This window comes from Hylobates moloch, unplaced genomic scaffold (genome assembly GCF_009828535.3).
Source record: "Hylobates moloch isolate HMO894 unplaced genomic scaffold, HMol_V3 SCAFFOLD_16, whole genome shotgun sequence".
Classification (NCBI taxonomy): domain Eukaryota; kingdom Metazoa; phylum Chordata; class Mammalia; order Primates; family Hylobatidae; genus Hylobates; species Hylobates moloch.
In genome coordinates, this window is record NW_026652291.1 from 57,781,064 (window position 1) to 57,844,415 (window position 63,352).

General features: G+C 36.8%; 2 long non-coding RNA genes across 4 annotated transcripts; both read left to right on the forward strand.

Annotated features, from left to right (window-relative positions):
- Window positions 1–5,650: 5,650 nt before the first annotated feature.
- Window positions 5,651–39,785, forward strand: LOC116485108 (uncharacterized). 3 transcript variants are annotated; one of them, XR_004252754.2, is made up of 6 exons: window positions 5,651–5,823; window positions 8,813–8,886; window positions 13,315–13,393; window positions 16,861–16,990; window positions 27,175–27,291; window positions 39,680–39,785. It is a non-coding gene; the product is annotated as an uncharacterized LOC116485108 (long non-coding RNA). The 3 variants fall into 3 exon arrangements; XR_009210372.1 differs by lacking the exon at window positions 39,680–39,785 and adding an exon at window positions 27,573–28,064; XR_009210373.1 differs by lacking the exon at window positions 39,680–39,785 and adding an exon at window positions 27,622–28,064.
- A 1,449-nt stretch (window positions 39,786–41,234) lies between these two features.
- LOC116485107 (uncharacterized) lies at window positions 41,235–51,985 on the forward strand. The gene is made up of 4 exons (XR_004252753.2): window positions 41,235–41,330; window positions 42,765–42,803; window positions 45,447–45,469; window positions 50,914–51,985. It is a non-coding gene; the product is annotated as an uncharacterized LOC116485107 (long non-coding RNA).
- The last annotated feature ends 11,367 nt before the right edge of the window (window positions 51,986–63,352 follow it).

Genomic DNA, 63,352 nt, shown 5'->3' on the forward strand with positions numbered 1-63,352 from the left:
AGTCAAAACCCAATCCAGTGATTTTAAGGAATATACTAAAGCCATGCAGGAGATGAAAAACAAAATGACAACTTTAAGACAGAACCACACTAAGATCATAGAACTGAAAAACTCACGTGAAGAGTTTCAGAATGCAAGTATTAACAGCAGAACAGACCAAGTTGAGGAAAGAAATTCAGAGCTTCAAGATCTGTTCTCTGAAATAACTCAGACAAAAATGTAAAAATAAAGAAGAATGAACAGAACCTATAAAAAATATGGGATTATGTAAAGAGGAAATCTGAAAGACAGGAAGAGAAAGAAAGCAACTTGGTAAACAAACTTTAAAATGTCATCCCTAAAAATTTTCCCAACCTCTCTAGAGAGGCCAGACTTCAAGTTCAGGAACACCTGTGAAATACTAAAGGATGAGACAACTCCCAAGATACATAGTTATCAAATTCTTGGAGGTCGAATGAAAGGAAAAATGTTAAAGGCAGCTAGAGAGAAGGGGCAGGGAACCTTATTAGACCATCAGTGGATCTTTGAGCATAAATCCCAAAAACCAGAAGAGTATGAGGACCCCTATTCGACATTCTTAAAGAAAATGATACCCAACCAAGAATTTTATATCCAGCCAAACTAAGTTTCTTTCACAAGGGAAGTGGAAATAAGATCCTTTTTCAGAAAAGCAAATACTAAGGAGCTTTGTTACCACCCAATCTTACAAGTGTTCTGAAGACAGTACTAAACATGGAAACAAAAGACCATTGCCAGCCATTAGAAAAACACACTTAAGTACAAAACCTTTGAAATTATAAAGCAACCACACAAGTTTGAATAATAACAAGCGAACAACATGATGACAGGAACAGATCCACACATATCCTAAGCTAGAATGTAAATGAAATAAGTGCTCCAACTAAAAGGCACAGAGTGGCACGGTGAATAGGTGCAAGACCAAATAGTATGTTGTCTTCAATAGACCTATCTCACATGTAATGACACCCATATATGTGCTTAAAGTAAAAGGATGGAGAAAAATTTACCAAGCAAGTGGAAAACAGGAGAAAGCAGAGGATGCTATTCTAGTTTCAGACAAAACAGACTTTAAACCAATAACAATCAGAAAAGACAAGAAAGGGCATTACATAACGGAAAACATCTCAATTCAAAAACAAGAGCTAACCTAAATATCTATTCACCCAACACAGAAGCACCCAGATTCATAGGCAGTTTTTGTAGAGACCTACAGAGTGACTTAGATAAGCACACAGTAATACTCAGAGACTTCAACACTCCACTGACAGACAGTTGAGGCAGAAGACTAACAAAGATATTCAGGCCTTGAACCCAACACTTGACCAAACAGTCAAAATAGATATCACCAGAACACTTGACCTAAAGACAACAGAATATATAGTTCCTCATCTGCACATGATAAATAATCTAAAATCAACAACACAATAGGACATAAAACAATCCTCAGTAAGTTTTTTTCTTTTTTTATAAAAGAGCTCTCTATGAACAAACAATAGCCAACATCATGTTGAATGAGCAAAAGCTGGAATCAATTCCCTTCAAACCAGGAGCAAAACAAGGATGCTCTCTCTCACCACTCCTATTAAACTTAGTACTGAAAATTTTCATCAGAGCAATCATGCAAGAGAAAGAAAAAACAGGCATCTAAATAGAAAGAGGAAGTCAAAGTATGTCTCTTTGGCGACAATATATTTATCTACCAAGAAAACCCCATAATATCTGCCTGAAAGCTCCTTGATTTGACAAATAACTTCAGCAGTATCATCATACAAATTCAATGTACAAAACTTGGTAGCATTCCCATATACCAACAATATCCAAGCTGAGAGACACATCAAGATTGCAATCTCATTCATGATTGCCACAATAATAAAATACCTAGCGATACAGCTAACCAGGGAGATGAAAAATCGTTATAACAAGAAGTAAGAAACACTGCTCAAGGAAATCAGAAGTGAAAAAAATAGAAAAATTTTCCATGTTCATGAATAAGAAGAATTGGTCTTGTTAAAGTGGCCATAATATTCAAAGCAATCTACAGATTCAATGCTATTTCTAGAAATCTAGCAATGACATTCTTTACAGAATTAGAAAAAGAAACTATTCTAAAATTCATACAAAAAAGAGGCAATTTCAACCCCAAACAAAAAAGAACAAAGTTGGAGTCCTCACATTATCTGATTTCAAACAACGTTATAAAGCTATAGTAACCAAAATTCCATGACAGTGGTACAAAGACGGACACATAGAGCAATGAAACAGAATAGAGCACCCAGAAACAATGCTGCAGCACTATGGCCATCTGATCTCTGACAAAGTTGACAAAAACAAGCAATGGGGAAAAGACTTTCTATTTGATAAATAGTGCCAGATAACTTAATAGCCATATGCAGTTGATTGAGGCCGGATTATTCCTTCCACCATATACAAAAACTCAACTCAGGATGAATTAAAGGTAACATTCAGATTCTCTAAGTAACTTAAAAAAAGTCCCATAAAAAAAACCTACTCCATTAAAAAGTGGTCAGAGTACATAAACAGTTACTAATGAATTACAAGTTGAATATTAATTTATAGTTTACTGATCAATTTAATAAAAAAGCAACTGTTTTTATGTATCCTATAATTATATCTTCACCTCTTTTCTTTCATTCTCATATTTCCTAAGTTCTGCCTGGCTTTTAGATAAAAATAATTATAACCACATTCACATAGAATGTTTCGATAGTTTGTGTTCTACTTCTTTTAAATGTAATTGCTTTCTAACTCTTGAATCAAACTGCCAGATTTAAATCCAGGCTGTAACTCTTATTACCTCAGTAAGCCTGGGCTTCAATGTTCAATATGAGCAATAATAAGAAGCACCAAGAATTGTTGTGACAATTAAATAAGATAATACTTATAAAACACAGTACCTAACACAGAGTAAGATCTCAATAAAGATTTCCCAGCAGTGGCGGCTGTATTGAGTACTAGTGATAATGACCACGGTAACATCTCTTAAGCTACTTAATGACTCTTGAATGGTGGCATTTTTCAGGAAGAAGTGACCAGAATTTTCAGAGCATATAACCTTTTCTGCCAATAAAAGAACCAGATCTGTCTGAACAGTGACGGGATCTCACAAGTGATCTTGGAGAGATTGAGGCTGCTTCCCAAGTATGTAGTCTAGCTTTACAATTCTCAAACTCCTACATGTTATTCATTGTACTAGATGTTCGGAAAAACAGTAAAGAAGGAAATCTTTCCTTTTAGGAAATTTCTAGTCAAGTTTGAGAGAAAATGAAGAGTCCATTTTAATACATTGTAAGTACTAAATGTGAAGTCCTTTTAGGGCAAAGAAACAGCCAACCCAGTTTGAGAGACAAATGGGCAAGATGTAAGACGAAATGATGTTTAAACTTTCACCAAAAACAACCTAGTATATGCTCTTTGTTCTTCCAGAGCAATTGGACAATGAATGATTTTACCATCAGAGTTTTAGTCTCCTGGTACATCTGACTTTTAATTATATCAATGATGAAAACCATCATACTCAATTCCCCATTTAGATAATGCTGACATTACTCTCATTAAATAAAAAATAACAGCACCTGTAATGCATAGAAGAATCATTGCGACCTTGCAAAAGATATTGCCGGAAGACATATGGAAGCAAATATTTTGGCAAAATTCAAAAAAAGAAACTAGACATAAAACTCAAAATTAATCATAAAAGTCAAATGAGTTCCACTTGGCTGAATTACATATGTAAGGGCCATTTGGATCCATCCTCTCTTTAGGTCAGGGAGGAAAATCTCACTATTTTATATTGCACTCGTCAACTAGGTAGTTTATGGAGGTTTTGTCCCTTTGTCTTACTCTAAAGCATATGGCATAGACCACCATCAAAGGAAGGACGATGTACCATTGGTTTACTCCAGTGTGGCAAGCCTTGTGGTCCTATGTCAAAGAATGCTCTATATTTCTTCATTCTTGTATTCTTTTTAAAAAAATTCTTCCAATAATAAAAACAAAGATTCGGTCATAAACAACATGTAGCCACGATTATTTTTTTTATTTTTTGTTTTTTATTATTATATTTTACGTTCCGGGGTACATGTGCACAACGTGCATGTTTGTTACATAGGTATACATGTGCCATGTTGGTTTGTTGCACCCATCAACTCGTCATTTACATTAGGTATTTCTCCTAATGCTATCCCACCCGACCCCCCACCCCTCGACAGGCCCCAGTGTGTGATGTTCTCCTCCCTGTGTCCATGTGTTCTCATTGTTCAACTCCCACCTATGAGTGAGAAAATGTGGTGGTTGTTTTTTTCTTCTTGTGTAACTTTGCTGGCAGTGTGGCCCCCATGGCACCCCTAATCTGCCCCCCGCCACTAGCAGTGTAGCCCCCGGATAGCACATCCAACACACTACCAGTTCTAGGCAATGTAACCCCAATACTCCCCCCCAAAGCACTCCCCCCACACTGCAGGCAGTGTACCACCCCATAGTGCCCACAGTCTGACGCAGCCACGAGTGTTGCTGCACTAGATAGAGTCCCAAACCCGCCTCCCCCCACCCCACCACGGGCAGTTCAGCTCCTGATGGCGCACCCCCCAGTCACAGGCAGTGCAGCACCCAACAACGCCCCTAAACCACCCCCCACTGCCAGCATTTAGCCCCAGGTAACTCCACCCAAGCCACCCCCTGCTGCGGGCAGTGAAGCAGAAGATAGCACCCGTAACCCTTCCCCAGCCACCAGCAGTACACGTTAGTGTACACAACCTGCCTCCCCCCACCACTCCTGCCACTGTGGGCAGTATAGCCCCAGATATACCTGCCCCACCACCAGCAATGTAACCTCGGAGGGTGCCCCCAATCAGACCACCACCACAGGCAGCGTAGCCTCTAGCAGTGAGCCCCAACAGGACACCCAACCCTTGCCCCCAGAAGCGTACAGGGCAGCCCGGGAACACTCACCTACCCCATCACATTTCTATTACTGTGGCCGAGCTGCAGTCTCCAGCATCACCACCGACCACAGCGAGGCGAGCCGAGCTGCGGTGGCACAGGCTCCAGCCTCCAGCATGTGGCGGTGCCTCTTCCTTCTCCTAGTCCTCCAGCCCGGCAGGAGAAGCTCCCGATGCCGGCCGCCCTCCTACTGCTCTGTCGCCACCACCAAACGCAGCGAGGTAGTGTCCCAGGCTCCAGGGCTCCAGGCTCCATCCATCCTCCGGCCTCCAGCAGGCAAAAGGCAGCAACCTCCCCCAGTTCTCTAAGGCAGGCACAGAGAAGATCCTTTACTCCACACAGAAGAGCCTGAAATGAGGTGAAGCGAACCCAGCATGCTTTATATATACCGTGGTTATGCAAATGAGGTTCCTGGACTACACGTTCTGATTGGACGAGAGAAAAACCTCTAGGCGTACTCTGATTGGACTTTATTTTCATGCCGTGATTGGTTGTGTTAAGACTTGCTCTCATCCAATCAGAATGTGATAATAAAGTCCAATCAGAGTAAGCCTGGTGGTTTTTTTTTCTCATCCAATCAAAACATGCAGTCCAGGAACTTCCGTGGGCCTAACCGCAGTATATAAATGATGCTGAAGCTCACTGATGCTTTTTCAGGTTCTGCCATCTTCCTGTCTAGCTGGGCGTAGAGGACTAGAAGTCTGGAGTCGCAGGCCATATGCTGGAGGCTAGAGCCGCGGGAGCGCAGCTCGCCTCGCTGCGGTTGTTGGAGGCTAGAGGCACGGGAGCGCAGCTCACCTCACTGTGGTTGTTGGCAGCGACGGAGACAGCGCGGCTGGAGAGGTAGGAGAAGGAAAACAGTTTTGGGATAGATGGAGGGGAGGAAAGAGGGTAGTTAGTGCCAAAGGGAAAAAAGGATAGCTTAGCAAGAGAACGTGTGGTGAAAAGATGGCGGGGAAAAAAGTTTTTGGGTAGTTGGAGGCGGAAAAACAGGGTGGAGCGGCAAGGAAGGAAAGTTTTGCAGAAAGACGGTGGGTAAAAAGTTTCAGGGTGGATGGAGGGGCAAGAGGGTTGCAAGTGGGAGGAGGAAAGAGGGTGGTGATGGGGGAAAACGGGGGCAAGCAGTAGGGAGAGGAGGTTTTGTGAAAAGACGGGAGAAAATACGGGGGGGGGGAGTTTTTGGGTGGAGGAGCAAAAGAGGGCAGCAAATGGGAGGAGGAAAAACGGTAGCTAGCAGGAGGAAGACAAGGTTTTGTGAAAAGACAGTGGCAGAAAAGAAAGACGGTGGAGAAAGAAAAGACGGTGGGTAAAAAGTGTTTCGATAGATGGAGGGGGGTAAAGAGGGTGACGAGGAGGAGGAAAGAGGGTGGCGAGAGGGAGCAGGGATAGAGGGTTGGGAAAACGACGGAAAAATAGTTTGGGGTAGATGGGAGGGCAAAAAGGAGGGTGGCAAGCAGGATGGGGAAAGAAGAGCACGAGTGGTCAAGGAGGGAGACTTTGAAAAGATGGGGAAAGTTTTGGGGTGTAGATGGGGGAAAGAGGGAGGTCAGCAGGAGTGGGGAGAAGGCTTTGTGAAAAGACGGGGGAAATGTTTGGGTGGATGGAGAAGAGAAAGAGAATGGCAAGGAGAAACGGGGAAAGACGATGAAGAAAGCAGTTTCTGGGTAGATGAGGGGAAAAGAGGGTGGTGAGCAGCAGGGACGGGGAGAAGGTTTTGGGAAAAGACGGGGGAAAATGTTTTTGCTTAGATGAGAGAGCAAAAGAGGGTGATGAGAGCGGGGCGGGGGAAGGGTAGCCAGGGATAAGGTGAAAAGACGGTGGGAAGAAACAGTGGGGAAAGGGTTTGGGTAGATGGATGGGGAAAAGAGTGTTGAGCAGGAGAGTAGAGAAGGCTTTGTGAAACGATCGTGAGGAAAAAATGAAGACGTTTGGGGGAAGATGGTGGAAGAAAAAGGGTGGCAAGAGGGAGGGGGCCGGCCAGAGGAGGTCGGGAAAAGAAAGTAGGGAAATAATCGTGGGGGACAAAGGTTTTGGGTAGATTTTTTAAATAAGATCATTTGTATTTTTGCTTTTGAGTAGTTTGAGTTATTTATATATTTTGTGTATGAACTCCTTGCCTGATGCATAGTTTGCAAGTATTTGCTTCCATTCTCTGGGTTGTTTCTTCATTTTTAAAAATATTTTACATTTTTTAGAGTTTTGCTCTGTCGCCCAGGTTGGAGTGCAGTGGCGCGATCTCGGCTCACTGCAAGTTCTGCCTCCTGGGTTCATGCAATTTTCCTGCCTCGGCCTCCTGAGTAGCTGGGACTACAGGCGCCGGCCACCACGCCTGGCCAATTTTTTAGTAGTTTTAGTAGAGACGGGGTTTCACCGTGTTAGCCAGGGTGGTCTCGATCTCCTGGTCTTGTGATCGGCGCGCCTCAGCCTTCCAAAGTGCTGGGTGTACAGGCGTGAACCACCGCGCCCGGCCTGTGTCTTCATTCTACCGATTGGTTTCTCTGCTTTGCAGAAGGTTTTAAGTTTAGTGTAATTACATCTTTGCTTTTGTTCCTTGTGCTTTTGATGTCTGTTTGAAAATTCCTTGTCCTCTCCAGTTTCATGAAGCGTTTATCCTATGTTCTCTAGTAGTTTCATAGTTTCAGGTCCTACATTTAAATCTTTATTTTGAGTAGATGTTTGTATATGGTAAGATAACGGCCTAGATGGATTGTTGTACATGTGGGTGTTGGGTTTTTCTAGCACAGTTTATTGAAGAGATTGTCCTTCCCAAAAGTGTGTTCCTGGTGCCTTTGTTAAAAATGGGTTGGCCGGGCACGGTGGCTCACGCTTGTAATCCCAGCCCTTTGGGAGGCAGAGGCGGGTGGATCGCGAGGTCAGGAGATCGAGACCACGGTGAAACCCCGTCTCTACTAAAAATACAAAAAATTAGCAGTGCGTGGTGGCTAGCTGTAGTCCCAGCTACTCGGAGAGGCTGAGGCAGGAGAATGGCGTGAACCCGGGAGGCGGAGCTTGCAGTGAGCAGAGATCGCGCCACTGCACTCCAGCCTGGGGGACAGAGCGAGACTCCGTCTCAAAAAAAAAAAAAAGGGTTGACAATAAATGGCGTGAATTTATTTCTGATTTCTCTATTGTGTTTCACTGGTCTGTCATTCGTTCATCTGTCTCTCCCCCGCCCCTTTTATTGATAGTATAATGCTGTTTTGATAGTACCATGCGTGCTATAGATTTGTAGTATATTTTGAAATCAGGTAGTGTGATGCTTCCACCTTTTCTTTTTATTCCAGATTCTTTTGTCTGTCAGGTATTTTGCATTTCCATATGAATTTTAGGATGCTTTTTTTCTATTTGTATTAAGAATGCCTTTTGTAATTTCCTAATGCTATCCTTCCTGTAACTTAAGACGGGGATTGCATTGATTCTGTAGATCCCATTGGCTGATAAAGATATTTTAACAATATTCTTCTAGTGCATGGACATGGGATATCTTTCCATTTACTTATGCCTGTTTTAATATCTTAAAAAGGGGTTAATATTCAAAATACATAGGCAACTCAAACATCTCAATAGCAAGAAAACAAATGATTGTGCTTTTTAAAAATGGGCAAAAGACCTGAGTAGACATTTCTCAAAGTTACATGCGTGGCCAACAGGTATATGAGAACATGCTGAATATCAGAAATCATCAGGGAAATGCAAGTTAGAGCCAGAAGGAGGTGTATCACCTTGTACTCGGCATATGTATTTCTTTCTGAAGGTTTTTGTTGGCATGATTGTTCTTTTTTGCTTGTTTTGTTTGCTTGTTCGATGATATGTTTTTCTTTTTTCCCTATAGGCACATTTATTGAAGTGGCAGCAAACTAAAAAGTGCACAGATCGTGAATGCCTAGCTCTACGTATTTTTCCAAGGTGAACCACCACACAGATTAACTCCTAACAGAATTATCAGCACCCCAAAGCCTTTTTGTATCTTCTCCCAGTCACAATCCACATTTTCGCTACCCATTGGTTAGTTACTATGCTTACCATCTGGGTGAAGGCATAATTTGTACACGAAATCTAAACAATGTACTATTTACTTACGTAAAAAACCTAAACATGTACCTGCTGAACCTGAAATGAATAATATCTTCCCAGAATATTGCCTATAGGAACAAGTCTGAATTCCTTAATACAGAGTAAAATGGTAATAAAATTCTTGCCCTGATTTTCTTTCTTAGGCCTATGTCATGTCAACACTACCCATCACCATTCTTCCCCAAACTCTTTCATTTTTTTGAGCCTAAAACCCTTAATACATTGAATTTTTGTTCAATATTTGTTACATGTCCAAAACTATCCTAAGCTGCTGGACTCATGCTCTTTCACAATTTCTTTTCTGTTCCTTTCAGACCAGTGATACTGATTTGTAATCTGTCTTTTCCTGAAAATTTCCTATTTCCAAATGTCAAAAAAAGAACTTACAATTTTTGTCTCTCCCTTTCCGTAACACTTACGAATGTCATTGACATAGCCATAATAATTATGAGATGTACATTTACACACATTTCTTGTTTTCCTACTTTGGATGTCCTTAAGATCAGAGATTATATTTTACTCATTTGTATTCCTATCAGAAAAAAAACTAGCTTAAATGTAATATATATTCAGTAATTGTTTGAATGCAAAATGTATTAAAATAGTGTAAGTATCCAAGTTGGTGATTCAGTTTAATCTCTTCTGATACCCCCACCCCAAAAAGGCATATGTAAAAGTGCATAAAACTGTGTGTATGCATATGTAGATCAATAGATAGAAGCATCTGTGAACAAAAAATTTAGGAAATGATTATCTTAGAAACACTTTAGCATCAAATCTTATTCATTTGTTATAGCTTTTGGGGAAAAGTTGGATTTTTGTTACATGGGTAAGTTCTCTCTCTAGTAGTAATTCCTGAGATTTTGGTGCACACTGTACCCAATCTGTATTCTTTATTCTTCGCCCCTCTCCCCACATTCCCCTTGTCTCCAAAGTCCCTTATATCATTCTTATGCCTTTGCAACCTCATAACATAGCTCCCACTTATAAGTGAGATCATACAAAATTTGGTTTTCCATTCCTGAGTTACTTCACTCAGAATAACTGTTTCCAGCTCCATCCAGGTTGCTGAAAATGCCATTATTTCATTCATTTTTATGTCTGAGTAGTAGTCCATGCTGTGTATATGCCACCTTTACTTACTCATTGGCCAATGGACATTTAGGCTGGCTTCATATTTTTGCAATTGTGAATTTTGCTACTATACACATGTATGTGCAAGTGTATTTTTCATACAATGACTTCTTTTCCTCTGAGTAGAGACCCAGTAGTGCGAGTGCTGGATGAAATGCTAGTTCTACTTCTAGTTATTTAAGGAATCTCCATACTGTTTTCCATATGGGTGGTACTAGTTTACATTCCCACCAGCAGTATAAAAGTGTTCCCTTTTCACCATATTCACCCCAACATTTATTATTTTTTGTTTTTAATTCTGGTCATTCTTGGATCTCATTGTATTTTTAATTTGCATTTCCCTGGTAATTAGTGATGTTGAGCATATTTTCATGTTGGTTGGCCATTTGTATAACTTTTTTTGAGGATTGCCTATTGATGTCTTTTGCCCACTTTGTAAATTTAATTTAATACTAATCCTATTATATATATATACAAGAATAGATATATATTATTACATACATAATAGTAGGATATAAAAGAATGTTATGTTCTTATATATATGTAATAGTAGAATATATATATATATGTATATATATATTCTTTTTAGAGACAGAATCTCACTTTGTTGCCCAGGCTGGAGTGCAGTGGCACAGTCAGTTCACTGGAGCCTTGAATTCCTGGGCTCAAGCAATCCTCCCACATAAGCCGCCTGAGTAATTGCAACTACAGACACTACCATGCCCAGCTAATTTGGTAGAGACAGGGTCTTGCTGTATTGCCAAGGCTAGCCTTGAACTCTTGGCCTTGAGCAATCCTCTCACTTCAGCCTCCTAAAATGGTAAAATTACTGGTGTTAGCCACCTCACCCAGCATATAAAAATATGATAATATCAAATACATAGAGAGATATCCACAGTTATAAAAACTACCATAAGAATACAATTATGTATATAAACAAAACTTCTTGGTGAAAAATAAAATTTGATCTTAAATATAACTATTATACTTGTAGTAAACTATTATGTGATCCAGATTTTCTTTGGAGCAAGATACAAACTGCTATAAAGAAACCATCACAGGATAATTTTTTCCTTGAGAAATAAATTTTTTGTTAATTTTACCAAAAATGAATTGTATGATGTCCTTTGAGAAATATTTAGAATTTAAGAATGTTAGTTGGCATTTGTGTGAGTGAGGCATAATGTGTGAATACTCATGTTAGGAGATTTTGAATATTTTATCTATTATAATGTATGCCCAAGTGATCAATATTAAGAAGAGTGCTTACAATGTATTAATACATAGGATATGAATAGAGTTTCTTGCTCTCAAAGACCCAATAGCATATATTATGTATAAACAATTTCAAACTAGCTGTATGCTTAAGCTGTCTTTTCTAGAAAATGTAACCAACTTAGACACGTAAGTGGCAAGAATATATAGTTTGACATTTCCTCCGTGCTACATGAAAGGAAAAGTAAAGGTGTACTTTGAAGGACATTGGCCTGTGGCATAAACAATGGAAAAGAAAACAGTAAAATTAGCACTTTACTTATGTTTATGTCCATTTATTATGTGAAAATAGAGACAAACTACATCAAAATTATCCAACAATGTACACTTAATCTAATATCTAGCAAGAGGAAAACTGAACACAAAATAATAAAATGATCCATTCAGATCATTAGAAACTAGTAAAAGGTTTTCACGCTGAAGGAGAAATATATAAAATTTAAGAAATAAGCACTGTAGATTGGTTATAAAGCTTATTTGACATTGAAACACTAATGTTTACCTTGTTATTCATCATACGCAAACAATATACAGACCCACAAGGAGAGAGGGTAGTGGAAAAAAATAGAAAGTTACTCATTTTCACCAGGCACAGCAAGGAAAGCTCCAGAAGAAATACAGCCTTGAACTAGAAATTGCATCAAAATATCAGTCTCCTGGTTTTTCTCCTCCTGCTTCTCATTTTCTTTCACTAGTTGTTTCTACTTTTCCCAGACGACACAATATTGAATTATGAATTGCCTATGGTGCAGTGTCAATGTTCGATTTTCTCTTAACTCAGTCTCTGAGTGATCGAATCCATGTCCATGTTTTATATACCATCCCTAAAGTTAAGGCAACATTTTAATCTCTAGCCAAATTTCTCTCCTAGATCCTATATTTATATATAGAACTATATTTAACTTGTGTTATTTCCTTAAAGGAATTTCAAATCAAATCTGTCCAGAACAGAAGTGATTTTAGTCGTCTCACCCCTTAACTTCACCTCTCCCATATCCTTGAGACCATTACTTCAATCCATTGCTTCAATCATTCCATTGCTTCAATCAGTTGCTCCTCTGTGACTCCAGAGTTACTCAGATTTTTTTTTAAGATTTTTTATTTTTTTGGAGCAATCAGGTTCATAGCAAAGTTGCGAGGAAGATACAGCAGTATCCCATTTCCTCCCTGCCCCCACACAGGGATGTCCTTCCCATTATTAACATCCCCTACAACAGTGATAAATTTATCATGATTGATGAACCTACACCCAAAGTCCATAGTTTGTTAGGTTTCGTTCTTGGTGTTGAACATTCTGTTGGTTTGGACAACTATATGATGGTATATATCCATCATTATAGCATCATACAGACTATTTTCACTGCTCTAAAAACCCTCTGTGCTCTACTTACTAATTTTTCGCTCCTCCCTAACCCCTGGCAACCACACATCTTTTGAGTGTCTTGACAGTTTTTTTTTGTCTTTTCCTAAATGTCATATAGTTGAAACCGTACAGTGTGTAGCATTTTCATACTGGCTGCTTGCTTCACTTAGTAATGTTAATTTAAGTTTTCTTCATGTCTTTTCATGGCTTGATAGCTATTTTTTTGCATTGGATAATCAATTTTGGAAGTAGCACAATTTATTCAACCATTTAGCTGTTGAAAGTCATTTGGTTCTTTTCAAGCTTTGGCAATTGTGAGTAAAGCTGGTATAAATATACATGTACATGTTTCTTGTAAACATGGGTTTTTAATGTCTTTTGCTAAGTATATACCAGTGGGTGTGATTGATAGTATGGTAACAACTTAGTTTTGTAAGAAAATGACAAACTATTTTCCAAAGTGTCTGTACTATTTCTATTCTCACCAGCTATGAATGAGAGTTTCTATTCTATGTACTTGCCAGCATGTGGTGATTACAGCCTTCTGGATTTTGGCCATTCTAATAGGTGAGTAGTTATATGTCATTGTTATTTTAATTTGCATTGACTTGATTATGTATGATGTCAAATATATTTTTATATGATTGCCATATTTCTGTTTTCTTTGGTAAAGTGTCTTTTAGGATCTTTGGCTCATTTTTTAATAGGCATGGTTTTCTTATTTTTGAGTTTTAAGTGTTTTTTTGTATATTTCAGATAACAGTTCCTTATAAGATATCTTTTGCAAATAATTTCTTCCAATCTATGGCTTGTCTTTTCATTCTCTTGATAAGTGTGTTTAGCAGGGTGGAATTTTTTAAAATTTTATGTTTTAAGTTTTGCTTAGCAATTTGCTCTTTAATGCATCATGCCTTTGGTGACATATCTAAAAAGTCATCATAAGATTAGACATTTTTTTCTCTCATGTGAAATCCTAGGAGTTTTATAGTTTTGTGTTCTACGCTGAGGTCTATAATTCATTTTGTATACATTTTTGTATATATTTTTGTGAAGGGTCCAAGTTACGTGTCTAGATTTACATTTTTGTATGTGCATTTCCACTTGTTCCGGCAGCATTGATGGAAATGACTTATCTTATTTCTATTCTATTTTTTTTGTTCTTTTATCAACGATCAGCTGACTTCATTTGTGTCAATTTCTGGGGTGTCTATTGTGTTCCATAGATTAATATTTAACCAATACCACAGTGCCTTCATTACTGTAGTCAGAATTTTTAATGTGCAATATTTAAATTATTTAATCTTGTTTTAAGTGTATGCTTTATATTGCTATATTTCCAGAAAATGAGGAAGAGTGTTTTGTTTTTTGGGAAATTCTTCATGTTTTTTCTTTTAACTTGGCGTATTATAAATAAGATGATTATAATGTGTTCAATACTCATAGGTGTTTGAGAAAAAATAATCACCTTCTCTCTTAATTAAAACAGATAAAAAGAAAGGAGAGGAGGAGTGGAAAAGAGAGGGAGAGGGAGAAAAAGAGAAAGAGGAGGAGGACAAGAAAGAGCAATTAGAATAGGTCAGCTGTGGAAAATGGCTTATAATCAAACCTAACATTTTTAATGTCAGCAGGAGAAAATCATAAAAGATTATAAAGAATTGATCAAATATTTAATTGACTGCCATAGAGAAAACATGTCTAAATGAAGAGCTGGAGGAACCACGAATATAGTCTACAGAGAGCATTATCCTCAACACAAAATGCCTACACTGTGGTTATCAATAATTGAAATTATACTTGAGGTTCCTCAACATTGACCCTGTGGAATTTTACTTTCCAGTCTGACATTAGAATTATACTCTGTGGAATACTGAACCCACTTTGTATATAATTCCAACATGAAATATAATTTTATACATGTTACTTTCTATATGAAAGATAGTATGTATGTTAGGCCTAGGTGACATTAAAGCAAAGATAAGTAATGCCAGATCCAACCAAGCTCTTAGTAGGGAAGAGATAAGAAATGAACAAATAAATTTATAAAACAAAATAGTAACAGTTTTTGAATATGTTGTGGAAAAAAATAGAAGTACATGATAGATTGCAATGAAGTAGTACCTCAGATGGAATACTTGGGAGAACATTTCTGTGGAGTTGGTATTTGTGGAGATAACCTGAAAAATGAGAAGATGCCTGCCAATTGAAACACCTTGGGAACAGCCTTCCAGGCGAGGAAGTAGCAAATGCAGAGTAATAGTTAAAGTACTTATCGTGGTGAGAAATAGGAATAAGGGCAGTGTGGCTGAACAGACTTCAATATTTGTATAAGGTGAGGATAGGGGTTTAAGCAGGGACTCCGTTCTGTAAGATGTGGAAGGCTGTATATAGAGTTTAGATTTTATTGAAAGTTCAGCAGGAAGATATTGAAGGATTTAAGCACAGAAAGGCAAGATCAAATTGACATTGTAAAAAAAATGACTCTGACTTATGCTCTATAAATAATAATTATTGATGTGGCAAATGCAGTATTCCAGGCCAGATATAATGTTGACTTGTGGTAGAATTGGGGGCCAGGGTAAAATGAGGTAGTGACAGATTTGAAGTATTTGTTGGAGGCAGAGCTCATTGTACTTACTGATGGATTTGATACAGGAGGGCATGACTGAAAGGAGAAATTAAGGGGAACTTGGATTTTAGCTTGAGAAACTAAATGGACATAAGGTCTTATATGAGACATAAGAGTTGGAATAAGTTGATGTGGCTGAAAGGAATGGAATCAAGAGTATTCTGTTCAGTTTCATAATTCAGTTATTGGGTCAGTCAAGAGCTTTGAAATATGTAAAGCACTGGGGTTTAAATGTATCATTATTTTTCTTATTATAATTCATATTCATTTTACCCATTATTACAGTTGCAATTTTCAAATGTGTGTGTAATTATTTGTTTAATGTCTTTGGTTACATGGAAGTCTGTTTTCCTCTGTAGACGCTTGATTGACATAAAAGTTCTAAATTCACTCATAATTAAGTATTTTTCAAAATAGATTTCAACGCATATTTTATTATCAGCTTTTCTGAAAAAAGTATTAATTTTCCAATGTTGAAGGTTTCCCAATTAGCACTATCTTCCAAGCACAAACTTGCTTATTTGTAAGTTCTATTGCATAATAACCCTCTTCTTTCAAGATGTTAAAATTATAGTTGCAGCTCTTTTATTTTAATTTATAGTAAATCTTTAAGATTAAGTTATATGTTTGATAGTTTTGATTTATTACCGGCCCCTCGAAACATTGATTTTCATATTTCATTGGCTCCGGTAATTGTTTATGTAGATTTTTGTTGGTGGTTTTACTGAGAAAAATAGATGGGGACATATTATATTTATTCTATCATATCAAAACAGTTCTTTGATTTGAGGTGACTCAAAGTAAATGTATGGACATTCACTTAGTGGTCCTTGGCATACCTGTCACGTTATATTCCCACAAATCTTTGTAGGCTTCATTTAACTGCCTTATAGCATGCGATGTGGCAGGAGAAAGGTATGAATTAAGTGATGAGTTTTCTCTTTGCAAAGGTTTTAGTCTGGTTTCTTTACTCTTTAAACTGGTTAGGCTTGGGTTTCTCAGAAACTGCCATTGGCTACCTTGAGATGAGGTTGTGTAAGAGGAGCTTAACTTTCCAGCAGGCCTCATGCTATTTCTTCAAAAAACAAACAAAAAATCATTTTTTAATGGATTATACAAAATGCTAGTTTCTTTAGTGGCAAGTTTCTGGAAATACTAGTTTCTTTATTATCATCGTTTTTACTTTTTGCTCCTCGAGATAATTTATTGTTACGTTCAAGAAATTTATATTCAACTGCATATTTGAATATTGCTTTACTTTTGTTTGTTCTATTTTCACGCAAAAATATGTGGGTAATGTTTTAAAATTATATATTAATATACACAAATATAACTTTTAAAACTTGTTGTTTCACTCTCTATAAGTCACAACTGCTTCATTAATTCCGTAAATCTTACTATTTTAAAGGCAGCCATGCTCTGTCACACAAGAGTTGAAGCCATGCCCTGTCACATGGAGCCATGCCCTATCACTCAGGAGTTCACTCATCATGGAGCCATGCCCTGTCACATAAAAGTTCACTCATCACAAAGAAAATGTGAGTTTTTTTAATTTTCATTTTGAAATAATTATGGAGTCACATCTAGTTATAAGAAATAATACAGAGAGATCTCGTGAGCACTATACCTAGTTTCCTCCAGTGGCATTATCTTGCAAAATGATAAAGCAATATGATACAGGGATATTGACATTAAGATATTTCGCTTATTGAGATTTCCACAGTTTTACTTGTACTTATTTATGTGCACAAATATACTGTTACACAATGTTATCAAATGTGTAGGTTTCTGTACCCACTACCGAAAGTCAAGATTCTAAACGTTCCATCACTATAAGGGGCCTTCCTTTGTATTCCCCTTTTATCATCACAGCCACATCTACTCCTCCTTAACGCCTGGCAACCAGGGATCTCTTGCATTTGGAAAACTGTATCATTTCAGAAATGTTATGTACATAGAATAATCCAATGTGTAACATTTTGTAATAGTTTCGTTTTTCCCCACTTAAAATAATTCCCCTGAAATTCATTGAAATTATTGTTAATAGCAATAGTTCATTCCTTTTCATTTCTGAATCGGCTGCCATAATATGGATAAACCATACTCAGAAAACATTTTATGTTCAGAATCACATTAATTTACTTTCCGTAAGTGCATAAAAAGTATTTCAATTAGTTTGAGTCACCCCTAGCTCTTATCTCAAAAAATCATAGTACCTGCCCTGTTTAAAATCCATGACTTTTTGAAAACTTTTCTTGAAGTTTAATATAGAAAAGTCTGCACATCAAAAAGTGTACAATTCAGTGAATTTTACCAAAATGAAGTATATGTGTAATCAAGATCAGATCAGTAAATAGAAAATAATGTTTACCCTGGAAGTTTTTATAATATTCTTCTTTTTCACACACCACCTTTCAAGGATGGCCACTATCCTTAATTCTAAGAACATTGATGAGTTTTTGTAATATTCACAAACAATTTTGAGGAATAGATATTTTATATAGTTCAGTTATACAGTGCATATTCTTTTGTGTTTGGCTTCTTTAGTTCAATGATATATTTGCTGGATTTATCATTATTGTTGAATCAGTTATATTTTGTTCATTCTCATTATTTGTGTAAACCAGGCGACTGTATTCACAATCCTTTATCATTGGTATATTTCTTTATACTTGTTCCAACATATGCTTTCATAATTGTTAAAATCTGGGAGTAGGTGTTGATAACTTGGAGTTGAAATCCTCCATCTTCATTCATTGTTTTTTTTAAGATTACCATGACTATTTTTGGCCTTTTATTGCCCAATGAATTTTAGAGTCAACTTTTTAAAGTAAAATTTAAAATAAAATAATTTTAAAACATGTTTTGATTTTGATGTGGATTGTTGTTGAATTTAGTTATATTTTGTTCATTCTCATTATTTGTATAAACCAGGTGACTATTGAAAAATACAAGCTAATTTTGTTGCAGATTTCAGGGGTAATTATGTAGTATGATATGTGCTGTAGGGTTTGGCGTGTGTGTGTGTGTGTCCCCACGTGTATTTATGCTTGACAGTCTATATCATATTACAAGAGTTTCTTATAAAAGATTAAGGCTAATTTCCTGAAATTATTTTTCTTATGAATAGGTATTCCTTCTTTCAAATGCTTCCTTTCTTGCATTTATCAATATCATATGATTCTGTGTTCAGGTAATACATTGTATTGATTAATTTTCAACTGTTTTAAGAAACCCTGCACACATGGAAAAAGCTCACTTGTTTATTATGCCCTATCCTTTAAGTCTATTGTTGAATTTGACTTAATAATATTTTGTTTAGATTTTGATCAATATCCATGAATGAGATTGATGTATAATTTCATTTTTTTACCACATTACACGCTAAAACGTGCAATGTTCTTGTCAGATTTTCCATTCCTGGTAAAACTCATCTCAAAAAATTTTTAGGAAGACTTTCCTCTGTTTTATTTTTTTGTTTCCTGAAAGAATATGTGCAGTGTGCAGGCTTGTATTTACTTAGTGTCTGAGTTGTTCTTTCTATAAAAGTTTTACTTATGAATTTAACTATGTGAAATGTATACATATAATCACCGAAAAGCTTTCTTTATTCTTTAATAACTTTCGTAAATAGCATGTTTGGAAGACTTTGTTCATTCTATAAAAGTTCTCAAATTTATTGTCATGAGTTGCTTATAATAAGTGCTTATTTTTCTTACAATGCATAATATTTACAGAAATAACTCCTTCCTTTTGACAATAAGGGAATTTATACATGAGATTAATGAAGTGAGAGTAACAGGCTGTTTCCCATAAAAGACGTAATATGTTTGGCCCAATTGGTAGAGAATTGAAATATAACTCAAAATCATATCAAAAGCTCATAGAGGAAAGAAACCCACTATGAATTACTTAATTTTAATTTTTAGTATGAACACAGACTATGAGAGTTAGGCCTCGTGATTTTAACTTTCTAGGTGTTCTTTTCTATTGGAAAGGAAAATTTCCTTTTGTAAGTGATTACAATGATTCTCTGAGATTAAGCATCATTTTATTAGTTGTGCTATATAACAAAGTTCTCAAAAATATTAAGTTTTGGATAAAGTAAACACAAAGCTTTTAAACCTTGTAATGATGAGAAAACTTTAAAAAGGTTTGCAGAAAGTATGCTAAAAGAAGTTTGTGGGCTTTTCTGGTTAAGTGTTTCACTTTTCTTTTCTATGATTTTAACACTGGAATATTTATTAACAAACAAAATGAAATAAAAGAAACTACCCTTTGGCTCCTAAAATTCTATCTTACACTTATCTCCAAAAGCACCCATTTAAAGGTGTTAGTATAAGCCAGTAAAGTAAGGTGGCCTTTTACCTGACAACATTTCAATCCAAGTAGAAGATTAGAAGAAAATTTATCCTTAGAGAATAATTTCAGAGTAAACTTTTCTACAGCTACTCCCCAGAGGTTAAGGTAAGAAATAAACTGAACACAAACATCTCTCTATAGAAAATTGCTTGAGTTGGCTCAATTCTCCAGTGAAAGCTACAACTATATTTACTTTTCTTCCATTTTTCTAAGAAGATACCTTTAAATGAGCTATGCTTTCATGGGGGTATTTTAGAGATTGAGAAAAAAGCATAGATACTACTAAATATAATTTCTTCCAAATCTAAATTATTAAAAAATATTTATCAGGACATGTTGCCCGCCCTTAGGTAACTTTGCTGACCTATTTCTATTGTTGAGTCAGCTAACACAAGTATAGATCAGTAACTCTATTACAGATATTCAGTAACAAATATAAAACACCGTCTGAAACAAATATTTAATATTAAAAATAAAAATTTCCTATTTTCATAAGCCTATAATTTTCTATGTTCCTGTTTTTATTTTTTTGTGAAATTACCGATTTTATGCTATACTTAGATAATTCTAACACTTTATGGTAATTGCTGTATTTCCTTGTGATTACCTGTACCATCAGGTCATGGTCTAATTTGTCATTGTTTTTGGGGTGATGATTCTTAGAAAATGTTAGTATGCATCTCTAAATATAACTAAAAACGTTGTAAATATATGTGGCACAGACATAACTGTACATAGGGAGTTTTCTGATTCAGGACATTGGGAATGGAGGTAGAGTGAAAACAAAATACACAACGCTTTCTTTCAAAAATAAGATAACTAAATAAATTTATTGTTTACCTGCATCTATGAGGATTTTGTAAAGCAGAATTAAAAATTCTGCCATCTTGCTGTACTGAAATTTTTTTTTTTAGTTTGAAAGTTTCAGGTCCATCTATATTCTGAATGGTGGTCTCTCTTACTACCATTATTTTGTATTGTGTTGAACACTGGTGAAAGTGATAGTGTTCATTCTGCTACAAAATTGTCAAGAAACAGTGCATTTCTGAGTATTTTGTAAAGCAAAATTAAAAAGCTATATATCTTTAAATAAACTCATTTCGCATACCATTTCAGCCTATTAGAACTCCAACCATATTGTGTAAAAATTCCCGTCATCCAAGCATTGTGAAAACTCTCACTTTTAACTTTCTGATAATTTGCTGATAATTTCATGTTGAAAATTAGTTTGTAAAATATTTTCTAAAAAACTAATTATCTGTTTTAATATAATTTCAAACCAGGAACAGTGGCTCATGTCTGTAATCCCAAGATTTTGGGAGGTTGAGGCAGGAGAATCACTTGAGCCCAGAAAAAGGCTGCAGTAGCTTTAATTATGCCATTTCACTCCAGCCTGGGTGACAAGGTGCGACCCTATATATATATAATTTCACATTTTCTATAAAAAATAATCCATACATATCATTTGGTATGGTTAAAATGAGAAGATGGCCTGATTGTGATTTCATGAATTATGTGGTTTATTGCCATACATAGAGATTTTCTATGTCCTTTTTTTTTTCTAACAATAAAGAGAAAAAATATGGAGAACCAATCTTACAGGAATGCACTGTGACAAAGTACATTAACCACATGATGAGTGAGTTCCAATTTTGTTTAGAGTTCAATTATGCAAATCCAGTTGATCAATTAAAATGGAAGTAGGCCTCTGTGGATGTGAAGTCTAATTGAAGTTTGAGGCATATCTTTCTATCAGAAGCTTTCAGGAGGGATAATTTGACCAGCACAGCATAAGTTCATGTTCAGAGTCAAGGTCATCAGACACAGGAGTGGTGCTGATGTTGGTGAATGAGGCTTGGGAGAATGTATTGAAGGCTGTCAGTAGCCCTGCTACAGCCTGAGCTGTCAGTTGAAGGCTGCCAGAGAGTAGTCCTGCCAGAGTCTAAGCTCTCAATGTGTCTCTCAAAGTCTTGGGTTTATATGTGTTTTGGAGTCCAGTAGTTGAGGCCAATATCTCTCATAAATGGTTTGATAAGCTGTGACATAAAATTCTCCCAGAGAGGGAAATTACATTCCATGTCCTTATCATAGCAAAACTTGGGTCACTAATATAGCAAATTATTAAATTAGAATCCTTTCAAAGTTAAATAATAATACATATTGAGTCCAGATTATTTTATGACACTAACATTTTAAAGTCATATTCTCAACAAGTTTAATATGTGGGTATATATTAGAGGTTATGTTTTATTTGTGTGAATGTATGGGGTACATGTATAATTTTGATACATGCATAGTGTAGTGGTGAAGCCAGAGATTTTAGGTTATGCATCACCTGAATAACGTACATTGTGTACATTCAGTAATTTTTCATCATTTATCTCATCCACCTCCTCAACCTCTGAGTCTTCAATGCCTGTAATTCCACACTCTACGCTTATGTGTACACATTATTTATCTACCACTTATCAGTGAGAACATCAGGCATCTTTCTGTGCCTGAGTTGTTTCATTTAAGATAAAGGCCTCCAGTATCAACATCATACAGGATATTTGAACTTAGGAGCCATGATCTGTAACATTACCCTACCCATACCAATCCAACTGACGTCACAGATCTATGAAATTTACTAAACAAGTTAGTTGCAACGAATCTGATTATTCTGTCATCTGCCTAACTCCAGAAGATAGTCATACTGATTCTTCTCTTTAAACTAAAGACATGTTTTTTTATGGCTACATAGAATTGCATTATGTGTATTTACCACATTTTTAAAATCCATTTATCCATTGGTGAACACTTAGGCTGATACGTTATCTTTGCTACTGTGAATAGTGCTGTGATAAACATACAAATGACAGTGTCTTTTTGATATAATTATTTCTTTTCCTTTGGGTAGATAACCAGTAGTTGAATTGCTGGATCGAATGCTAGGTCTATCTTTACTTCTTTGTGAAATCTCCATATTATATCTCATAGATGTTGTACTAACTTGCATTCCCAACAATAAGTGTTCCCTATTCTCTGCATTCTTGCCGTCTGTTGTTTTTCTGACTTTTTCGTAATAGCCTTTCTGACTAGTAAAGGTGATATATCTCACTGTGGTTTTAATTTGCATTTCTCTAATGATTAGTGATATTAACCATTTTTATATGCCTATTGGCCATTTAAATGAAAAATATTCATTCATGTCATTTGTCCACTTTTTGATAGAATTATTTATTTCCATTCATTGCTGTTGTTGAGTTGTTGGGAGTTCTGCATAAGTTCGAGATTCCCTATTCCCTCTTCAAATGCATAGTTTGAAAGTATTTTCTCCCATTTTGCAGGTTATCTATTCACTCTGTTGACTATTTCTTTTGTTGTACAGAAGCTTTTTCATTTAATTAATTCAATTTTTCTGTTTTTTTTTTTTGTTTCCTGTTCTTTTGAGGTCTTAGTGATGAATTCATTGTTTAGACCAATGTCCAGAAGAGTTTTACCTGGGTTTTCTTCTACAACTCACAGTTTCAGGTCTCACGTATAAGTCTTTAATCCATCTTTAGTTGATTTTTGTACATAATAAGAAACAAGATCCAGTTTTATTATTTAAAGCAAACAAAAGCCATGTAAAGGTGTTAACATTTTTAAGTTAAATTTACTTTTTAGTTATTTATATATCATACTTTAAGTTCTGGGGTACATGTGCAGAACGTGCAGTTTTGTTACATACGTATACACATGCCATGGTGGTTTGCTGCACCAATCAACCCATCATCCACATTAGGTATTTCTCCTAATGCTATACCTCCCATAGCCCCCATCCCCTGACAACCCCCGGTGTGTGATGTTCCCCTCCCTGTGTCCGTGTATTCTACTTGTTCAGCTCTCACTTATGAGTGAGAAGATGCTGTTTGGTTTTCTGTTGTTGTGTTAGTTTGCTAAGAATGATGGTTTCCAGCTTCATCCATGTCCCTGCAACGGACATGAACTCTTTCTTTCTTTCTTTTTTTGAGACGGAGTCTCGCTCTGTCACCAGGCTGGAGTGCAGTGGCACGATCTCGGCTCACTGTAACCTCCGCCTCCTAGGTTCAAGCGATCTCCTGCCTCAGACTCCCAAGTAGCAGGGACTACAAGCATGCACCACCAAGCCCAGCTAACGTTTTGTATTTTTTAGTAGAGATGGGGTTTCACCATGTTGGCCAGGATGGTCTCAATCTCATGACCTTGTGATCTGCCTGCCTCGGCCTCCCAAAGTGATGGGATGACGTGAACTCATCCTTTTTTATGGCTGCATAGTATTCCATGATGTATATGGGCCTCATTTTCTTTATCCAGTCTAACACTGATGGGCATTTGCGTTGGTTTCAAGTCTTTGTTATTGTGGATAGTGCTGCAGTAAACACACGTGCACATGGTTCTTTATAGTAAAATGATTTATAATGCTTTGGGTATATACTCAGTAATGGGATTGCTGGGTCAAATGTATTTCTAGTTCTAGAACCTTGAGGAATCGCCACACCATCTTCCACAATAGTTGAACTAATTTACACTCCCACCAACAGTGTAAAAGCGTTCCTATTTCTCCACATCCTCTCCAGCACCTGTTGTTTCCTGATTTTTTAATGATCACCATTCTAACTGGCGTGAGAGGATATCTCCTTGTGGTTTCCATTTGCATTTCTCTACTAACTAGTGACGATGGGCTTTTCTTCATAGGTTTATTGGCTGCATTAATGTCGTCTTTGGAAAAGTGTGCTCATATCCTTTGCCCACTTTTTGATGGGATTTTTTTTTCTTGTAAACTTGTTTAAGTTCCTTGTAGATTCTGGATACTAGCCCTTTTTCAGATGAATAGATTGCAAACATTTTCTCCCATTCTGTAGGTTGCCTATTCACTCTGATGATAGTTTTTAACAAGTTTTTAAGTCAAATTCACTTTTTAGAGTGGTTTCTTTGTTAGTAATGTGGAGAATTGTTAGACGGATGGCATTAGTTGATAAAAATTGTAATTAGAAAGAAGTCAGTGGCAAAAGTCCAGAAAAGATGTGACAAATACAGAGGAGCAGATACTAAAGAATAAAATTTTAAAATATTTACTAGACATTAGTAATAGAGTGAGAGCAGCACATTGAATTTAGTTAATGGAGGAATATTGTGATCTAAATATGCTAGAATAATATCCTGCCTTTGAAAATCTTCTTCCCCACCCATGGTGGAATTTCCCCTTGAACTAGAGATAGGTATGAGGAGAGAATTGGCTGGTTTCATAATATGAAGGCAAGTAGCGGGCAAGTCACGTGAGACTTGAATTTATTAAATTTTTTTTTCCCGTATCAATTAGCCAGGCTCATCCTGCATAATGATATCATGTACTGATAAATTATGAAAATTAGTTGTGGATATTTCAAAATAGGAAGGTAAGTATTTTTCAACAGCTATACAAACAGTATAAAAATTAAGAGATTTTTGTCCAATATTAATACAGTCCTGTGATTACTATAGTAAGTTTCTCCCTATTTCTTTCTAATAATCACACTTTGTGAAGGAATGCCACAATTGGTGGTTTCAGTATAGAGTCATTCTTAAAATGCCAATCCAAATTTGGCAAAATACAAAAGAAGTGTTTCTTTCATAAAAACAGACACTGGAGCCAGAAGGTTTAAAATGAGAAAGACACCTAAATTTTGATTCATTATCAAGTAAACTGAAAAAAACTTTCACAATTTTGCAAATTATCAAACCTTATTTTTAATTTAAATTATAAATTAATTTCTTCCAAACCTAAAGGCTGTTTGAGGCATGAAGAAATTCTTAGGAATGTTTTGAATTTTGCCAATCATAAGGCATAACTAGCATCTTAAAAAAATAGTGTATAAGCTATTTGCTGATTTCACTTTTGTTACATCTTGAAATCATTAAGGGACATTCTAAAATGAGTTCTTACTATGCCTTGAATGCAACTAACCTTCAAAATACTTGCTTATGAGTGTAAAAGGATATACGTTGCTTTGCTGTATTCATGAAATTTAGCATGTAATGAGAATTGCCTATTCAATTTGTATCTATCTATAGGCAAATTTTAGAAAAAGCAGAGGATGTCTATTGATCATTCCTTCATTATTACTGAATACACAATTTCTTAGTTATACAAGCCAAGTAACAAGAATATCATGCCATGGTATCCAATTTACATAGAAATTATATCCATTCTTATTTGGAATCCTGTTTATCTAGTTATTACTTTGTATTACAAAATTTAGATAATGCAGGTTAACTCTCATTGAAGGCTACAGACTAGCTCCCACCCTGAAGCCCCAGAGAAAGCTGCAAGCATTTGTGTAGTCTACAACTGTCACCTCCAATCCCCAGGAATAGGTTTTATCACAGAATTCATTTTCACTGTCTTTTCAAGGATATGAGATTACCTGAATTGCTGGCTGCAGAAATCTCAGTAATTTTTTTCACACACTAGCCCTGCAAAATTCACCCCCTATACAGGAAGAAGTCTCTAGAAATAAAGGGGTAGCAAGAATTTCTAACTCTCGAGAAGAAAATCATTTGTTTTAATTGTCTTTTGGTTGATGCTATAATAGAAATCATCTCTATTGCTATGTGATATGTACACAATAAATAGGTTTTCGGAACGATTAAACTTCTTAGCCTCACTTCAACTATTATTTTCAAAAGCCATTTATTCTGGGCATACGAGAAAACCACAGCAAATATTTATGAAATCATTTGAAACTAGTGTTATTTCTATGAGTAGCTTCAGTATTCTCATTTTTTTCCTAAAGAGAGTGTGTTTTATGTTTGCAAAGTAATAATTAAAAGACAGTTCATGGCTTTACAAAGTATTTCTTAATAACATAAATATTTCTGATTTCCTACAGATGTTATAGCCTGAGTATTTGCTTTTCCATCTTTTTATCCTCAAAAAATTAGAATCCAGCAACATTTTAATAAAAATGACAGAAAATGTAATTCACTTTAGAGGAGAATGTAGTAGAGTCAGTTGTACTACACTAAAGATACTCCAAAGTGCAAATCTAGAATGCATTATGGTTCATCATCTATGGATAGCAAAGGTGTTTATTTAATTTTGTAAACTTTGCATACTTAAAAACATAATAATAATTCTCAGTGGAGAAATTTATAATGAAGTCGTTCTTAAAAAGCATCACTTTTTCTGATTAATTACCTGAAGATTTACTAACAGGACAAAAAAATTATAATTTTCTTCTCTTCGTCACTGTTTCTTCATTTATATTTTGATAAGTATAGGATAAGTTTGCACTTCGGTAAAAACAAAATTTCAAATTGCAGCAGCTTAACACAATAGAGATTAATTTATTGATTGTTACTTATTCATATATTTTAGATGGAGGCTCTGTGCCACACAGGCCCACAGAGCACCAGACTGACATAAGCTTCACCTTCTTATACCTGTAGAATCTGGACCAACTAGAACTATATATTAGAAGAGACAACTGAAAAGGTGTGTGCTAGATTTTTTTACTTTGGCTAGTAAGTAATAAACATTATTTCTGTGCATAGCTCCTTGTCAAAATTTAACACATTATGACCTCCAAGTAGTCACGTAAATGTTAGAAGATATGGGTGAGCTTGTGAATATTTGTTGACCATTCTATTACTAACACACAAACATCAAGAAGAAAGAGGTGGGACTAGATGTAGCAGGTCCCCGCAGTTATAACACTTTGTGATCTTAGATTTTCATATGTTGTTGCTACCCTTATTTGTTTATGAACCCAACAGATTCTGCCACAGGTCCTTAGGTTTTCCGTATATGTCTCCATGCATTCAGGATGCGGTTTGCTTGAATCACACCAATCTATCCATGCAGATTCTTCTATTCGCAAATCCACATGCACCGTTCTCAACCTGATTTTTCAGAAACATGGATTTGTGTTATTGTCTTTCACTGTGCTATCTCCATCTTTAGAATAAAATGTCTTAAGTTCTGGACAATAATACATCACTAAATTGTAAGAATAAAAAGAATTTATGGTAGAAATTAGACAATCACTTCATTGGCATGTGACTGTACAAAGACCAATGTTCTTTTCTTGACTCTATTTATTCATAAAATTTTGCTGGAATATAAGGTAAAAGGCTCTGTGTAACTAATAAACTTGTTTTTTTTCTGGGGGGGGTTGAAATATTCCCATATTCTACCTTTAATTCGCTTCATGGTAAATGCTAATAGTGAGCAGGTCAAATAAATTGCATTTAATTTTTGTATTGCCAGCCAGTGTTAATTTCTTTCTTTTCCCAATAAAGTGACCTACCTGTATTTTAGGATAATTAGCATGAAAGGATGGTTCTTCTTTTCCAGAAGTAAAATGATCTCCCTAGATATACAGCAAAGGGTTACCATAAGTAGTCACATTTTCATTGTTATTCAAAGTATAGTTGGAAAGATCATTGTTCTTCTGAGCAGTTACTCACACTGCCCTTCCCATTATACTGGTTCTGCTCCCACAGAGCATTAGCTGTTAGAAATGGTAACTTACTTCCAAGATGTGATGCACAATCAGCTGCTTGACATTAAGTAGGTTTGTAAAAAAAAATTAAATTTCAATGGAATATAAAAATAACATTAATTTTTACATCGTCTTTTTCCTTAAACTTAATAATAAGGTTGTTTTCTTACAGATATGACTTTATCTGCACATTTTAAAACAATAAAAGTGGCTAATCATTAATTTTATAAAGATAATTTTATCCTATGACCACACACATTAAATATCGTTTTATATTTAATTAGATCATTAAAATTATATTATGTAACAATTTGTTGTATCTTCATTGTGACTGAAGTCACCAACATTTCTGGCCAGGCAAATTAACTCATCATCTTCAAGTACATGTGACTTATAGTCATGTAGTTTTAGAAAGCTCAAGAGAAGATTATTTTAATTACATTCATTTGATGATATCCTGGAGATACTTTCCTAAAATCTATGTTTATGTTACATTTGAATATTCTAAAATAAAGTATTAACTTTAAAGTTAACATACGTTTTTAAAAAATGATAAAAAAAATTATAAAAACTTTTCAAGTCTTGAACTCATTCAGAGTAAAATTTAATAAGGCAGTAAGACTAAGGGGCCAGTAGTAGACTCAACCAGGAAGTGTTTCTTGTACTAAAAAAAAATACTCCTGTATATGGTATATTCCAGTGAATTGTAATTATGGTGTTATAATAGTTGTTTTGACTCTTTGGGGACCAATTTGTAAGGAATTTTTCTTTTAGAGCCAATAGAAAACACACGGACAATTAATTCAAGTCCTGTTTCCACCTAGGCATGCATGAATAAAAATTAGGTAATTTAATGTGAATCTCATTGTTAGCATACCAAAAACGCATAAGAATAGGCTTAAAATTTTTTCCTACTTACAGGTGCACTGTGCACTAAACATCTATTTTAATTGCTGTATGTGTTCTCACTTGTACTGTGGTTAGTGAGCTTTTAAAAATAATGCATTTTCTTCCCTAATGGGTAGACTTTAAACAAAGTGTTTCGTAAGCTATAAATCAGGTATATATTTCAACGGTATTTTTGGAGACAATCATATTATTGAATCAAAAATTATTGGGAAAAGAGCAGCAACAGTTTTCTAAAACCGCAAACACTAAAACAGAAGCTAAACTCTGAGGTGGCACCCTGGTGAACACATCTGGAGACTTAATTTTCCTGCTGTGAGGCTTTATCATATATAAAACCACATAATCAACTAATTACTGGGCACTGAAGTCTAGTCGTAGAGATGATCAAAATAAGAAACAACTAGTTTAACTTGACAGATTTTTTTTATTTTTTTCATTACCTACATTTCCAGATATAAAATAGAAATTCTCGATTATGACAGAGTAATGGCAAAGCTGTTTCTATAAATCTTTTTAAAGATGGTTTTTGTTTTAATTATAGGCATTAATCTCTTTTCTTTCCTACTTAAAGCTATAAACTTCATGAAATCCTTACAGTATTTAGTAGAATTCTGTTATTAGAAACTGGCAACTTATGATTCCTTTCAGCTGATGACATAGTTTTTGATACCTGTAGGAAGTAGTCATTTCAAATGATGATCCTGTCAACTCATTCTATTCTGTAATTCATAAAAATAATGTTCTGTGTGCTTTACTTCTAGAAAGTTTGACTCCAAAGTTTTATTTTTAGCTATATGCATTGGCAGCCAGATATTTGTATGAAGGGGCATCCACCATCATTATTTCATACCAAGTGTAGTCCAACCACTGCTCATGAATTCACGTATCATTATTCTTACCCAACAATTCCGGCACTGTTATCCTTCATTGAATAAACTGGAAATGCAGACGGATAATCTGGAACTATTCCACGTGAATATTTTTAAAAATCACAGTTATTATGAAGCATAAATTTGTAAGGTACATTTTATATACATTGTAAGGTATATTTTAATAGGGTTCTGATTATTAACTCATTTTCTAAATCAGACGTGATATTAGAAGATCGTTTACATGAATAAGATTTATACAACTCTGCTGCTTTAAGGCTGTATTTGAAGTCAAGGTGGTTGTTTTTATTACGGTACTGAAAAGCAAAATTAGTTTGATTCAGGAGAAACAATATGGTTTGAATTTAGTAGTTCAAGGGCCACATTTAAGTGTATTTCTTTAGAGAAAAATGTTCACTGCCATGGAAAAATATTAGTCCAGGTTTTAAAGATACATTGAAGTTCTCATATTTCAACCTATCTTTTGGTACTTTAGTAATGATAACTATCTTTTTCTTCCTAATGGTTTTCTCTGGTCAGATGGCTTATTCCACTTGTATCCCTTCCTCTTTATTTTCTTGCTTGATCACTGAAAATGTGATGGGTTAGTTTGCTTTCTATAAATGCAGCCCCATGGACTGATTACATAGCAGTGGAAATATACCCCAAAAGGGGGCACTGCTGGATGGCACAAAATCCTTCAAATACATATACACCATTTCCTGAGGAACTCATATGCAATTCCTGAGAATTCCAGAGACAATATATGGTACTCATTACTTTGTATTGCTGCTCAGCACATTACATATATCAGTAATGTAGTTATAACTCAGTGATATTTTTTGTACTATGCATATCACCATACCATTATTTTTTGTTTGTTAATATAGTTTGAATGTCCCTTCCAAATCACATGTTGAAATGTAATGAAATATAATCCCCTATGTTAGAGGATGGGCCTGGTAGGAGATGTTTTGGTCATAGGAGGTGGATCCTTCATGAATTGCTTTGTGTCATTCTTGTGGGATTGATGCAGTTCCTCAGAATTGCATGTGTATTTCTAAAAGAGAATTAAGGCTTATATGAGATCTCTACCCAAAAGTCACTGGCAAGAAACAAATTAATAACAGATGCAGATTCAGATAACATCCTAGATATTTGAACTATGAGAAGAGAAATTTAAAGTAACTATGTGAATGTATTAAAAACGAGTTGAAAAAGGTGTGTGTATAAAATGTGTAAGCAAAAGAAAAATTGCAACACAGTAATGGAAAATACAAGAAATATTGGAGGAAACTCTTTAGCCAGAAGAATATTGATATCAAACAGACACGTGAATCTACTCAAGGAAATAAAGATCTTCATAAGTGGCTAAAAAGGAGATAAATATAAAAGACATAGTTTTGTCTATGGTTATAAAAGATTATATAAATATTTAAAGGTTATATAAGATTTTTATCTCACTGAAGAAAAATATGGTAGCAATGTGTTTCAAGTTTACAAAATTTATCAAAGAAAATATATGGCAAACTAGTACAAAAGATGAGAGAAGAATTGCATACATATTACTCAAAAGTCATTCTGCTATATATGTAGTCGTATATATCTATTACAAAACAGACTAAATTCGTATGTTACAAATTATAGGAAAATTAATATATTTTAAAATTGTTGTAAATAATGTAAACAATTGCTGAGATAAAATGGAATTTTAGAGGACAATTAGCTCAAAATGAAGCAGAAAAAGTGGTAAAATAGCAAGAATAAAACAAAAAAAGGGCAGAAAAAATAGAAAACAATTGACAAGATTTAGATCCTCCTTTAAACATTTAAATGATTTCATTACGTATAATTGGTATAAACTAATTAAGATAGAGTTTGTCAAGTTGAAAAATAGAGAAATAACCCAACTATGGGCTATATACAAGAACCTACTTTAAGTACAAGTAGGGCTCGGCAAACTAAGGCCTGCTGGCTAAAACTGTCCACATCATCTGTTGTTCCATAGCTCATGAGCAAATATAGTTTATAGATACCATAAATGGTTAAAAATAATTTAATAATATTGTGTTATTTGTGAAAATTATACGAACTACAAATTCCAGTGATCAAAAATATCTTCCTAAGAACCCAACCATGTTCATTAATTCATGTGTTGTTTATAGCTACATCTGTATTACAAAAGCAGCGTTAAATCCTGTGACAGGGACCATATATGACACTCTTACTACTTTGTGTTGCTGATCAGCACATTACATGTATCAGTAATGTAATTATAACTGAGTAATGTTATTGTACTATGCATATCACCATACCATTATTTTCTGTTTGTTACTTACTATAGCTTGGATATTTGTCCCTTCCAAATCTCATGTTGAAATGTAATGTAAAGTAATGAAATATAATTTCCTATGTTGGAGAATGGGCCCGGTAGGAGAGGTTTTGGTCATAGGAGGCAGATCCTTCATGAATTGCTTGTTGCCATTCCTGTGGGATTGAATGAGTTCTCATGAGATCTGGTTGTTACAAACTGTCTGAAACCTCTCATCCCCCTCTGTTCCCCTCTTGCCATATGACGTGCTTTCTCTCTCTTCACTTTCAGTCATGAGTAACTTCTGGAAACCACTCATGAGAAATAGGTTCTGATGCCATGCCCCTTGTAGAGGCTGCACATCTGTGAGCCAAATAAACCTCTTTGGTAAATTACCCAACATCAGGCATTCCTTTATACCTGACTAAATTGACTAATTGACAAAAATATTACTGATTTATAATCATCATGCCATAAAAAGAGAGAGTGAGAGAGAGATACGGACTATGAATCTCACACTCTTAGGGCAAATAAGAGTATTATTTTATCAGTGAATTCTATAACAAACCTTTGCGTTGATTATGCAATATCACTATATCTGTACTAAAAGAATACAATATATGTTATTACCAGACTAAGCATCCGTTATACTGTATTCTCAACTGACACAAAAACAACAGTTGAAGTATTATAAAAGTAAAAATGAAATATCTACGAATTTCCAGGTGCTGGAGGGGATGTGGAGAAATAGGAACACTTTTACACTGTTGGTGGGACTGTAAACTAGTTTAACCATTGTGGAAGACAGTGTGACGATTGCTCAAAGATCTAGAACTAGAAATACCATTTGACCCAGCCATCCCATTACTGGGTGTATACCCAAAGGATTATAAATCATGCTGCTATAAAGGCACACGCACACTTACGTTTATTGCGGCACTATTCACAATAGCAGAGACTTGGAACCAACCCAAATGCCCATCAGTGATAGACTGGATTAAGAAAATGTGGCACATATACACCATGGAATACTATGCAGCCATAAAAAAGGATGAGTTCATGTCCTTTGTAGGGACATGGATGAAGCTGGAAACCATCATTCTCAGCAAACTATCGCAAGGACAAAAAGCCAAACACCGCATGTTCTCACTCCTAGGTGGGAATTGAACAATGAGAACACTTGGACACAGGAAGGGGAATATCACATACTGGGGCCTGTTGTGGGGTGGGGGGAGGAGGGAGGGAAAGCATTAGGAGATATACCCAATGTAAATGACGAGTTATTGGGTTCAGCACACCAACATGGCACGTGTATACATATGTAACCTGCATGTTGTGCACATGTACCCTAGAAATTAAAGTATAATAAACAAATACATAAATAAAAAGGAAATGTAACCAAAACAGTATTCTAAGTGCCTGAGTTGTTAGCCAAGTCAGGAAGTTGTTGACAGATGCTTAATTAAATCATGGTAGCTTAGAAAAGCCAGAGAAAATAAATCTTTAAGGACTATGAGCCTTCCAATGAGAGTCATGGCAGGAATTTTTTTTTATTTTATAGAATGTTTGGGACAATATCAATAATCTGGTAAAATTAAGGTAAACAATTTCAAGTTGTTTGCTTTGGCTTTTAATAAACTGGCAAATATTTCTGATAACTTCTCAATTGCTGTATATCCAAAGAGTTAATCCAAAGTTAAAAGTGAATTAGAAATGAACCTCTATGAATAATCTGGGAACAACTACAGAAAAAAATATTTTCGAAGTAGTTGAGAAAACACTAATTCATTACAATCTAGAGTGGGATCTACTAAGATGTGTTAATATGTATGGGGATCAAAAAATATTTTAGGCAAATTTGCAAAGCTCATTCAAATGTAAGCTTTGATTATTCAATCTATTATTCATCAAGTGCTTTGCAGAAATATTTCAATATCTTATCTGTAATTACAATAAAATAAGATGTGTTAATGATGAATTTCATTTGTTCTCATGTATTTAACCACCATCAGCTACAGAAGTGTTTCTAGAAAACAAGATAAATATTCTGACTTGCCCTACCACACAGAATTTTGCTGCTTAGAAGTATTAAAATTTTGTGACTTAATGTTTTTTATCTGAATGAAGAAAAACGACCTCAACTACTATTACAGAATAATAAATTGCCTAGTAAATTAGCTTTTTCTGTAGATGTGGTGATGTTTCTGAATAAATTTGACCAATAATACAAAAAACAATTATTTTACTTAAAAGTTATACCATAATAGTCACTTATTGTTTCATATATAACGTATTTTATTGTATTACAATTAGTTGTTATATTATAATGAAAGGAAATACACTTCAAAAACACACGTCAGTTAGGTAAAATGAAACTATATGTTGTCCAGAGATTCATACCTAAGTTTGAAAACTGTAAAGTAGAGCAGATAATTTGAAAATAGCAGTTTTTTTCATTTCTTTCCTTTTTTTTGATTTTAAAAATATATTTATATATATTTTATTTTACTTTAAGTTCTAGGATACATGTGCACAATGTGCAGGTTTCTTACATATGTATACGTGTGCCATGCTGGTGTGCTGCACCCATTAACTCATCATTTACATTAGGTATATCTCTTAATGCTATCCTTCCTGCCTTCCCCCACCCAACAACAGGCTCCGGTGTGCAATGTTCCACTTCCTCTATCCAAGTGTTCTCATTGTTCAATTCCCACCTTTGAGTGAGAACATGCGGTGTTTGGTTTTTTGTCCTTGAGATAGTTTGCTGAGAATGATGGTTTCCAGCTTCATCCACGTCCCTACAAAAGACATGAACTCATCCTTTTTTATGGCTGTGTAGTATTCCATAATGTATATGTGCCACATTTTCTTAATCCAGTCTATCATTGATGGGCATTTGGGTTGGTTCCAAGTCTTTACTATTGTGAATAGTGCCACAATAAACATACGTGGGCATGTGTCTTTATAGCAGCATGATTTATAATCCTTTGGGTATATACCCAGTAATGGGATGGCTGGGTCAAATGGTATTTCTAGTTCTAGATCCCTGAGGAAACACAACACTGACTTCCACAATGGTTGAACTAGTTTACAGTCCCAGCAACAGTGTAAAAGTGTTCCTATTTCTCCACATCCTCTCCAGCACCTGTTGTTTCCTGACTTTTTAATGATGGCCATTCTAACTGGTGTGAGATGGTATCTCACTGTGGTTTTGATTTGCATTTCTCTGATGGCCAGTGATGATGAGCATTTTTTCATGTGTTTTTTGGCTGCATAAATGTCTTCTTTTGAGAAGTGTCTGTTCATATCCTTTGCCCACTTTTTGATGGGGTTGTTTGTTTTTTTCTTGTAAATTTGTTTGAGTTCATTGTAGATTCTGGATATTAGCCCTTTGTCACATGAGTAGGTTGGGAAAATTTTCTCCCATTCTGTAGGCTGCCTGTTCACTCTGATGGTAGTTTATTTTGCTGTGCAGAAGCTCTTTAGTTTAGTTAGATCCCATTTGTCAATTTTGGCTTTTGTTGCCATTGCTTTTGGTGTTTTAGACATGAAGTCCTTGCCCATGCCTATGTCCTGAGTGGTATTGCCTAGGTTTTCTTCTAGGGTTTTTATGGTTTTAGGTCTAACATGTAAGTCTTTAATCCATCCTGAATTAATTTTTGTATAAGGTGTAAGGAAGGGATCCAGTTTCAGCTTTCTACATATGGCTAGCCAGTTTTCCCAGCACCATTTATTAAATAGGGAATCCTTTTCCTTTGCTTGTTTTTGTCAGGTTTGTCAAAGATCAGATAGTTGTAGATATGCGGCATTATTTCTGAGGGCTCTGTTCTGTTCCATTGATCTATGTCTCTGTTGTGGTACCAGTACCATGCTGTTTTGGTTACTGTAGCCTTGTAGTATAGTTTGAAGTCAGGTAGCATGATGCCTCCAGCTTTGTTCTTTTGGCTTAGGATTGACTTGGTGATGCGGGCTCTTATTTGGTTCCATATGAAGTTTAAAGTAGTTAAAAAAATAAAAACAGAGGCTGAGAGACATTAAACTGCCCAAGTTTATATAACTAGTACATGACCAAGCCTGGTTTCAAACCCAGGTCTATCTGGCTCCAAAGAGCATCCTAACCACATTATTCCCACTGGCAATAAAAACACTTTTGTTTTGTTTTGAGACAGGGTCTCACTCTCACCCAGGCTGGAGTGCAGTGGCGCAATTTCCATACAAGAAAACGCACACTGCAACCTCTGCCTTCTGGATTCAAGTATTCTTGTGCCTCAGCCACCCGAGTAGCTGGGACTACAGGCACGCACCACCACACCTGGCTAATTTTTGTATTTTTAGTAGAGATGAGGGTTCACCATGTTGGCCAGGTTGGTCTCAAACTGCCGGCCTCAAGTGATCCACCCACCTCAGCGTCCCAAAGTGCTAGGATTACAGGCACAAGCCACCACACGCAGCCTCAAACACGGTTGTTTAATATACTTTATTCATTATAATCATACTTTTTTATTTAAGCAGGATTATTATTAAAGTGAACTTTCCACGTCTTTCCTCGAGATTCTTATTTTCCTAAAGTTTTCAAAATGTATTTCTATTATTTCTATGAAATAAATGCATAGTGGGAAATTTTAAACATCAAGAAATGTATCACCAGTCTAATAATATCAACACACTTGTGGGAAACTGATTAGTTACAGCCTCCCAGCTGCCGTCCATTCTTTTAATTCAATGGTGGTCCTTAGCTGACACCTAGTGGAAAACCTGGAAACAGTACTTCAAAAATTAAATGTCAAGACTTAAAAAAAAATTCCTGAAGTCAGCTTTACACATACCAGGGAACTTCTTGGAAATAGCGATATTGCCCATTAGTATATGTGGTAAATAAATTTAACTCTTCTCCAAATTAATTGAGAATAACGGTTGAAGGTGTTTGCATTTTATGTATTAGTATGTTTCTGTAATTGCACTTCTCAGAGACTGACCTAACATTTGTGTTTGTAATTAATTTCATCTCATAATCTCAAACTCTGAATGTACAAGAGAGATAGCTATCAGTGTTACCAAAATTGAAGCATTTGTTTTCTCTAGGGTGACTGTGTTGAGGCTCCCCCCAGCCCCACACTTTTTTACTAAATATGATTGCCACTTGGCCGAAATATTTGTACTGGGATAGCACAGATGATAGCAAAATGGAGTAAAATTATTTTAAAAGTTATTTTTAGCATAGTGTTTTGTAGGTTAAATTATACTACCCTTAAAAAATGAAAATGACTTAAAAGAGGCAAGAAAGGCTACAATTCCCTAGGACAGTGGTCTTCAACCTTTTGGGCACCAGGGATTGGTTTTGTGGAAGACAGTTTTTCCACGGATGGAGGCAGGGGGAGGCTTTTGGGATGATGAAAGCACATTACATTTATTACACACTTTATTTCTATTACTACATGGTAATATATAATGAAATAGTTCTACAGCTCACCATAATGTAGAATCAGTGGGAACCTGTGGAGATTTGAAGTTGCCTCAAACATACTTTTTTTTTTTTTTTTTTGAGATGGAGTCTCATTCTGTCACCTAGGCTGGAGTGCAGTGGTGCTGCAACCTCTGCCTTCCCAGGTTCAAGCAGTTCTCCTGCCTCAGTCTCCTGAGTAGTTGGGGTTACAGGTGCGCACCACCACACCCAGCTAGTTTTTGTATTTTTAGTAGAGACGGGGTTTCACGATGTTTATCAGGCTGGTCTTGAACTCCTGACCTTGTGATCTGCCCACCTCAGCCTCCCAAAGTGCTGAGATCCCAGGCATGAGATACCATGCCTGGCCTCAAACATACTTTTAAGGCCACCGGATGCAGCTGTACAATTGAACTACATCAACTCACTTGCCGTGATAAGGCCTGCCACCAAATGCAGCTTAATCACCCCTTGTCACTCACTGACAGGGTTTTGATATGAATCTGCAAGCAATTGATTTATTATGGTCTCTTTGCAGTCAAACCTCTCTGCTAACGTTAATCACTGCCAGCATCACTGCCTCAGCTCCACTTCAGATCATCAAACATTAGATTCTCATAAGGAGCGCTGCAACCTAGATCCCTCGCATGCATAATTTACAGTAGGGTTCACACTCCTCTGAGTATTTAATGCTGCCACTGATCTGATAGGAGGCGGAGCTCAGGCCATAATGCGAGCCATGAGGAGCCACTGGAAATCCAGGTGAAGCTTCTCTCGCTTGCCCGCCACTCACCTCCTGCTGTGCGGCCCAGTTCCTAACAGTCCATGAACAGGCCATAGTACCAGTCTGTGGCTTGGGGGTTGGGGACCCCTGCCCCAGGAGGGTGGGTGGAACTCACCAGCTAAGCTGATCATTGAATCCTAATGACCATTCTGAGAGACAGGCTCCATGATCCCACTATCCAGTTGAGGAAGCACATTCTGGGATGGGAGAGCACCCACCTAGTGAAGTGCCTGAGCTGGGATCACAGACATTGTCCTTCAGGGCCGTCGCACTCTGGGAGATTCTGGGGCACACAGAAGAGATGGGAGGTGCAGGGAGTTGGGGAAACAGACTTAGCTCGTGATAATCACGTAGCATTCTGCAGGAGGAAAGACAACAATGAGAGGAAACTTCCAGCAGCCATTTTGCAGTTAACTCAAAATAGTTACAAGGCTCTAGTGTTGTGGTGAGGGCTGGGGATAAAGATACCAGGCTCCGTTTCTTGAGCTTTTGAGTCAGTAGATCAGGGTTGGGTGGCAAGAATCTGCATTTTTTTTTTTTTTTTTGAGACGTAGTCTTGCTCTGTCGCCCAGGCTAGAGTGCAGTGGTGCAATCTTGGCTCACTGCAACCTCTGCTTCCTGGGTTCAAACGATTCTCCTGCCTCAGCCTCTCAGTTAGCTGGGACTACAGGCGCCCACCACTGTGCCTGGCTAATCTTTGTATTTTTAGTAGAGACGGGGTTTAACCATATTGGCCAGGCTGGTCTTGAACTCCTGACCTTGTGATTGTGATCTGCCCGCCTCGGCCTCCCAAAGTGCTGGGCGTGAGCTACCGCATCCAGCCGAGAATCTGCATTTTTAATAAGCTGGCCAGTGAGTGCTAATGATCAGCCAGGCTTAGGAACCAGCCTCCCTCCCTCCTCTTTCACAGGATTGGGGGTGCAGTCTTAGCTCTGGTGCCTTGATGGTGTAGCAGCTATTACCCACTTGAGGGTGGTCATCTGCTTGAATTCCCTGAATGGTGTGTAAAATGCTTAAAATAAATAGCGAATTTTTAAACGTTTTAAAAAATCTATTTATTCAGGTGGGATAAGATCTGTGTTGAGATTTGGAGTTTAAAGAAAAAAAAAAAGCAATTGGAATGACCGCTCTGCTTTCTCTCTTTCCGGCCGAGCCAGCAATCCTTGAAATGGATGCCATTCATGAGTTTTATTTCCTTAACACTATTGGAAATTTCATTGTCTGTTTGTATCTATCACATTTTCTATCTTACAGTTCATGAAAATGTCAATTGTTAGAAGATAGTATCTCTCTATTCACTATTTTCACAAATTGGGTAGACAGTATAATCCCTTCTGAGCACATTGGCTTGTTTCTACGTTGGTTCTCCCAGATTTCTCTGAGTCCCTTGATGGCTGGCCACTGTTTGGGTTTCTGCATCAACTAACAATGTCAGTTATGTCTCCAGGGTCAACTCTACCCTCACCCTCGCCCCAACCTCTACCACCACCAAAAACCAGAGCTTCACAATGCATTTCTCACGTCATCCCTATGCAATCGCTTCGTAGTATTAGTTTTCCTGATGCAGCAGAAAATTCTAAAATCACAACCACCCCACATATGTGAGTATTTCTAGGCTTACAAAAGCAGAAGAAAATAAATATTACAGGTCCTTCCTATTAAATAAGACCTTATTCAACAGCATTTATCACATCTTTGTTATTTTTCAGATTAAATAGAATAAAAAGAGAAAACAATGGCTTTAAATGCAGTCAGGTCTGCTGGAAACTGGTACTGAAAACACTTCTACTTTTACTTAACCCTTTCATAAGACCTTACTTTGAGGAATCAAGCGCAAACGTTGATTTGCTTCCCTCCAGCCTGGCACTTGTTAACTCCCCAGGGGGAAAAGCAGCAGCAGCAAAGTGGAAACAGGTGCATTCCCACCATTGCTGCAGCTGGGGCTCCCATCTTGCATCCAACAAACCCGAGAAATGATGCCCAGAGCTCCCCAGCAGAGTGCTAGGCTGTATTCCCTAACCTCAACATTTCAGCCCACAGAAATTGCCTTCAGATTTTTTTTTTTTTTTTTTGGCCGGATGTGGTGGCTCACACCTGTCATCCCAGCTAACAGACTCCTACAAGTCCCAATGTAAACAAAAAGCCCTGAGATACATATACAGCAGCAATTATGGGAGGAGGATCATATCTATGTCAGATGAAAAAGAATAAATCCATATAGGCCAGGCGCGGTGTCTCACACCTGTAATCCCACCACTTTGGGAGGCCGAGGCGGGTGGATAACCTGAGGTCAGGTGTTCAAGACCAGCCTGGCCAACATGGTGAAACCCCGTCTGTACTAAAAATACAAAACTTAGGCATGGTGGCATGCGCCTGTAGTCTCAGCTTCTCGGGAGGCTGAGGCAGGAGAATCGCTTGAACCTGGGAGGTGGAGGTCGGCAGTGAGCCGAGATCATGCCACCACACTTCAGCATGGTTGACAGAGCAAGACTCCGTCTTAATAATAATAATAATAATAATAATAATAATAAATCCATATAAATCTACACTAGCCATAACCATTTTCTGAGAATTTCCTAACACCGCAGTCCCACTGATGCACGTGGTTATCTTTACAGATCATCCAGGTTTCTGTTACAGTCCTGAGGGAGAGACAAAAGCACTGTACGGCTCTAAAGAAGGGTCTCTTCCATATCGGCTGAGAAGAAAATCTGGTAAATAGGATGTTGTCATAAAAATTTAATACTAATGGGGGACTGGCAATGAAAGTCCCTTTGAGTCTGACAAAAGGGCATGTTCTGTCTGGTTTCTCAGCTCACTGCCGGTCTGAATACATTTGCGGCTGCCTTAAGATGGGACTCACGAGCTTTTGATCTATAACTCTTTTCTCTGTAATCCCAGCACTTTGGGAGGCCGAGGCAGGTGGGTCACCTGAGGTCAGGAGTTCAAATCCAGCCTGACCAACATGGAGAAACCACATCTCTAGTAAAAATGTAAAAATTAGCCAGGTGTGGTGGTGGGCACCTGTAATCCTAGCTACTTGGGAGGCTGAGGCAGGAGAATCGCTTGAACCCAGGAGACGGAGGTTGCAGTGAGCCAAGACAGTGCCACCGCGCTCCAGCATGGGCGACAGAGTGAGACTCTGTCTCAAAAAAAAGAAAAACTTCTTTTCTACTTAATATTTGCCAGTGACTATCAAGCATGCCAGTCAACTAGTTTTGCTTTGTACATCTTACCATTAACATGCAGATACTTAAACTGTATTTGCTGTTGCTAATGAAAAATCACATCCTATGAGTGACACACACAAAAGATTATCCAAAGCTAAAATTTTAATTCATATTTGCTGCACCATACTCCATGAAGTATTGTCTTATTTCAGACAGGTTTGGGGTTTTATTTGAAGCAATCTTTATCCATTACCCACGTTATGCTTTGCTAGGGACTAGGAATGCAAGGATAAATAATCCACATGACTCCTGAGGCTTGCAAGGAGCTCATGGTGCGAGAGAGAAAAAATGCAAACAAGGCTGGGTGCAGTGGCTCAGGCCTGTAATCCCAGCATTTCGGGAGGCTGAGGCGGGAGAATCACCTGAGGTCAGGAGTTTGAGACCTGCCTGGCCAACATGATGAAACCCTATCTCTACTAAAAATACAAAAATTAACCCAGCATGTTGGCAGACACCTGTAATCCCAGCTACTCGGGAGGCTGAGGCAGGAGAATTACTTGAACCCGGAAAGCAGAGGTTGCAGGGAGCTGAGATCGCACCATTGCACTCCAGCCTGGGAGACAAGAATGAATCTCAGTCTCAAAAAAAAAAAAAAAAGAATGTACAATTGAACTTCATCAGCTTGTAGGTTAGTGAAAGCTGAGGAAGCTGCTCTGCCACTGACAGGATTGAAAAAGTCAGATTTTGCTTTTCTGTTGGGTGACTCCTGATAACACAGCATAACATTTATTTTAGCATTTTAGCAGAGTGAATGTCTTGCTCCTGTGTATCTCTGAACAATGGGGATTTTGTTAAATTTGATACAAAAGTTATAGAGCTTTGTTAATCTGACAGTAGGCTCATAATCCTTTTATAAAGAATAAAGAAAAGGGTTTGATTTGGTTTTTCCAATGATGCTGGCTTTGTTTTGTCTCCCAGAACCTTCCTCACGATCACATAAACTTTTGAAGACCAGTGGTAAGTCGTAAAATATATTTTCTTGTTTCATTCTTGTTGATATTCACTAAATCAAACCACACAAAAATAAATAAATACCAGATAAATTACAGATTGACAGATTTGATTTGATTATGAAAAGATTAACTTCTGTAAATAAAAGTGTCCCATTATAAAATATATAGTCAAAGCCAGGCACATTAGCTCACGCCTGTAATCCCAGCACTTTGGGAGGCCAAGGCAGGCGGCTCTGTTGAGGCCAGGACTTCAAGACTAGCCTGGCCAACATGGTGAAACCCCGTCTCTACTAAACTTACAAAAATTAGCCAGGCCTAATGGCTCATGCCTGTAATCCCAGCTACTTGGGAGGCTGAGGCAGGAGAGTCGCTTGAACCTGGGAAGCAGAGGTTGCAGTGAGCCGAGATCACGCCATTGTACTCCAGCCTGGGCAACACAGTGAGACTGTGTCACAAAAAATAATAATAATAAAATTTAAAATAAAATATACAGTCAAATGACATAAAATACTTGTAATATATTTGACAGGCATAAAAAGATTAATATTCCTATTATATAAAGAAACTCCATACATCAACAGGAAAAGACAGAGGACTCTTATTTATTTATTTATTTATTTTTGAGACAGAGTTTGCTCTTGTTGCCCAGGCTAGAGTGCAATAGCACAATCTCGGCTCACCTCAACCTCTGCCTCCTGGGTTCAAGTGATTCTCCTGCCTCAGCCTCCTGAGTAGCTGAGATTACAGGCATATGCTACCATGCCTGGCTAATTTTGTATTTTTAGTAGAGATGGGGTTTCTCCATGCTGGTCAGGCTGGTCTCGAACTCCCAACCTCAGGTGATCCACCCACTTTGGCCTGGGATTACAGGCGTGAGCCACCACGCCCAGCCCAAAGGACTCAAAAAATAAAATAAAGAATTGGGCAGTTTCACAAAAACTGGCAATAAAATTTTTAAATGGCCATCCACATTCATAATCAGAAAATCCATATGTTTAAATGAAATAAATAGAAGGGAAAAAACTATGAACTTGGCCAAAACTATTGGTGGGAGCGTAAGTTTTTGCAATGCTTCAGGGGCAAAATTTAGTAATACTTGTTTGAATTTAAAATGTACGTTTGCCCTTAACCCAACAGTTTCACCTGCACAGATGTACTTACCCACATGTAGACGGATTTATGTGTAAGTTTATTCTTTGCCGTATTTGTAACAGGACACTCTATAAAAATGCCCATGCAGTTGGAAATATACTTAAAGAAATTGTGACCGGGCACGGTGGCTCCAGCCTGTAATCCCAGCACTTTGGGAGGCCGAGGCAGGCGGATTACAAGGTCAGGAGATCGAGACCATCCTGGCTAACATGGTGAAACCCTGTCTCTACTAAAAATACCAAAAAATTAGCTGGGCATGGTGGCGGGCGCCTGTAGTCCCAGCTACTCGGGAGGCTGAGGCAGGAGAATGGCATGAACCCAGGAGGAGGAGCTTGCAGTGAGCTGAGATTGCGCCACTGCACTCCAGCCTGGACCACAGAGCAAGACTCCGTCTCAAAAAAAAAAAATTGTAATACATCCATACACACAATGGAATATTCTACAGCTGTCAAAAATAAAGCAGATCTCTACCTCTTCACAAGAGTGTCCACATATATTTAGCAGAACATACAAAGTTGCATATTGAATCCTTATTTTAAAAGTGAAACAGGCTGGGCGTGGTGGCTCACACCTGTAATGCCAACACTTTGGGAGGCTGAGGAGGGTGGATCACATGAGGTCAGGATGTGATCTGGCCAACATGGCAAGATCCTGTCTCTACTAAAAATACAAAAATTAGCCAGGTGTGGTGGCTTATGCCTGTAATCCCAGCTACTGCGGAGGCTGAGACACAAGAATCCCTTGAACCCAGGAGGCAGAGGCTGCAGTGAGCTGAGATTGTGCCACTGCACTCCAGCCTGGACAACAAAACGAGACTCCGTCTCAAAAAAAATGAAAAATAAATAAAAGCAGAACAGTTATTGTGGTGGGGTGGGAGTAGTGCAGGAGCTGGAAAGGTAAACGTTGAGCTGTTAACTGTTGTTTCCTCGGAGGACGGGATCTGTGGAGAGGGAAGGACTTCATATGCTTCTGTAATCATCTTTAAAGAGGAGACACCTATAATTAGGCTAGCTCTAAGGGTGTCTTCTGTAAGGATGTGGCTATGTAATTCTCTCCCCACAATTCCACTGGCAACACCCCTTCTTTGCAAGAAGGCTGCATCTTTCAGTTAAAACCAATAAAATGTCAAAAAATCAACAGAAACAGTATCATCTTTACATAATTGTCATGGCACAGGGCATGTGCACTTCTTTTTTCAGGAAACAACACGTTTGGAAGCTTTTGAAATACCTTGAACATGAATTAGTTAATGGCTGTCAGGGATTGAGGAAGACACCTAGCGCTCAGATGCATGTAAGGTTGTTTGATGTAGTGTGGGGGTACGCAGCTGGGAGAGCTGACAGGGATTTTCTGAAAATCAGATCTATAGGGCCCAGAAGTCACTTGGGCTTCAATTACTAGTAATAAGTTTCCAAGTTCTGTAAAATATTAGTGCTTACTTATATAGGAGGTACATTTTCATTCTCAAACTTGAAAAAAAACTTTTATTTTTCAGAAACAGCACAAGACGTCCAAAAGGTAAGCTCGATCTCATTTCTTACTTGCAAATGTTCACTTCAGGCACCCTTCATAGGTGTCGCTTCCCCATCTCTGTCATCCCCACCTATATTCCAAGTGTCAGCAGTTATTTTACATTTGATATTTGGTATTTTACATTTTGAATTATTTACATTTGATTTAAGCAAAGACTCATCCTTATCAACTTCTTCCCTTCCCCTAGCCCACATCTGAGAACCATGGTGATTATTTATTCATCCTCTGCCCCATATCACACCTCAGAGGCTGTAACCTTACCGTAGGGTGTAATACTTGCCCGGTGCTCACGTGAGCCACCTCACATTGTCCTTTGCCTCCACCGGTGTAAGACCAACGCCCCTGCCTCCTGGATATAACTCCCTCCTCCAAGCATGAGCCTTCATTCACAAGGCTGAGGGGGCCCCCTTGTAAGAATATGGTTCTGCTGCCATAAGAGGTGATGACGTATGATCGAATGAGACTTTGTCAAGTTTTTATTTTTCTTCCCCTGACAAAAGCTTAGGAGAGGGAGAGTAAGAATGGTATACTGTATTGGGAAGATATTATATCCAACTGTATTACCTATGAAGAATAGGTATTTTCTCCTGACCTGAGCGGTTTGTCCAGTGTGGCTACTGGTCAGTTGGCTTAATTAACAATTCTGAGAGAACTGATCATGGCTCCTTGTTTAATGTATCTGTATCTAGAAGAATATGGCTATGAAAACCTCTCCCTACAATCTCATTTCCACCATGGCTTAGCACAGAACCAAAGTGACCTTGTTAATAAACATTGTATCTTTCAATTAAAACCAAGAAAAGGTCTAAAAATTAACGTAGTCTTTTTTTTCTTTTGAGATTGGGTTTCACCCTATTGCCCAGGCTGGAGTGTGGTGGTGCAATCTTGGCTCACTGCAACCTCTACCTCCTGGGTTCAAGCAATTCTCCTGCCTCAGCCTCCCAAGTAGCCTAGTAGCTTGGACTACAGGCATCCGCCACCATGCCCAGCTGATTTTTGCATTTTTAGTAGAGACGGGGTTTCACCATGTTGGCATCGCCAGTCTGGAACTCCAGACCACAGGTGATCCACCCGTCTCGGCCTCCCAAAGTGCTGGGATTACAGGCATGAGCCACCGCGCCCGGCTGAACACAGTCTTACCTTTAAGTGATGTCATGGCTGAGGCGTGCGCATTTTTTTTCAGGTAGTCCATGTTTTTGTTTGGAAACGTGAAACAATATTAATTGGTTCATTGTCCTTAAATATGGCATAAGGTTTTGATTTCATAAGTGGGGTCACTGCAGAAGGCTCCCTGCTCTTCCAAGCAGCCACAGTAGCATTGTGGAGCCATGCCCCTCTCAGTGCTAAAAGAAGGAATCTCCCCATCAAAGAGTTCTAGAGATTCAATCTCAGGAGCTGCTTGAAAACTTTCTACAGCAGTGCTCAAGCCAGGTCCATATGGGCATAACCAAACCTTATAAAATCAAAAGGCAGGAAAAAAAAATCCATGCTTTTTTTGTGATAAAATTCCATCTCCTAATAGTAATGTGCTGAAGGTATATTAAATTCAAGGAGAGCAGATTTACTGATGATTAAAGAACTTATAACAGCCAGGCATGGTGGCTCACACCTGTAATCCTAGCACTTTGGGAGGCCAAGGTTGGCAGATCACTCTGAGCTCAGGAATTCAAGATCAGCCTGGGCAACATGGCAAAACCCCCTCTTTACAAAAAAAAGTACAAAAATGAGCTGGGTGTGGTGGCTTGTGCCTGTGGGCCCAGCTACTTGGCTGGAGAATCACTTCAGCCAGGAAGCAGATGTTGCAGTGAGCTGCGACAGTGCCACTGCACTCCATCCTGGGCAACAGAGTGAGATTCTGTTGCATAAATAAATTTATAAGTAGTTTATAACAGGGACTATTCCTTAATAATAGCTTAATCTTTCTCCCAGAATATATATTCCGAGGCTGCGTACATGTGTGTATGAGGTGGTTAAGCTCATGGGTAAGCTGTGGATTAAGACATGGATTCAAATCCATTTCTGCCATTTATAAACTGTGTGACCACAGGCAAATTGCTTAACCTTACCAGGACTTAGTTTCCTAATTTACAGAACTGTTCTAAGGTTAAATGCAACATGTTCTTAAAAGTGCTTATTAATGGAATATTTGGCAAAGTAAGTGTTCTATAAATGATAGCTAATACTGGCCGGGCATGGTGGCTCATGCCTGTAATCCCAGAACTTTGAGAGGCTGAGGTGGTTGGATCACCTGAGGTCAGGAGTTCGAGACCAGCCTGGCCAACATGGTGAAACTCCGTCTCTACTAAAAATACAAAAAAATCAGCCAGGCGTGGTGGTGGGCACCTGTAATCCCCAGCCACTCGGGAGGCTGAGGCAGGAGAATTGCTTGAACTCAGGAGGTGGAAGTTACAGTGAGCTGAAATCGTGCCATTGCACTCCAGCCTGGGCGACAAGAGCAAAAAAGGCTGGGCGCAGTGGCTCACACCTGTAATCTTGGCACTTTGGGAGGTCGCGGTGGGCAGATTGCCTAAGCTTGGGAGTTCATGATCAGTCTGGCCAACACAGTGAAACCCCGTCTCTACTAAAATACAAAAAATTAGCCGGGCGTGGTGGCATGCAGCTGTAGTCCCAGCTACTTGGGAGACTGAGGCAGGAGAATCACTTCAACCCGGGAGGTGGAGGTTGCAGTAAGTCAAGATGGTGCCGCTGCACTTTAGCCTGGGTGACAGGGTGAGACTCTGTCTCAAAAAATAAAAACATGATAGCTAATACCATTGTTAAATAGCTCTAATGCTGACAATGTGGAAGGACAGGAAAAAAGCTCATTCAGGCTGTGGCAAAATTGACATATCGAAACTATTAGGTTGGTGCAAAAGTATCAATATTGTGACCAACCATATGCTGATTCTTTACTTTTTTTTTTTAAACATTTATTTATTTATTTTGAGACAGGGTCTTGCTCTGTCACCCAGGCTGGAAGGCAGTGGCGTGATCTCAGCTCACTGCAGCCTCAACCTCCCAGGCTCAGGAATCCTCCCACCTCAGCCTCCCAAGTAACTGGACTACAGGCGTGCACCACCATGCCCGGCTAACTCTTTCATTTTTTATAGAGGCAAGGTCTGACTATGTTGCCCAGGCTTGTGTCAAACTCCTTAACTCATGTGATCCTCCCACCTTCAACTCCCAAAGTTCTGAGATTACAGGTGTGCATCACCGTGTCCAGCCTGATTCTTTTTTCTTTCTTTCTTTCGTTAAATTTTTTTTTAGAGACGGGATGTTGCCCAGGCTGGTCTCTAGCTCCTAGGCTCAAGTGATCTGCCTGCCTTGGCCTCCCAAAATGCTGGGATTACAGGCATGAGCCACCATGCCCAGATGATTACTTCTTAATTTAAGAGCGTCTTCAGTTTTCTTAATGATTAGTTTGATGTAAATTTACAGCTTCCAAAAAAGTGTTGTTGTTTTTTGTTTTTGGAGATAGAGTTTTGTTCTTGTTGCCCAGGCTGGAGTGCAGTGGCACAACCTCGGCTCACTGCAACCTCTGCCTCCCAGGTTCAAGTGATTCTCCTGTCTCAGCCTCCCAAGTAGCTGGGATTACAGGCATGCCTCACCATGCCCGGCTAATTCTGTATTTCTAGTAGAGACAGGTAGCTCCATGTTGGTCAGGCTGGTCTCGAACTCCCGACCTCAGGTGATTCGCCTGCCTCAGCCTCCCAAAGTGCTGGGATTACAGGTGTGAGCCACCGTGCCCAGCCAAAACTGCTATTTTCATTTCAAGTGTAATTGCCTTAAAAAGATACTTCAATATTAACAATTCAGGTTTCCTAATTTTCTAAAACCTATGGGAATTTTCTGGGATGGATGATCTTAGGAAGGATCACTTTTGGCTGTTGTGAGAAACAAAATAATTTTGTTACACTTTAAAAGTGTTTTGTCATAATTTAAGTAGTTAATATTAACCTTGTTTTACTTTATAAAAGGTAGTTACTGGGTGCCTATATTTTTATAACATTATACCAGTGCAGTGTGAATAAGGTGAAGAGGAAGATATATTAAAGAATGTGAAAAACATATGAACAAATATTAGTTATAAATATTGTGTATGTATGTATGTGTGAAAATAAATAAATGACTATTATTTAAAATACTCTCAATATAAGATAGTAATCACATAAATAGACAAGATATTGGCATATTATAATAAATGCTATGAAGAAAAATCAGACTGAAGACTTTTAAAAGAGGTTGAAGATGAAGTGAGATAAGGTGGGATCAAGAAAGGCCACTTTGAGGAAATTAAGCTCAAGCCTGAAAGAGGAGAAGATGACAAGAGAATTCCAGGCAACCAAAACAACACATGACAAGGCCTTCAAACAGGAGAATGTTCAGCGTGTATGAGTAATAGAAGTCCACGGTGGCTGCAGCATAGTAAGTGAGGGATGCATGAGATGAGATTATACATACATTTAGAGTTAGGGGGTCAGAATATGGGGTGTGAGCTTTCTTGCACAAGTATTGGGAAGCTTCTGGAAGATTTATCTAGGGCAGTGACCTGATGTAATTCCTTTCCTGTTTTCGTTTTCTTTTTCTTTTTTTTGGTGATTACTCTCTTTGCTTTCTAGAGAACAGATGGTAGAAGGAGGGAAGTGGAAATATGCAGACACATTAGGGACCCATCAAAATACTGAACTGAACTGATGGGTTTGGCCATGGTTTGACCTAGAGTGGTTATTATAGAGAATGAGCAGAATGGATGCATTAGAGAGATTTCTCAAGTTTGAAATGGTTGAGCTACAGATTGGATACAGGTAGGAAGATGGTAAAGGAAGGGATGACATCAGGTATACTTCGAGTTTGGTGTTGACAAACGGTGCATGGTAGAGCCATTTATGAGAAGGCTTCAGGAGAACAAGGAGACTTGGAAATTATTCGGAAAGGTCAGCGACTGTTCTGAATCTTACGGTAGAAACAGGAAGGATTCTATTGTATTTATGCTAAACTTAACATAATGTGTTGAAAAGTCCTTTTGTATATATGCAGAGATTACATGGTATGTTAAATTCATCAATTTGCCTAAATATCAAGTTATGCTTAAGTAGTGTCTATACACAATTTTTTTTGCTTGACTGAACTCCAATATGTATATTGGGAGTACTTTTTAACATTCATAGGTTAAATGGCCTGTTTTGGAAAACGATATTAAAAATGTAATTCAGATGAATGCTTAGAATAAAGATTAAAGATGAATGAGCTTTCATATTAATCATCAATATGACAATCCTAAAGGGAAGCATGATTTTCAAATGTACCTCCTTGTAAGCAGGATAATTCAGAAATGCACAATGCATATTAGAGATGGGATTTGAGTCGTAGTATATTTCTCTAAGAATGTAATTTATTGTACTTTCACATCCACCCCACTGAATATGCAGAGCTTAAGATGCAATGGCCAGAAGACATGAACGTGTCACTAGAAGGATGTGGACGTGGGCTCCGGGACTGTTGGTGATGACTGTGATCTTTTGGGGTCATCAGGGGAATGGACAAGGCCAAGGTAAGTGCAAGGATGTTCTAATTCTTTGAGAGTTGGATGCAAATTTCACTTTATGATGAAATTATGTGAGTCTTTGGTTTGACGTTTAAGCAATTTGTTATAATCTTCCGCCAGGTTTTTGTTACAGGGTATTGTAATGCCCCTGCACCAGTTAAATTGAAATAGAATTAAGTGTGAGTAAATGCATCAAAATTGAAGCCACCTTTCTGAAATTGGCTTTTCTCTGTTGTAATTGATGATATATATATATGTATACATAGATATATGTGAGGTATGAGATTATATGTGTGTTTGTGTTTTGGGTGGGTGGGTATGCGTGTGAGTTTGTGTGTGTGGTATTTTAGAAGAACACGTAGCATATAAAGTTGTGATTTTGAAGAAAAGTTTTTGGATGTTTGTTTCTTTAGGGTTTTTATGTTTTACATTTTAAAATTTCAAGAACCTATTCTTAAAGGATGTGATGTTCTTTAGAAATTAAATGAAAAATGTGACGTTTCTCATTCTTCTGCCAAGTGTATTTAGGGGAAATTAATGATAGAGTGGAGCTGCAAGGTTGTGGCATCCTGAAATGTCTGCTGGAGAGTAGAAAAGGGCCATAGATTTTGTAATAAGGCTTTCAATACTGATTTGATGAATAGCTGTATGGAGTGGTTTGTGCCAAATCTAGTATCTGTGAATATATTTTGTGGTAAGTATTATATTATTTTTGGAGGTGTGTTGCCTGCTCAGATACAAATTGCAATTATGTATTTTATGTGATAAAACATCCTGACACCCCTGAAATTTTCTTTTCCTTTTGGGGCAAGTATATTTGGCATTGATTTTCTGCATTTTCAAGGCTTGAAATGAAATCTGTGAGCAGGAAGTTCACCGAGTTTATTTCAAGGGATAGGTATATTTGTCCAGATAAAATTGAAAGTGTGCAGTGTTATTATATAATTGTGATGAAGTTGAGCTTTGCTACTTTGAAGTATCTAATAAAGTTTAACACTTTTTAAAAGATCCTTCAAAAAGAGCAGTTTTCTTGCCATACGTAATATTGTTCAATGAATTTTTGAAATGAAATAGATATTTTTCAAAACTACAAATGCATGTGTGCCTTTGTATATGAATAGTTGTATATACATACAAGCAGATAATACATTTTGTTAATTAAGATCAGCTTTGATTTTAATTTTTCATGCCATTCAGAATTTATATTTGCATCTAATAGAATTCTCATTTTATCATAATATAATGAAAAGAGAAATGCTGAAGACACAAAATGATGTACATGTTAATATTGAGTAGGAAGCATCAAGGGACATGAGAAGAGAGGGAAAAGAGAAATATATAGTATAACAAAAACTAGTAAAAAGGATTAGCATATGCATGTAGTCAATAAGTCAATAAATGGCTATTTATAGAAAGCCTACCAGGCACTAGGGGATACAGCAGTGAAGAAGGCAAAGACACAATTGGCTGTACTATAGTGAGGAGGGAAAGAGGAAGAAGACATACAAATACCTAAACAAAGCAATGGTGTGAAGGGCTATAAGGTACACTACTATGAAGAAGATTATATGTGATAACATGGTTGAGTAAAACTGGCAAGTAGGAAGGCACTGATCTGCCTATAGGTATTTCAGAGAATTTTTCTCTCTCAGGAGGTAATATTTCATTTGAGAGTTGAGTGAACACAAATAGGAAGGTACTTTGAAGATCTGGGGTGCTCTGAGCAGAAAGAAGGGCAGATATAAAGATTCTGTAATTTGAAAAGAGAGCTTGATAGTTTCTTACAAAGAAAAGAAGGCCAGTTTGGCTGGATGTAATGTCCATGAAGGAAGAGCATGGAGAGATATTACATGAGTGCTCTCAGGGACCAAATTTAGATCTTATATCAAAGTGTGAATATAAATTAACTACATTGAAAAGTGTATGATGGATATGTGATATGATGAGATTAGCTCTTAGGAGGGTGTACTGTTATGGAAGGGTACAGTAGTGAAGGAAGGGGGTTCATTTAGCTGACTATTATACCTGTCCAGTTAAAGGATGCTGGTGGTTGGGATTATGATTGTAGCAATAAAGTTGGAGAAAATCAGTTGAGATTGAAAGCTGATTTGAAGATGATTGCATTTACTGAGCAAGAATTATATCAAGGTATTTGGATTTAGGGACATGGGGTATTATGGTCACTTTTAGTGATATAGCAACGTCTTGATGACATGAGGCAGTTTGCAAGTGACAGAGGTGTGGGTAGGTGCATATGTGTGATTGATTTTACATTTTTTTAATCTTAAATTAAGACGCTAGTTAGAATCCAAGTGGAGACATCAAGTAGGCACTGACAAGTTGATTTGGCTAGAGATGTGAGTTAGATAATGGTAGCCTGTAGATGATGCCTAAAGTCATGAATCTAGGTGAGGGGTTGGCAAACTATTATAGCCCATGAGCCAGCTCTGGTCTGCTGCCTGTTTTTGTATGGCTCATGAGTTACAAGTACATGTGTCATTTATAAGTCTAAAATGTAAAATACAGGGAAATTTTTCAGCAGGGAAAGTTCCACAAATTTGCCTCTTGGCAACACAAAGCCTGCAATATTTACTGTCTGGCTCTTTGTCAAAAATGTTGCTGACTCCTGATCTAGATGAAACCCTGTGGGGAGAGAGTGTTGATAGAAAAGAGAGAAGCATCATAGTGGAAATTAAAATTATTATGTCAACTGAAGTGTGTAGGGTAGAGAATTTAAGCCTGAGTATAACAGTAAGAGATTAAAATAACAAATTAATTATCAGCATGATCAATAAAACCTTTGGGGGCAAAAAGGAACTATCTTCATCAGACTTTTCACTCACTCATACAAAGATCTTAGGCAGGAAATATAACTTGTTTGAAGATCTGAGATAAGGCATCACACTGTGGGGACTGTTGTGGGGTGGGGGGAGGGGGGAGGGACAGCATTAGGAGATATACCTAAATGACGAGTTAATGGGTGCAGCACACCAACATGGCACATGGATACATATGTAACAAACCTGCACATTGTGCACATGTACCCTAGAACTTAAAGTATAATAATAATAAAAAGCCAATGGGAGGATGACATTATGTCTGGCCAATGATTTAGGGAAGAGCCAAATACTTCAGGCTTTTAAAAGTGATCTTTAGATAAAAGAGGAAGTCATCAAGGCATTCCGAAGTTGGAAGATCAAATCACATCTGATGGGAAAAAATCTGGCTGTATGTGCATCTAGGATGCAAGGAAGCCAACATGGATGTGAAGTTAAGATTGTCCATTGCAAATAATAAAATGCAGGCCCCAGGTAGCCTTGGCAAGGGCAGATTTGGTACAAAATCCTTATTGGAATGGGCTTAAGCATTAACGGGAATAAGGATCTAGCTGTTGTGTTTAGTGGAATTTTATCAGTCTTTTTGTTGTGTGTGATATATAGATGGTCAAAATAAAGAACTTCTACATTTTTGGTTTTTGTTTTATTTTAATTGAGATTTGAATTAAAAATAAGAAACTTTTATTTTCAAAATTGGAGACTGTGTTTAAAAAGTATAGAGTAGGGCTAGAAAAAAACATAAAACTCTCCTGATGAGGAGAGTGCTAATCATGACTCTAATAATAATAAAATACTTCTCTGATAATTTTTTTACTGCTTCATTATTTACGTATGTATGGGAAGTTGTACCCTAGCCACATGCCAATTCACCTGGTGAACTTGTTCTTCAACGTGGCCCAAATATTTCCGTCTATCTTTAGCCTTCTGTGGTTTCTCACATGGGCTATTGGCTCTTCCTATTTGAGCCTTCTTATTTTTGAGTTCTTTGTGTACTTTAAATACCACTAATTTATCTGATACGTGTTTTGAAAACATTTTCTCCCAATCTGTGGCTTTTCTTTTCATTCTAAACACAGTTTGAATAACAAAAGTCTTTAATGATGCTCAATTTCTCAATTTTTTCTTTGTCTAACCCAATAAATCAGAAAGCTTTTTATCATTTCACATGACTTAATATTCAGGCAAGGTGTATATAGGCCCCTTTCAAACGGTCATAAAGTTTAGAAGCTCTCACTTCACAATAACAACAACAACATAGAAACAAAAATGACAGGTTTTGATGTTGTCTCAATAATTTCTCAATTCAAGAACAGATTACTGAATTTTATAAGCAATACATATAGATACCAATTTCACAATAAAATACCTTATGATATTTATCCAATCACCTTAGTTTTGGTCTACTTATTGCTATTAGACTATTAGTTTTCAATGGCAAGCTTGGAAAATGACTATGACACAGATTAGGATCTCTGGTTAAACCAGTAATTAGCATTTGATAAACAGAACTGAAAGCATTTGAATACTCGGTACTATGAGATAAGCATAAATATTTAAAATAAATTTGTAGCATAAATTTAAATTTTTATACTATAGTCATTAACTGGAATGAACACAAATAGCCCAATAGGATAATAACAATAAAAATTAAAAATAGCCAGTATTTTTCTGCATGCTATGTTTTCTGCATGCTATGTACATGCATACATCTAGAGGTACATGTATTCGCACACTTAATTCTTGACAGAAATTTATGAGGAATGGAGAAGTTAACGCTAATGGTTAATCACACTAATGGTAAGTGATAGAAGACCTGAAAATCCAATCCGGAAAATTTGGCTTAGGGGTCTATTTCTGATCATTACATAATTCTGCCTTTCTTAGATAATTAGAAGAATTTGGTTTCAATTTAATAGTAGCATATTTTGTATAATGTATTGGTTTATTTTACAAGCATGATATACACTTGGAACATAAGGGTAATACTCTTATTTAAATGGACATCAATTCTACCAAAACTTTCTAATCCCTATTAGTATCTGCATGTTTCCTTGGAGATCTGTATTCTAATCATATAAAATATACACACGTCATTTTTATTTAGATTTATCTAAATAGAATAATATCGCATATACTCTTCTAAAAATTGTTATTCTTCATGTAATAATGAATGCCCATTCTTATGCATCATATCTTGACAGTAAATTCTGTCAAACTCTCACTGCTCCACCTAACAAACCTCTTCTCATTTTATTATCATGGTTCTCACCTGCTTCAGACTTTGGCCAATATCCGTAAGTGAAGACAGAGATGGTAACTTTGCAAAATAAAATAATGTGAAATTTATTATCTTAATTATTTTAAAGTAGACCACGCATCACTTAAAAGACAGTGATACATTCTGTCCATAGGTTACAAACCTGTAAAGCATGTTACTGTACTGAATATTATAGACAATTGTAAGAGAATGTTAAATATTTGTGTATCTAAACATAGAAAAGGCAATGCATTGATGCATTGTACTATGACATGATAGCTTCAATTTCACTAGGCAATAGGAATTTTTTAGCTGCATAACAATCTTATGGCAACAATGACCTGTAAGTGGTCTGTTGTTGACAGAAACATCATTATGTGGTGTATGGCTATATATAGGTCAGTGACACTAAGTACATTTATATTGTGCAATAATCATCACCATCTATCTCCAGAGCTCTTTAGTCTTGTGAAACTGAAGCTTTTGACCCATTAATCAATATGTATCTCTAGAAACTACCATTCTTTTTGTCTGTGATTTTGACTATTCTAAGAACCTAAGATTTCATATAAATGAAATCATACAGCATTTGTTTTTTGTTATTGGCTTATTTAATTTAGCATAATGACCTCAATTTCATCCTATTGTAGAATATGTCAGAATTGTATTCATTTTTAAGGCTGAATAATATTCTTTTGTTTGTATACACCACATTTTGCTTATCCATTAATCCACTGACAGACACTTGGATTGCTTCCATTTTAGCTATTGTGAATAATATTACTATGAACATGTGTGTACAAGTATCTCTTCAAGACCTTGCTTTATATTCTCTTGGGTATATACCTGGATTGGGGTTGCTGGATTATATGTACTTATATTTTTAATCTTTTAAAGAACTGACATACTGTTTTCTACACTGTCTGTATCATTTTACATCCTCACCAACAGTGCACAAGTGTTATAGTTTCCCACATTCTTGCCAACAGTTGTTATTTTCTGTTTTTTTTTCTAATAGTAACTATCATAATGGGTGTGAGGTGTTCTTGTAGCTTTGATTTGCATTTCTCTAATGATTAATTATGTTGGGGCTCCTTTGATGTGTTTATTGACCATTTCTATTAATTCTTTGGAGAAATGTCTATGGAGAAAAATTCTTTGCCCATTTTTGAATCAGGCTATTTGTTTTATTTTGTTGATGAGTTTTAAAAATTCCCTATCTACTGTGGATCTCAGTCCCTTGTCAAATATCATTTGAAAATTTTTTTTTCATTCTCTGGGTTGCCATTTTATTCTGATAGTATTTTTTGAATGCAGTTTTTAAAAAAGAGTTTATCAAGTACCATTTTTAATTTTTTTTCTTTTGTTGCCTGTGCCTTTGATGTGACATCTTAGAAATCATTGCCAACTCTAATGTTGTGAAGCTTTTGTTCTATTATTTCTTCTCAGAGTTTTATAGTGTTTTTTGTATTACATTTAGATCTTTGAATAATTTTGAGTCAGTGTTTCTGCATAGTGTTGTACAAGGTTCCAACTTCATTATTTTATATGTGATTTTTCAGTTGTTCCACCACCATCCCACCATCTTTTTTTTTTTTTTTAAGATTGTTTTTTCCCACATTGAATGGTCTTGGACCCATGGTCAAAAATCATTTCACCATGTATGTGAAGATTTATTTCTGGGATCTCGATTTTACTTCATTGGCCTTATTATAAGTCTGTCTTTATGCCGGTGGCACCCTGTTTTGATTACTGAAGCTTTGTAATAAATTTTGAAACTAGGAAGTGTGAGTTCTCCAGCTTTGTTCTTTTTCAAGATTGTTTTGGCTGTTTGGTGTCCCTTGGTTTTTCCATATGTATTTTAGAATAGATGATTTCTTTCTATAAAAATTGCTGAAGATTTGCAAGGCATAGTATTTAATGTTAAGATTGCTTTGGGTAAGAACATGCGGTGTTTGTTTTTTTGTCCTTGGGATAGTTTACTGAGAATGATGTTTTCCAGTTTCATCCATGTCCCTACAAAGGACATGAACTCATCATTTTTTATGGCTGCATAGTATTCCATGGTGTATATGTGCCACATTTTCTTAATCCAGCCTATCGTTGTTGGACATTTGGGTTGGTTCCAACTCTTTGTAATTGTGAATGGTGCCACAGTAAACATACGTGTGCATGTGTCTTTATAGCAGCATGATTTATAGTCCCTTGGGTATATACCCAGTAATGGGATGGCTGGGTCAAATGGTATTTCTAGTTCTAGATCCCTGAGGAATCACCACACTGACTTCCACAATGGTTGAACCTAGTTTACAGTCCCACCAGCAAAACAACGTGGCACATGGATACATATGTAACAAACCTGCACATTGTGCACATGTACCCTAAAACCTAAAGTATCATAAAAAAAAATAAAAAATAAAAAATAAAAAAAAAGATTGCTTTGGGTAGTATTAACATCTTAAAAATATTAAGTCTTCCAACACATGGACATGGAATATCTTTCCATGTATTTATGTCTTCCATAGTTTTCATTTTACAAGTCTTTCATATCCCTGGCTAAGTTAATTACTAAGTATTTCATTCTTTTTGATGCTATAATCAGTGGAATTATTTTGTTAATTTTCTTTCCTAATTGTTTATTGTTAGTAAGTAAAAATGAAACTAATGTTTATGTGTTGCTTTTGTATCCTACTGCTTTCCTAAATTTGTTTGTTAGTTTTAACTATGTCTGTGTGCTATCTTTAGAGTTTTCTACATAAAATATTATGCTGTGTACAAACAGAGATAATTGTACTTCTTCCTGTCCAATTTGGATGCCTTTTATGTCTTTTCCTTGCCTGATTTCACTGGTTAGGACTTTCAGTATTTTGTTGAATACAAGTGGCAATGTATGCCTCATTGTCTTGTTCCTGATCTTAGAGGTAAAACTTTCCATCTTTTAACAGTGAGTGTGATGTTGGCTATTGAACATTTATATATGGATTTTATTATGTTAAGGTAGTTTTCTTCAGTTCCTAATTTGTTGAGTGTTTTTGATATGAAAAATGTTGAATTTTACTAAATGTATAATTGAGACAGTTATGCTTATTTTTTCCCTTATGTTAATATGAGGTATTACATTGATCAATTTTCATGCATTGAACCATGCTTAGATTCCAGGAATAAATCCCACTTGGTCATTCTAATATGCTGCTGAATTTGGTTTGCTAGTATTTTGTGGAGGATTTTTGCGTTGATTTTCATAATAGATATTAGTCTATTGTGTTTTCTTGTTTTTTGTTTTTTGCAATGTCTTTGTCTGGTTTTGGTAGTAGGGTAATGCTAGACTCATATGAAGTAATCCTCCTCTTTAAGTTTTTGGAAATGTTTATGAAGGACTGGTGTTATTATAGTTCTTCTTGAAATGTTTAGTATAATTCAGCAGTGAAGCTGTCAGGTCCAGGAATTTTCTTTATTGCTAGATTTTTTAATTACAGATCCATAATCCTGACTAATTATAGATCTATTCAGATTTTCTATTTTTTCATGATTTAGTCTTGGTATGTTGCATATTTCTAGGAATTTGTCGATTTCATCTGGTTCATTCAATTTTTGACATATAATTGTTCATAGTACTCTTATAATACTTTTTATTTATGTAGAGCAAGTAATAATGTTCTCACTTTCATTTGTGATTTTGGTGATTTGAGCCTTGTTTTTTTTAACTCAATCTAGCTAAAGGTTTTTCACATTGGTTTTTGTTTAAGAATCAACTTTTGATTTCATTGATTTTTCTCTACATTTTAAATTCTCTACATCTGCTGCCTTTGGGTTTTTTTGTTCTTCTTTTTCTAGTTGTACAAATGAATTCTTGATTTAAGATCTGCATTCTGTTTAAATGGAAGCTTTTTATCTATAACTTTTCCCCTTAGAACTTATTTTACTATGTCCCATAATTTTTGTTTTGTTTTTGTTTTTATTCTGTGTAAGTGGAAGCTTTTATAACTATAACTTTTCTCCTTAGCACTTATTTTACTATGTCCCATAATTTTTGTTCTGTTTTTGTTTTTATTCATCTCTAAGTATTTTCTAATTTCTTTTTATGATTTCTGTAATGAACCATTGGTTGTTTAGAGAGTGTTTTTAATTTTCAAAAATTGAAAATTTCCAGTGCTCCCTCTGTTACTGATTTCTAACTTCATCCTGTGGTGTTTGGAGAATATATTTTGTATGATGTTTATACATTAAAATCTGATGATATATAATTTATTATGTCAGTTCTATTTTAACTGAAATATTATAAAATATTACTATTAATATAAATTTAAAATGTTATATTGGATTTTTTATAAATCAAATGTGTAAGACTGATTTTTCTTGGAATTGTTTTATAAAGATACTTCATGGTAATATATATATTAATTGTAAAAATGTGTTTTCGCTTCTCTATGTTTCAGTGAAGTATTGCATTATTAAATATTCATTTTGTTGTTGTTGTTGTTGTTGTTTTGTTTGTTCGTTTGTTTTTGAGATGGAGTCCTGCTCTGTTGACCAGGCTGGAGTGCAGTGGTGCGATCTGGCTCACTGCAACCTCCACCTCCAAGGTTCAAGCAATTCTCCTGCCTCAGCCTCCCGAGTAGCTGGGACTACAGGAGCGCGCCACCATGCCTGGCTAATTTTTGTACATTTACTAGAGACGAGGTTTCACCATGCTGGCCAGACTGGTCTCAGACTCTTAACCTCATGATCCACCTGCCTCAGCCTCCCAAAGTGCTGGGATTACAGGCAAGAGCCACTGCGTGCGGCCAAATATTCTTAAAGGGGCTCTATGTTTTAGGAGCATTTAAAATTGGTTAACCCAACAAAGTGATCTTGCTTCTCAAACACAGCTCAAAAATGACTGTTTTGCAATAATACCTGTTGGATATTAAGTTACTTTATAATTTACAACAAGAAAAAAATAGAAGTAAATAACTTCTTAGGAGTTGCAGGTTTTAAAAGAACACGTTAAAGAAAAGTATGAAGATTACCAAAAAAAGATTGTTTCTCACGTTTGTCTGTTCTCACTTCAGCTTTGCTGGAACCGTGTTAATATAAGAATGATGTCAATACAAAATAAAATCTGAAGCTGGCCTACAAAATTCATAGAGATATCAGAGGGGCTGCGGACAGAGAAACAGATGAACTGATGAGAAGTTGTAGAAGTATGTGCTAAGGATGTGTAACACACATTCTGTGATTGGTGGCGGTTTTGCATGTCAGCAATTGTAGGGCCATTTTTGGCAATGTTTCTACCACACTGTTAGTGATCACAACTAGGAATTTTCTTTTAATTGGCGTGTGTGTTTTTTTTCTTCAAATTAATAATTGATTTCTCAAGGTATAAAAAATCTCTCAATTGTATTCATTACAGAATTTCTAACCTGTAACTTTTCTAAAAACCATTGTTAAAATCCTTTTAAAAATTAAATAAGCTTATCAGTTATGTTTCCAGAAACATACTTAACATTCTCAATGCATAAAGTATATCTCAACTGTATTTATTATAGAATTACTAAACTTTAACTTTTCTAAAAGCTATAATTAAAATCCTTTTAAAAATTAAACAAGCTTATAAGATATGTTTTTAATACTTTGGTTTAATCTCTCGATCACATGATTTTCTGGAAACTTCACTTAAGGGATAACAATTATAGAGGTTAGACTTCATAGGGGAAAGAATTTGTTTTGGGTCACCTGTCTTTGAGTTTTGTGCACATATCTGTTGGGGACTGGCTCTGGAACAATTAAGGGGAAACTTAGGGATGACTAGGCTTTTGTGAAACACATTTATAGAGTTGGCCTCTAAAAGTGGCTTATTTTTTACTCCAGGATAGATTGAGGTGGAGTGCATTAATGCTCAATTTAATTTTGCCAAGGGTTCAATAACAAAATCGTGATTTTTTTTCTAATAAATTACTGAAAGATATACTAATCTTTTGTAGTGTATTGCTAAAATGGAAATAAGTAATTTAATTGTGAGCTTAAAAAACAACACTCAGCTAGAATTTCCACTATGGGAAGGTAAGGTAAGAGTTGTATTTATAACTAAAAATAGCTGGGTGCAGTGGCTCATCCTTGTAATCCCAGCACTTTGGGAGGCTGAGGCGGGCAGATCACCTGAGGTTGGGAGTTCGAGATCACCCTGACCAATGTGGAGAAACCCCGTCTCTACTAAAAATACAAAATTAGCTGGGTGTGGTGGCCTGTAATCTCAGCTGCTTGGGAGGCTGAGGCAGGAGAATCGCTTGAACCCAGGAGGCGGAGGTTGCAGTGAGCCAGAGATCACGCCATTGCACTCTAGCCTGGGCAACAAGAGCAAAACTCTATCTCAAAACAAAACAAAAAAACTAAAAAAAACTGAAAATAAAATATACATTCATCTTTTTGTTCTTTGTCTAGTCCTTGTCTTTTTCATGAAATATTTAATTTTTTGTGTTAACTTTATTGACCTAAGGAATACCCAGGTAGCTGGTAAGGCATTATTTATGAGTGTGTCTGTGAGGGTCTTTCCATAAGAGATTAGTACTTGAATCAGTAAACTGACTGAAGATGATCTGCCCTCATAAATGTGAACAGGCATCTTCTAATCCACTGAGGTCCTAAACAGAACAAAAAGGTAGACTACGTGTGAATTTGCTCTAACTGGGACATTCATCCATGATGACTTTAAACATTGGCACTCCTGGTTCTTTGACCTTTAAACTGAGCCTGAATTATATATAGTACCTGCTTTCCTGTTTTCTAGCTTTCAGACATCAGATGGTGGGACTGGTGGGTCTCCCTAGCCTTGTGAGCCAAGTCCCATAATAAATCTCTTCATCTATGTGTGTATGTATGTATCTATCTATTACTGGTCAATTTCTCTAAAGAACCCTGACTAGTACAGTGATTATAATAAGGAAAAGATGCAAGATGACAGTTGATATGGTTTGGCTGTGTCCCCACCCAAATCTCATCTTGAATTGTAACTCCTACGATTTACATGTGTCATGGGAGGAATCCAGTGAGAGGTAACTGTATGGAAACACCAGAATGTCTAGGCAGAAGTCTGCTGCAGGGGTGGAGCTCTCATGGAGAACTTGTGCTAGGGAAGTGCAGAAGGGAAATGTGGGGTTGGAGCCCCCACAGACAGTCCCTACTGGTGCACTGCCTAGTGGAGCTGTGAGAAGAAGTCTACAATCCTCCAGACCCCAGAATGGTAGATCCAC